This window comes from Artibeus jamaicensis, unplaced genomic scaffold (assembly GCF_021234435.1).
Source record: "Artibeus jamaicensis isolate MK-2021 breed Jamaican fruit bat unplaced genomic scaffold, CSHL_Jam_final contig_391, whole genome shotgun sequence".
In the NCBI taxonomy this organism is placed as follows: domain Eukaryota; kingdom Metazoa; phylum Chordata; class Mammalia; order Chiroptera; family Phyllostomidae; genus Artibeus; species Artibeus jamaicensis.
Window position 1 is genome coordinate 6,390,417 of NW_026521814.1, and position 72,089 is coordinate 6,462,505.

A 72,089-nucleotide genomic window follows, 5' to 3' on the forward strand; every position below is an offset into this window, starting at 1 on the left:
ACACAGCATAGCTCTCTCTTCTGGACCAAACCAGAAGGGACTGGGATCATCTTACTGCTTCACGCAGAATGCAGAGACACCCTCCAGCATCTGACTCCGGCTCCAGCTCACTCCAGCCCGCCCACTATTACACACGCAAAGGTCATTGATGTGCCCTGTTTCTCACTTCTCCTTCCCTTGTCTGTGTCTGGGAGGTACAAGGAGAGAGAAGGGGAGAATTAGAGAGAGAGAGATTGACTTCCAGAGTATTATAAACAGTACCACTACTTCCCCTCTACCGTCTTAGAAAGCAGCAAAGGTTAATATGTTTTGGTTTAAAATATATTTTCCCCTCCATTCAGTTATAAAGAAAATATGTAATGCTGATACTTAGAAAATTCTGTGAATTCAGTCATCTGGAGACCTCAGGATAAATGTTTTTCTGGGGTTTTCTGTTTTCTGGGTTTTGGGGGGTTTTTTGCTCCTGACCACCTCATGCCCTGCCAACCAACAGGGCAAAGCACCTGGTAATGTGGCCTAGACACAAAAGGAAGCGTCCTTGCCAGGAGCTGGCCTTGGCCAGAGCGCCAGCGGCAGGAAGGATAACAAGCTCTCATGTAACCCAGAGCCTGCAGGAGCCTCTCCGACTTTCCAAAGAAAATTAAAAACTAATAACCAGATAATACATTCTGAACTCTGTGCCCTGTGGACTTCTGCTGAATGTTGGATAAGCTTGGAAAGAGAGGGAAGGAAAGGTAACTAGGGAAAGAAACAAACCTTTCACAAAGGCCAGGGGTGGAGTGGAAACCTTTCTCCTAACCGGCCTAGAGGCTCAAATTGTCCCTGGGGTTTTGCATGTGCTGAAATTGTATTAATATTTGTTTAGGGAGATGTACCCAGCTTCGATAGAATATATTAGTGAGGCAGAGTTGTGAGTAATTTGGAAAATTTAGAAAGAGCGCACCCTCAAATAGCATAAAGGGTGCAAGTCGTGGCTGCAATAGCAGGTGATGCTGGGAACTGCTGGGGCGTCCACCGCTGGGAGTTCAGGGTGGTTCTGCTGGCCCAGGCCAAGTGTTCCAGCAGAACCGCCCTCAATTCCCAGCTCCGCCACATGCTCAGGTTCAGTTATCTCATTGGTGAAATGGGACAAATACACCACCCACTTGTTGTGGTGATGATTAACTGAGTTCACAGTTAAAATCACTTACCATACTGCAATGTGTGAGCCACAGCATAGGCCTCGTAGTGGCAAGTATCGATCACATGTGTGCCTGTTTAGATAGTACGTATTTTCCACTCGGGAAGGTGATATTGCAGTGGAAAGGGGCTTATTAGGATAAAGGGAAACATTCCACCTAGGGTTTATGTGCCTCTAAAGAAAATAATTGTCCCAGGTGTAAAGGGTAAACTTTATATTCAAGCAAAAAGGACTTTACTTGCTATAGCTTCAGAAGAACTATAAATACTAGACTAAAACAAACACATTTTTTTAAATCCGTAATTAAGTTTAGAACTAAAACAATAAAAAACACCTGAGGTATGTTTATTACTGTAATTTACTTATTGCGTATGGCTTAAACCCTCAAGATTCCTAGAATAGACCCAGTGGGGTTTTAAAACACAGAATCTTAAAATTGGAAGCAAACAAAGAAAACAACTAATTTAAAACTTCTTACTTTACAAACAAAACAACTGCGGCTCTCCCACAGTGAAACTTTGAGCTGTGCTCCAGAGCTGCCCTGGGCACGGTGACTGCGCTGGAGAAGTGACTAGTACCCCAGTGGCCTATGCAGCTGGCTGCAGTGCTCGCAGGCATGTCTGGGGGTCCTCCGAAGCACAGGACAGACTGACCTCCTGGGGCATTAATGTCTACAAGAAGCGCCTAATGCAATTCAGATATCACTTCATTAGCATTTCACCAGGTGCAGCTCCCCATTTCACATTAGCTTTGGAAAATTGGGAATATTTTTACTGATTTTTTTCAGAAATCTATTCAACATGATCAGCCTTGATTTCTCTCTTCCTTCCTCCCCTCACCCCATCAAACCAACCTGCAAAGCCCACTGAACCTGTCTTTAAAACATACAACAAACTCACCCCCGCCTTTCTCACCTGCGCAGGCCTCAGCAGCCCAAGTCAAGCACGCCATCATCTCCTACCTGGGCTAAGGCCATAGCCTCCCAGCTGCTCTTCTTACTTCCATCTCGTCTCCATCAGAGGCAGTGATTTTCTGGATAAATCAGATTGTGGTGAGTGGATGAGAGCCCTGCTTAAAGCCCTTCAGAGTCTGCGCACGACTCTTAGAATAATTTCTGAATATTTTCCACTGTGAACAGAACCCTATATGGCAATGACCCCTGTCTTCCTCATCGAATTTACATCCCACCCATCTTCCACTGGGTCCTATGCTGCAGCCACACATGACTTTATTCTCTTCCTTGAACACCCCCAGTTCATTCTCACCTTCAGCACTACGATGGTGTTCCTTCTGCTTGGAATTCTGTTCCACCAAAGCCTCTCGCATCGAGTTACTTGTCAGTCACATCTCCACTTACACGTCATCTCCTCCAAGATGCCTTTTCCAACTATCCAGTCTAAACAAGACCTTAGTCACACTGTCATATTACTCTTTCGTGTTCATTGTAACATTTAATGTCTGTGTGTTTACTCCGGTTTGTCTTTGTAATCCTAGCACCTACAACCATATCTAACAATACCAGATGCTCAGTGAATGTCTGTAATGAGAGAATGAGTGAGTGAATGGCAATACAGGTAGAAAAGGTGGCACCTGAAGGCCCTCCTGGTCATCATAGGGGTTCACAGATTCACAGGAATGGGTGAGAAAGAGACCTGGAGCACTAAATGGTATTCACATTTAAGGGCCCAAATAAAATTGCTCAGTGTTTTTTCCTAAACCTAAACCTGCTAACACAGTTTCCAAGTGGTAAGCAATTTTATCACTACCTTTTCTAGAAAAGTAGCCTAAATCTTGTTAATAGAAATAATGACGTTCAAAACATACATTATTTTCTGGGAAATATAATGTAAAATTTATTAGATCTTAAGTCTAAAATTTTTTTCTTATTGTTTAGTTTATTTTTATGGTTTTTTTACTTTCATCTCCTACTCCTTTTAAGTCTTTCAAAAGCATTCCTTTCTGAATGTTTATATAGATTTCAATTGTGTATTATCGACTCCTAACATTTAATCCGAACTTTTAATAATTATGCAATGGAAAAACATTTTTCTTACTTGCCTACTTGATTTGGCCCACTAATTATATTTTAAAGAAAGCCTTCAAATCTACTGCAGAATGATACCAACTGGGTGGTTTCCAAAGTACAAACCAACACATGTGATTAAGAAATTAGATGAAAAAATAACGTGAATCCCAGTGGGTTTGTCTGCCTGCCAATAGCACCGCGCCTTCAGAACTTCACAGCAACCAGTCCTGGAGACGGCAGAACCTAGCGCTTCCTCCTCTGACGGCCTGAACCTCAGCTTGACAGTTCAGGTTCTAGTTCAAAGAATGTTAGTCAAGTTTTGTGAGTGTTCTTTTGCTTTTTAAAAAATTGACTTTTTTTAGTGGCGTTTTAGGCTCACAACAAAGTTGGGGGAAGGTACAGAGATTCCCCATATGTTCCCCACCCCTGACACACCCAGCCTGCCACATTACCAAGATCCTCTACCAGAATGTCACATTTGTTGTCATTGATGAGCTTACACTGACACATCGTAATCACCCGAAGTCCACAGAGTACATTAGTGTTCTCTCTTGGTGTTGTACAGCAGCCGTCCCCAACCTTTTTGGCACTGGGGACCAGTTCTATAGAAGACAGTTTTTCCAGGGACCTGGAAGTGGGCAGGGACAGAAGATGGAGCTCAGGCAGTAATGGGAGTGAAGCTTTGTTCCCCGGCCGCTCACCTCCTGCTGTGCAGCCCAGTACAACAGGGGACCCCTGTTTTACATTCTGTGTGTTTGAACCAATGTACAGTATTATAGTGTCACACAGAGTAGTTTCACTGACCTACAAATCCTCTGAGTTTCATGTGTTTGTTCCTCCCCCTACCTCAACTCCAGGCAACCAATGATTTTTTTACTCTATCCATAGTTTTGTCTTTTTCCAGAATGTTGTATAGTTGGAATCATAAACATGTACCCTTTTCAGTTTGGCATCCTTCACTTAGTAATATTCAGTAAAGGTTCCTCTATGTCTTTTGATTGCTTGATAGCTTATTTCATTTTAGTGCTGAATAACATTCTGTTGTCTGGATCTCTCACAGTTTATTGATCCATTCATCTACCGAAGGATATCTTGGTTGTCTCCAAGTTTTCACAATAATGAATAAAGTTGCTATAAACATATATACACAGGTTTTTGTATGGATACAACTCTTCTACCCTTTGGGTAGTAAATATCAAAGAGCACAATTGCTGGACCTTATGATCAAAGGATGTGTAGTTTTTATAAGAAACTGCCCAACTGCCTTTCAAAGCAGCTGTGCCATTTTGCATTTTCATTAGCAGTTAATGCAAGTTCCTGTTGTTCCACATCCTCACCAGCATTTGGTGTCACTCCAGATTTGGCCGTTCTGATAGGTGTCTGGTGGGGCATCTCACGGTCATTGGTACTTGTGTTTCCCTGACGACATATGATGTGGAGCATCTTTTATGTGCTTACGTGCTGTCTGCATGTCTTCTTCAGCGAGACGTCTGCTAAGGTCTTTGGCCCATTTTTAAAAATCAGAGTGTTCTTATTTCTTAGCTTTGTGATTTCTTTGTGTACTTTATATAACGTTCTCTATCAGATGTACCTTTTGCGAATATGTCCTCGTAGTCCATGGCTTGTCTTCTCAGTCCCCTGACAGTGTCATTTGCAGAATGAAATTTTTTTATTTTCATGAAGTCCAGCTTATCAATTATTTCTTTCTTGTAGCATTCTTTGGTGCTCTATCTAAAAAGTTCTCACCATACCCAAGGTCATATTTATCTTCTAGGAATTTTATAGTTTTACATTTGACATTTAGGCCTGTGATCCATTTTGAGTTAATTTGAGGACAGGATGAACGGAATCTATATCTAGATTCGTATTTTTTGCATATGGATGTCCAGTTGTTCAAGCGCCAGTTGTTGAAAAGACTGTCTTTCTTCCACTGTATTGCATTTGCTCCTTTGTCAAAAGTCAGTTGACTATATTTATGAGAGTTTACTTCTGGAATCTCCTTTCTGATCCATTGGTGTATTTGTCTGTTCTTTCACTAACACCATGCTGTCTTGATTATTACAGCTTTATAATAAGTCTCAAAACAAATATTCCTCCAACTTTATTCTTCCCTTAAGTATTGTGTTGGCTATTCTGGGTTTTTTGCCACTCCATATAACTTTTAAATCATTTTGTTGATACCCACAGAATAACTTGCTTGAAGGTTTGATTGGAATTGCATTGAATCTATAGATTAAGTTTGGGAGAACTGATATCTTGACAATATTAAGTCTCCCTACCCATAAACATAGAGTATATCTCCATTTATTTAGTTCTTCTTTGACTTTATTCATCAGAGTATCCTAGCTTTCCTCATATAGATCTTATACCTATTTTGTTAAATTTATTTGTAGGCATTTCATTTTGTGGTACTATTGTACATATAGTAATATTTTCTTAATTTTAAACTCCACTTTTTCATTGCTGGTGTATAGGAAAGCAGTTGACTTTCATATATTAAATTCAAATCCTACAACCTTACTATAATCACTCATTAGGTCTAGGAGGTTTTCTGGGGTTTTTTGTCAGTTCTTTTACATTTTATGTATAGATGATCGCATCACCTATGAACCGAGTTTTATTTTTTCCTTTCAAGTATGTATCCTTTTTATTTTCTTTACTTGTCTTATTGCATTAGCTGTAACTCCCAGCACCATGTTGCAGAGGGGTGGAGAGAGGGGACACCCCAGCCTTGTACCTGAGCTCAGTTTGAAACCTCGAGGTTTCTCACGATTAAGTGTGACGTTAGCTTGGGGTGGGGTGGGGGTTGTAGATATTTTTTATCAAGTTGAAGGTGCTGTTCTCTATTCCTAGTGTTCTCAGGAATTTTATCATGAATGAGTATTGGATTTTATCAAATGCTTTTTCTGCATATATTGATCTGATCATGTTATTTTTCTGTCTTAAGTTGTTGATGAGGATTACATTAATTAATTTTCTAATGTTGATCCAGCTTTGCATACCCAGGATAAATCTTACTTGGTCATTGTATATAATTCTTTTTTAATCTGAAGATGCTGGAATAAAAACTCACTAGCCACACTGGACTAAGGTTCAAGCAAATTGGATCACTCAGTGCGTACTTGGGAAAACATGGACTTGAATAAGGCCCATTCCCTTTTGTTCTTCTTTCATCGTTTCTTGAGGCCATGAAGATTGCATGGGTTGAGGGGTGGGATTGCCTCCATTTCAAACTCTAGGAAAAAGTAGTACTTCCCCTTGGCAGTGACCCCATCTCTAACAGCAAAGATTTAGGATAATACTGTATTAAAAGTTAAATTTATTTAAGTAACAGCAGTGAATAATTTCCCTGCTGTCAATAAAAATAAAATGGCCTACCAAGTGGTTAAATTAATGATTATTGTGAATGGAGAATATAAAAATACAGGTACCATGGCAAGTACACATGAAAATATTGGGTCATAGTAAGTCATTGGAGAAGGAGGCTTCATGACTCTGTAGGTGATAAACTTGGAAATTATCATCTCTGCTAAGCAGAACAGGAAAACAGCTCCAATTGTAGTCACAATACTTACGATTAACAACACCCAAGATCCATTCACAAACTCAATGCTTATTTCCAAAATCTAGCACCAAATCAATGGACAGGTAAATTTATTGCAAGTAAACTGTTCACTATAATGCAAGAATATACTAAAGGTCTGAACCCAAGATGTAAATAAAGCGTTGTGAAAGTTTTCATGGAAGGGAGGCTATTTGAACTGGGAGTTAAAACATGAATTCCAATTATAAAATTAATTACTGTTATAAAATGACTATGAAAATATAGAATGTTTGAAAAATACATATAATCCTACCATCCTAACAAACCTATTATCTGTGTTATATGTCTTGCAAGCATGTTTTCCAATATATACATATTTTATACAGTGATAATCATATAGAATTTATGTGTTTTAACCTTTTAACTTACTTATCAAAAGTATTTTTTTTGCTTAACCAACCCTCACAATTATCTTTTTGGGGGAAATTGCAACAATATTCTATCAGGTAGCTCTACTATAATTTAATTAATATTTCTACTATTATTTACATTTAAATTTCTTTCTGTCTCAAAAATAATATTGGAAGTAGACATCTTTATAACTAAGATTTTTTTTCTTCTCCTTTGGTTTCTTAGAAAAATTTACAAAAGAGCAATTATCCAATCTATGTTTCTGAATATTTATTACAACTCTTCACTTATCATTCCAGTGTATTTGTGAGGACAAATATAATGCTTTTCCAGCCACATAAGAGGGCTCCAGACTCACCCCCACCTTGGCAGCAAAGGGGCAGCTATCTCTCTTTGAAATTTAATAGGTGAAAAATAGTATGTTATTTATCTTTTAATGTCATTTCTTTGATTGCAATTGAGATCGTCGTAACATGTTAAGTAATAATGTTGTACTGCCTCCTTTTTGTATAGTCTATTGCAGTTTTTACATGAGTTTGTCCAATTTCGAGGAGGTCATTTCAACATGATGCTGGCTAGTGAAGGCACGGGTGCATAAATTCAGGCTATGTGAATTTATTTGGATTAGAGAGTGCAGTAGAGCCAGAAAACAAAGATATGTATCAAGCTATGATCAAATCACAGAGGTTAGGGAAGGGAACATAATTTCCTCTCAAGACTTACAGAGTCTTTTCTTCCAGGAGTCATGTCAAATGTGAATGAAAAGTTCTCAAATAAGATTTACCCACATTGGCTTATAAACCAAAGCAAAGTAATAAACCCCCAGTTTCCTTTCTTCCCCACAACTCATGAAACAATTAAATGTGTTCTTTGTTCTCTAGGACAAAGTTGTTATAAAAATATGTTCATGTAATTCTGCATGTGGTGAGTGTGTTCTTAATATGTTTTAGAATCTCAGTGTTAGGTTTTGCAATCACTGAAATTTAAATGTAGGATAAGTAGACAAGAATTCTACCTCCCCGTTGTACTAGAAACTAAATTATGTAACATATTTGAGTAAAGCACTATTTCGGTAGTAGATTATCAGTATACAAAACAACTTTACTAATAGTACTAATTATAGCAGGCAATAGTGCCACTTCAGGGTGAAGTTTTCCTAGACTCCACCACTATAATTTAAGTTGCTTTTATGCATTTTCTATGTTCTTTGGTCCTGTATGTGTACGTGCGTGTTGGTTTTGAGATGTTTTCAAAATGGCATACAGGTTTAGTTACTTTAATTGTTAGTTTTATCAAATAATGTTTGATGTGCAGATAGATTCAGTGAATTTGGTTCTTGGTATGCTATAACTGTAATAATAAATACTAAATGGTTACAAGTATTCTTGTACTCAAGTTTGCATAATATAATTTAATATAAGCTTATCAAATCTATAGAAGAAAGGATTCATTTCCATGATTGCCACCTCTCATAGCAGAATTCTAGTCCCTACATACCTTCAGAGGAAACGATTGTTGATCACTAAGACAACTGCTTTGTATGAGAGGCCTGTTCTTTTTCAGAGCAGTGGGTGAGAAAGGTGAGAAAGTGTTAGAAATCCGGCCTGGTGACAGTTTTCTTGGTGAAAATGGGAAGAGACAGCCACAGCTCTTGATCAAAATGCATCTGCTCTTGGTTTGCCCAGTGACAGAACCATCAAAGCGGCTCCATGAAAAATGTTATTCCACATCTAAAATTCTAGTTCCCTATTTCCCTTTTCCATCCTCTATGGTGGTTAACATGGTATTTTAATAATGAGTTTTCTTGGTGATACAGTTCTGGAGATATGGCAGGATAGACCATTTTGACTAAACTTCCGCTTAGTATTTCTCATCATTTACTATTTAGGAATTGGTTTTTTAGTTGTTGCTTATTTGTTTTTTCTGGTTTTATATTGGTTATTTATCACTTTACTCACTTATTTGGTCTTTGCTGCAGAGCGTGTATTATGGGGATACCAGCTAAAACCTATGAAGGAAAGTTAAACATCAAAAATCTAAATGCTTCATCTATCTCACATTAAACATCTGAACACTGGGAATTGTTCTCAGTTTCTATTTGGGTAATTATACTTGGTACCAAACTCAGCCACTGTCAGTAAAAACCGCTTGCATTATAACACCCGGGTTATTCAACTTGCAAGGAATCCACGAAGTGGATCCCAGTAGGGAAGTTTGACAGAAAGAAAGCTGCTAAACCATTTCATAGTCACCAAGCCAGAATTCCAGGGGCAGGACCTGCAAATCGTGGAAATTCTTGACTCTTGCCCCATTCATTAACTCATTCATTCTCTCACCTACCCAAATTACAGGCAATGCTGTTGAAACCAGACTTTGGTTTCTAAAATGACTCAGTGGAGTGCAGCATTCTTTAATCTTCCTCCAAGAGAAAATCCTTCTACGGCACATTTACCCTTTTAATTATCATTCTTGAACTATTGGTTTGGTTAATTTTTGACTGAGTATATTTTATGAGGTTTTTTTACCAATAGGCTGCTGTCTTTTATGCACTAAGAATAAATATGTCATTCTAAAAACAACCATGGAAAAGATGAACAAAGGATACATCATCTAATCTGGAGGGTATTGAGGATCTCACGAGCCATCCTTTAGGATTAATGTTCTATTATGTTTTGTTATTGTTATTATTAGGCATTTTTCTCTCTCTCTCCTCTCCCTCCTTCCCTTTCTCCCCTCCCCCCAACCCTGTATCTCAGCCAGAAAATGCTGTGCAGCTGTTATTCATGATTGAAAATACACTCCGTTACAGACAATTAAGTTTATGTGCTAGAGCAAATACGCACAGTTACAGACGATTTATTTAATGCAACCAGTAAGTTTTGGTGTCTGATCATAGCCCCTAGCTGGAGTGAGAGAACCTAAGGTCTACAGAAAAGAAGAGTTCAGCAGGTTTACAGGCAGTTAAAGCCGAAGGAAGGGAAACCATCTGTGAGCAGCTGAAGCAACATGGAAAAGGGACCGTCTGCATATTTCACTGTCTCTACTGTCTTTGATCATTTCCTTCAGTAGAAATTCTTTTTGTGGACAGACAAGGGCAGGAGCTGAAAATAACAGCATGAATTAGAACTTCCCCCTGTCAGAGAATAGTAAACCTGTCTTAAGAGAAGTACAACAGTGTGTGTTTTCTGGATGAACAGCCTATGGAAACAAGAATTTGGGCAGCAGATAGAAACTGGTAGGACAAGAATCAGACCTCAAAATGGGGAAGGGAGGAGAAAATTGGAAAAAAGCTCTGTAGAGCACCAGGGCACAATTCAACATTGTACAACAGTAAAGATGCAACTCAGGACAGAAGAGGAAATCAAGGCACAGCCTCAGGGATCCACCTATGGTTGATGCATCTCAAAGGCTCATAGCTGTGCAGATTCCACACACACACTGGCCATCAGACAGCCGTGGCTCTGAACCTTGGCAGGGCTGGTTTTGTGGATAGATGAAAGCCAGTTCTATAGTAGATGTTGAGGCATTTTTCATACTAGTGGCACTATTTTTTTTAAACTTCTGACATCTTTCAGAGTAGGTTTATATGTTCTTAATTTTTCTCTAACAATAAATCCTATGTTCTTCATTTATTTTGATTGGCTTCTTCGAGAATATTACCCTTGTTTTTTGGATTCTATATTGCTTTTGTTGAAAATAAATCTGTTTTATGTAAAGAGGATAAAGGAGTCAACTAATTACTTATCTCGAATGTTAACTATAGTACCAGGACTTGTTTACTTGGAATCTGTGTATAATAATCATAGGTTTTGGTGTAGACTACAGTATTAATGTACTATAATATAAGTACAAATTTCATTTGTACTAGAGAATTTCCTGCACATATACTCCAAAGTTAATGAATCTATGCAATATATTACCGACTAAGTATTCCTTCTTTTGATATCTGAGTGAATTATACATTATATAAACAATTCACATCACTTCTCAAACAAAGTCAAGAGGCTGAAATTACCCCAAGAGAAAGACTTTAGTGTCATTTTCCTGACATTGATTACTTTTCAACTTTCCAGATGACCCGAATAAGTAGAGACTATCAGATATTTAAAAATTATCTTATCCCTTTTAATTAGCTTTTAATTAACTTTCTGTGCCCTTTAATGAAGATTCACGATTTTATAATCATTCAGAGTTCATGACTTCTGCAAAGCTTTAATGCCACTGCAGCCAGAATTTTACATGATAATTGGTTACTTAAAATGCAATAGCATGGAAGACAAGCTATACACTGATGACTTTGAATTAGCACAGTCTTTGATAAGATTTTTACTCCACTGCTTAGGGAATCAAACGCTTTAAGAAAGAGCTATTTAGAATTGTATGAAACCCAGGAGTTGTGAAAACTAAAATTTCCTAAATCAAGTGACACAGATTTTAGTCAACCAGAGAAATAAAAATTTAATTGGCTCAAGAATTATTCCTTCTACTCACATTTATCTGTACCCCACTCCCACATGTATAAAGGGAAAAGAATACTCAATGATCAAGTGGGTCGAAAGTTATGTTATTTAAAAATCAAAATCGGTCAGCATAAAAATTCTACTGTTGCTTGAAATGCCATAATTTTCTGTGAAGATAGTCTTGAGGTTTTCTCCAAAATGTTACTGAACGCATGTCACCACTTTATTGTTTTGTCATGATTGATCTAAGGTTGCAGTGAATTTTGCTTTTGAACTTTGTAACAAAATAGTTTATAGGGTAATCAAATGAATTCTAAGACAGCAGGTGACATGTTTCAGTACCTGAGCTAAGAAAATATACTTAAGAAATCTGCTCTGTTTATGGCTTCATATAAATAAATGTTAGAGCTGATGAGTATTGACACATTCTCCTTATTTAATAGATATAAAAACAGACTAACTTTCTCAAAATCACAAAGCAAAAGTTTTGACTTAATTAAAGTAAGTCCAGTAACACATGTATTTTTTAAAAATTCCATTATGTATTAATATTAGCTGGAATATGACATATATTCTAAAACATTAAAATATTATTTTTAATATTTTACTTGAAAGCATTCCTATTCTAAATTCATTTTCATACACTTAGTTTGTACTTCATTTTAATTACTGCAGTTTACTGAGATTTGCCCATAGTCATAAATCCTTTTGCTCAAATGATAAAGCTTTGACAGCATTGTTTACTGTTTCCTGTAGACTATATTATAGTGATATACTGAGAGATACTTTTACATTTGATATACCTAACTGATGAAACTTCAACCACTCACCTAGAGATATATTTTCAAATGAAATATTACCCACACCAATAGGGAGATTTTCTTTGCATTTATACTGTTCTTCTTTTCATTTTATTCAATCATTCCTGGTTTCAGAACACTTTCTTTCATTATTGGTTTATTTTAGAAGCCAAAATGTAGGTGAATAGTGTGATATCCACTGTTATTATCTGTCAAGACTTTCTCCAAAGCTCAAAGCCAGCTTAAGATGTAGAGACTCAGAGCCCTGAAGGCAGAGCCTTCATCGTTCAATGGGTTAATCTACATCAAGACAAATAAACAATCTGAATGCACCAAGGGCAGCCCCCATCTTGTATAAACTCAGAGAGCCTTTGCTCATTTTTACTCCATTATTAAAACACTGGTTACCTATTCAGAAAAACTTGAAGCCTGATGCCTTTACAATAGGGATTGTCAAAATTTTTTATCCCTTTACACTCTTAAAAATTACTGAAGCCCAAAGGGTTTTTCTGGGTTATATTTATCAATGTGTGCCATCTTAGAAATTATAAGAGAGATTTACGTTTTTATTTAAATTTTAAGAAGCAATAAAATTATTCATATGGAAAATAAATAATATTTTTAAAGAATATAACTACGTTTTCCAAAACAAATTAGTAACAAGATGGCACTCTTTCATAGTTTTGCAGCTCTCTTTACTCTCTGGCCCAAAATAAGCAAGTGGATGCTCATATTTGCTTTTGCTGTCAATCTTTTGTGATCCTTTAGTTTGGGGGATGTGCAAGAAAAAAATCAGGCCAATACATAGTTGGAAGGGGAGGATATTATAGACACCTAAAGTGGCATCAGAGACTCATCGTTGTCCAGGGACCACACTTGGAGAATTGCTGCTCCAGAAAATACAGGTCTTATTCCTAGTGCTTGGAGAACATGACAACTGAGGAGTCCCAATTTTATTATTTGGAAATGACAATAAGACTTTCTTTTCCGAAGAGACATAAAACCCCATCAGCCAAACACTGCTTTGTTATAAGAGTTCCTGTAATTCAAATCTTGTGTGTCCCAGAAGATTCATTTTAGCCCACAGCTCTCTGCATTATTCTAATGCATTATCCTCCAGATAGTTTGGGCCTTATAAAACTCTACATTCTTTCATCTAAAAGCCTGGAAACTTGGAGGACAACTGCTAATTTAAAGCCATAATATGAAGCCTGTATTTCACCCTGGCTGGTGTGGCTCAGTTGGTCAGAACATTATCTCATACAGTAAAAAGTTGCTGGTTCAGTCCCCAGTTGGTACATATAAATAGGTAGCCCTAAGTCAGAGAACATACCTAGGTTGCAGGTTAGATCCCTGGTGAGAGCAGATACCTAGGTTGTGGGTTCGATGCCCAGTCTGTTCACATGTGAGAAGCAATGGATTAGTATTTCTCATATTGATGTTTCTCTCCTTCTTTTTATTTATAAATAAATAAAGCCTGTATTTCTACCCACTTCTATAATAGAAGATCCAAGGGGCTACTCACTCTTGTCCCAGTTCTAATACACCATAGGACTTTGCAGCCAAGCACATTACACTAATAACAGCTTGATTTTCCTCTGGTCCTGGAAGTGCTTGGTTGAGTCCCAATTCTATATACATTTGCAGTTTTTGTCTTTTTCCTCAGGGGTATATTTTGTATCTCTGGAGTCTCCGAACTAGTCATTCTAAACCAAATACTCCAAATTACTTCATCTTCTGTCATGGAACTTCTTATTTTCCCCTAAGATATTACAGGTCAATCTCTCTATTTCAGATAAGAAAACAGATACCACGATGGACCAAATGAATTTCCCAAGGTACACAGAAAATAAAGCAGAATTGATATCCACCCATTAACAACAATTTAGCTAGACTATCTAATGGACTGGAATAAGTATGGTCCTAGAATTATACACCTGGGATGCCTTCCCATACTCATGACCTCACATAATTGAAATACTCTACAGTTGACCCACCACTAACCCTAAACCTCAACATTTTTAAAGTGTTAAGGGAGGTTGGGACCTTCCTGATAGAATCACAAGTTAGTTTGTGGGGGCAACTTTTCCCACAAGTACCCCCATCTGCCATAGATGAAAGTTAACACAACATAATCTGCTTGGAGAGGAGAGGTGGCAGACCTCTCAAAGGGGAAGGGCCATGAGTGGTGGCCAGTTTCTCAGGGGAAAAAGACCTTGAGCCCCCTCCTTCAGGGGCTTTTATTGGGTTGTAATACACAGGAATACAGGGTGGCAAGGATCAAACAATAGATAACATTTCGAAGAAATCTGACGGCTTAGTCTGAGTCAGTGTCTTTCAGAGAGGGAATTTGCAGAAACTTTTAGTTTCCTGCTCAAACCCTTAACATATGAATGAAAGCACTCTTAGCAGAGCAGATTTCTCAGGTTTTTCCGGAATTCTTTGTGATGCACCCCTCCCCATCAGGTATTTAGGCTTAAGGGGATTAGAGCCAGGAAGTGCTTCTCCTAGAGGGCTTGGGGACTGGGCTATGTCACATAGCTGGGGGGCACAGGTCTATTGCTCGCTCTTTGTTGCAGCCCGCCCCCCAAGTCCTTCCATGAAGGCCTCCCAAGTGAACATGTCTGGCTTAGGTTGCTCCCCGCTGTGAGGAGACTTACCTGTCAACAACACAGACCAAGCTTTGGGGGCAGGGAGAGGAAACTGAGGCAGCACTTGCTACCAGAGACAAGCTTTGTCTCCTGTGGCTCTCATTAGGAAGGTCACTTGCTCATCCTTAGCCATGGGAGGCAGTTACAATTCCTGAAACCAGGCAGAGTGGTCCACAACATTAGTTCCTTGGGATCTCCAAGAATAAAGAGCTAATCAGTTAATGTCCCAGTAGATCTCCTCTGTAAGATAGAGCAAGTTATGAACAGTTCTGCCCAGATACTACACTATTGCTAACCTACATATAGAAATATTGAAAAGATAAAGATTTCTTCTGGTGTTTACAATAAAATATGCCTTAATGGATCTTGCTCTTTTGTGGCAGAGAGGCGTTGACTTCTCCATAAAATAGTTTTGAGTTATTCTGAGTTGCCTCCTTTGAGGGAGGAAGATGTGTCTTCTCTTGGAGCTATCCATGGTGCTTACTCATCTCGGCTCATCATTTCTTAGCCTCTGTTGCCAGCCAAGGTCTGCCCTGCTTCCAAGTATTTCTAGAGCCCCAAGCTTCACTCTAAGCTTCATTGTGAGACTTGCTGTGATTCTTTCTTTTTTTTTAACCCTCACTGGATGATATTTTTTTCATTGCTTTTAAAAAGGAAAAAAGAGAAAGAAGCATCAGTTGGTTTCCTCCTATACGTACCCAGAACAGGGATCAAACCCACAATGTAGGTATGTGCTCTGACCTGGAATGAAACAACCGAATGGTTGTGGGACAACAGTCCAACCAACTGAGCCACACTAGCCAGGGCTTGCTATGATTATTTCTTGACACAATGTCTATGTTTTTCATACCCAGAAACCTTACCCTGCAAGTTAATATTGCCAGTCCAATCCTTTAGCTGTTTCTCTTCCTCTTTGTGGTAGCCTTGTCCTTATCAGGAATCTGCCCACCTACCTCTTCTCCTGTTTTGGACTCCAATCACATTGCCCACCTTAAGTGGAGCAGCAGCCTAGACTGACCTCAAAGGTAGGATAAGCAGTAAGCAGGATTTAAAGATGACAGGAAAATCTTTCTTGTCTCAAACCTCTCCCCCTTATAGACTTCCAATGTAACAAAACTCACATTTGGTTATGTAGCATCAAGAACAATAGTAACTTAATTTACCTAGGACACTGGATTAAGTACTTTAGATAGTTTAAGTAACAGTCACAGAATCCCTATGGAATAGATATTATTATATAATTTATGGCCAAGAAAACCAAGACTCAGAGAAATTAATGACATGTCCAATTTAGCACAGCTAGTGTGTAGTAGCAGAAGTTTCACCTTTCATTCTATCTGACTCTACGCCCAGCACATATGCCTTGCAGAATGGAGTTTAGAAGAACCTCAGGCATCCTCAAATTCATCACTGTTAACATGCAAGCAACACTTGGTATTTGGGCTTTAATATCTCTTTGATTTAGGCACTTTATCATTTCTTTGTCATGTGTTCATTCACCCTTGACTGGAGGTGGGGAAGATATATGTTCTTTAAAAAACAGTTGATTGAGTGCAGGTAGAAAGCTCTGTCATCATAAACATCTAACCCTTTTCTCTGGACAAGGTAACAGTCAATTAAATCAGAGTGATTTGCTTCAGGCCAGGAGAAGCTCATTGACCAGCACAACACATCGGTACTTTTTTTGAGCTTAGGGATGCTATTAATACCACAAAACCCCACAGCAAGAGTGAAGGAAAGTTTTTTGAGTGATGGATTTAAACTTTGTCCTTTGGGAGTTAGATGTGATTATCTCGACCAGCTTTTGTTCACACTTTTAGAGCTCATTTTCTAGTTTCACTTAATCTTCAGCTTCTTCTAATTTCAAAGCCCCAGGGCTCAAAGAACTAACTCTGGGCTAAAAACTTTCTTGACCAGTCAGCTATTATTTTAACCATTGCTAGGATACTATGGGTGAAAAAATTTTTCTCCCTCTTCACTTAAAATATTCAATAAATGGCTTTTGGTAGATTTATAGAATCTTCTTTTACCTCATTTTATGACTATTTGGTACTGTTTTCTTATTTTATAGTATCACCTATCCACTGTAAAAAAAAGAAAAATATAAAAGATGACACCCACCCTCCTTTATCCTGAATTGAGGATTTTATTTTAACTTCTAAGTATAGCAGTCAGAGGTTGTTCTCACAACCCCAGCATGCCCAAAGGTTCTCTTCACTCCTAAAGTCCCTGAGTGTGTCCTAGTTGCTTGCTAGTGGTAGGGCAGGGACTATGGGTATCTGTCAGGCATGGCTTCCACACCTTTGGTAAAGGACTCGACTGAAGACTTTATAACCTGCTGTCTAGACCAGAGTCCCTCTCCCTTTACCCTTTTTTGCTCAGTGTCCTCCTTAATTCATGCCTTCATCCCTTTAATTTCTTCCCAATCAAAGTCCTGTTTTTGATCTTTAATGGTTCCTGGGTTATCTGGAAATATTTTAAAATCTACTACAGCCAAAGTTCATCACTAAGAACAGAAAAAAATAATGATTCCTTCTTCTCAGGGGCAATGAAGCCTTGAGTATATAACTTCTATTCTCTGTAAAATAAAGGGAATAAGTTTTATTCCTTGTGTTCTTTGCTGGAGAGAATTATATTTGTCACACTGAATGGGTCAAATTCAAGGGCCAAGAATTATTTTCATATCAACAATGGGTTAAATACTTCTATGCTGTATCTACATATGAAAGAATATGATTAAATATGACCTAAACTGTCACTTTCCAGAAATATCATATTATATGGTGTTATGGACTGAATGTATCTACCAAAATCTACATGTTGAGATTCTAACCCCCCATGTGATAGGATTAGAAGTTTGGGCTTTTGGGAGGTAATTGGGTTCAGATGAATTCATAAGGGTGGGGACCTCACAATGGAATGACTTTGTAAGAAGAACAGAGACCTGCGCTCCCTTCACATTCACCTTGTGAAGACACACTAAGAAGACTGCCAGCCAGGATGAGAGGTGCCATGGGAAGCCAACTCCCTGATCTCAGACCTCATCCTCCAGAACTGTGAGAAAAAGATTTCTGTGGTTTAAGCCACCAGTCTGTGGTGTTTTGGTATAGGAGCCCAAGGAGACTGACATACTGTCTTCTAGATGTATTCATTCATTCATTGCTATTTTTAAATTAAAATAACATTACAGCATAATTTTAATAATGTTGTGATAATGCCACACCATACTATTCAATGCCCTTTCTTTCTCATTAGTTTCCTGGAGCTGCCAAAACATATTACCACAAACTTGATAGTTTAAAAGAACAGAATTTTCTTCGCTCACAGATCTGGAGGCCAGAAGTCTGAAATCAAAGTTTTGGCAAGGCCACACTTTCTCCTGAGTATCTAGGTGGAATCTGTTTCTTACCTTTTCTAGCTGGTGCTGGTTAGGGGTATTCCTTGGGTTGTGGCTATATCACTTATTTCAGTCTCTGCCTTCATCTTCATAATGACTTATCCACTGTGCGTGTGTGTGTGTCTCAAAATTCTCTCTACCTCTCTCTTATGAGTATACTTGTGAGTGAATTCAGTGTCACCCAGATAACCCAGGCTAAATGCCTACTCATAAGATCCTTAATTTAATCACAGTGTTTGCCATATAAGGTAATAATCATTCTTTTGCCACGCAAGGGAATGTTCACTGGTTCTGAGGGTTAGAAAGAAAATATATAGCTTTGGTGAAGTAGCATTTTTTTTGTAGTTGACTGAAGTCCATCCTCTGGTCCTCAAAGGTTCAACCCACATGCAAAAATACATGCTACCCCAGCATCCCCTCAAATCTCAACCTGTTCCACAATCAACTCAAGCCCCAGATCTCATTTAAATCATTTAAATCTTGTATGTGTGAGGACCAGGTATGTTCCACCTGGGGGCAAAATTCCTCTCTATCTATGAACCTGTGAAACTAGAAAGCAAGTTATCAGCTTCCCAAATCAGTGGTAGGCACAGGAAAAAAGTTATAGACGTCCCCATCCAAAAAGGTAAAAAATAAATGAAAGAATTGCTTTTGCTTGTCATAATGGCCACCAACAGTTCTGTGTTGCTTCCCAGTGACAACACAGGATCTGCATCTTGACATCTTCCCCATTAGGGGCTGATATTAAATTTTAAAGCAAATCAAGGGGCCTTAAACTCCACATAGGCTTTTTTTTCTTTTTTGCTAGATTCATTCTTGCTTAATTGCATTATAAATAAGTGAAAGTTAAGCAGCTTTTCTTGAATGTCTGCCAGAAGCTTTTAATCTGTTGGTGCCCCAGTGAGAACCCTTTATGATGTATGAATCAGTCACACCAGGTTCACTGGGCTTTGAAAATCCTGGAGATTTGGCTATTTCTAGTGTTTTTAATTGTATTTTCTGGCATGCAACAGACACAGCCTTCTTCATACACAATATTTTTCATGTTATAGCTGTATCAATGAGTATTTTAAGACAATTAAAATGACAATTAGAAGTATAAAGTTAAAATTCAACATATAAGGTTGTGCCACTACAAAGAACTAAATTGCGGTGACACTCAGATAAACAGAACCCTTTCTCTTTATATACAGCTACATTTGCACATGCAGCAACATCTTGTGTCAGAATTTACTCACCTGCTTAGTAACTGTTGAATTATTTCAAGATTGATGGGGAGGCCCTGGCCGGGTAGCTCAGTTGGTTAGAGTGTGATGGATTCGATCCCTAGTCAGGGCACATACAAGAAGCAACCAATGAATGAAGAAATGAGTGGGACAACAAATTGATGTTTCACTCACCCTCTCTCCCCCTGTGATCCCTATTTCCTCAAAACAAATCAATAATTTTTTTAAAAAGATTGGTTGTGAGATTCTTCAAAATTTCAGAAATGTTGAAAAATAACCCATACTTATCGAAGACTAAGGTGATATGTTATTTCTATGTAAATAAATATTCTTTTGGAATATTATTTTTAATGGCTGCATATTATTTTATTATATGGTTGTATACAACAGGCCTCTTTTTATTGAGCATTTCATTCATTTCCAATATTTCTCTAATTGAGGTTTATGATAAATATCCTGGTGATAAGACAGATTTCAGATATTTAATGTTTATTCCAGAAAGTATCTTAATGGGAATTAAAAAGATATCCTGTATTAATATGCAAATTAAAATGCTGGGGGTTTTATCTCAATTTCTTATTTTTTATACCTTATGTTAACTTGCTGGTGTATTCTTTGTTTGAATATGTTGACTAGGCAGTCCATGCAGTCACTATCAATCATTAGCACCATATCTGTGTGACTGTTTATTAGATTAGTTTGAATGCACTAGAAAGACCAGATGGAGGGGGGCTTGGCTACTGGAGAGGAGAGGCTACTGGAGAGGAGAGATTAAAGGGAAATGCTCCTTCTAGTCAAAGCACATGCCTGGGTTGCAGGTATGATCCCTGGTCCGGGCACATGCAAGAGGCAACCAATCAATGCCCTCTCTTACGCCAATGATTTGTCTCTCTGAATGCCTCTCTCTCTAAAAGCAATGGAAAAAAAAAGTCCTCAGGTGAGATTAAGAATATATAGATAAATAAATAAAGGGAAAGATCTGGACCACTAGAGAATGTCAGTGGAAGTCAGCCTTGCCCACTCTGAGGGCCATCTAAGCATCGCTAGAAGATGAGCTGTTGAATGGGCAGGTGGTGACTGGTGTGAACAAGAATAATGGAGGAGGGTAGAAAGCAAACCTTGCCTACTTCTTAACATACCCTACGCATTCAGCTGATCAGCATGCGTGATCTTAACACCACTGCCCCGTCTCTTCAGTAAACTGCAGGTGCAAACAGTGAACACAAGGATGATATCAGGGCAGTAGGATAGAGTCATGTAAAAATGGGAGCCCTGAAGGACCTGCACAGGGATTATAATCATAAATGTGGGAGGAAGACAAAAGCACGCACTTGCGTACTGGGACACACTTCACTGGGGCCAGCAGTGGAACCTTCTGCTGAGAGTAAAAATTGATCTATATATTTCTCCCTTTCCTTATTTTTAAGGCTTTTCTTTAATTTTTTAATAAGTGAAGTCTGGGTTTATTCTTCAATATGTTGCCTTTCCAAATGTTATGATTTATTTTTAATCAATTACCATGTCCCTCCATCTTTTCTAATGTATTCTCAGTGGCCTCCTTTTTCCTACTGTCTTTCTCTGCACTCATACTGACATCAGACACACACAGATCCAAAGGAAGCACACACAGAGGTGAAGTGGGGGAAATCCCTTCAGGAAAAGCATGAAGAGAGCTAAGGGCATTCCATGGACCTGCAGGGCAGGGCAGCAGGTGGCGACCAAACGCTCCCCAGGTCTTCTTCCTCCAGTCAGATCCATTTCTCCTTCCAGGGTGCATGTGTGTGAGCACATGTGTGCATGTGCCTGGGGAATGTGGTATCTACACACTGGCCTTATAGCTGACCTGCAGTGCCTGGTGGGATACTGGGTCAGCACTGTTCCAGCTCCAAAAGGTAGAAAAGAGCCCATTGTCCTTGATAAAAGCCTGGAATAGAACTGCCCTTTTTAATGGTACATGACATTGTAAAAGCTCAAATCTATTTTCTGATTTACTATAACCATTCTAGTCCACAGTGTTGCTCTCTAGGTTTCTCTAAATCTATTTCTGAATCCTTTCTTCATGTAAACCAAGATACATTTTTTGAGGTTGAATCACATTTCCTTTTGTTTGCTTTAAACTAAATTTAGTGCAGTGTGTCTCAGTTTTTAATGGTGTCTGCAACCATTCCCAAATTAGAAAGCTCTTTAAACTTCACTAGCAATGTGTTGTTTACCTGCTTTTTTCAAACCTCCTCATTGTGTTAACATATAAGTTAATATTTGTACAGTGCTTTATAGTTCACAAAATACTTTAAACCCACCAGCTCCTGAGGTGGGGTGTTATGGAGAACTTTTTTTTTTACCAAAGCAGACACTGAGGCTTGAAGACATAACTGGTTTGTCAAAGGCTGCACAGCTACTGCCAGAGTTGAGATTGAAGTTGGTCTTCTGCTTGAAAACCCCATGCCCTCTATACCACCCAGGGCTGCTTCTCCACTACCATCGTGTTTTTTCCACACAGGAAATAGTGAATAGCGAGTGACCATGTCATTATTGGACAGGTAAGAGAATAAATTTCTGTGCCTAAAAAGATGAGCCAACTGTAAGAGTTGTTCAAAAATGTGTTGTTTTGTGTCTATTAACCTAAAAGCAACTCGCACAAAAGCAGTAGCTAGTGTTTTTAAGGATATTAATAGCTAATATTTATGAAGTACTTACAATGCACCATAGTCTATACTCAGTGCTTTCTAAATATTGTCTCAATTAACCTTCATGACAAAACTATGAGAGCACATCCTAGGGCCTTAGTCAACTCAGGCTTCCAGAATACTATAGACTGGGTATCTTAAAACAACTTGTTTCCCACAGTTACAGGGGCTGGAAATCTAAGATCTGGGTGCCAGTATCATTGGGATTTTGATGGGGGAGGGCTCTCTTCTTGGTTCACAAGCAGTTGCTCTCTCAATGGTTTTTTTCCTTAATTTTTAAATTTTTATTTTTCTCCATCAATGTTTATTCCTCCTTATACCCTCTCCTACCTCCAACCCCCCCCAAATCACCACATTGTTGTCACTGTTCTTGAGTTCTTTCTCTTTTTTCCTTTTCGCTCAATCCCTCCATCCCCCTAGCATCTCCCACACACACTGAGCTGTCAGCCTGCTCTCCATCTGTTATCCTGTCTCTCTTTTGCTTGTTAGTTCAGTTTGTTCATTAGGTTCCACATATGAGTAAAATATGGTACAGTTGGTTAGAGCATTGTCCTGTACACCAAAAGGTTGGGAATTTGATTCTCACTATATTCTCACATGCTGAGAGAGTGGCCCCTTCCTCTTCTTTAAGAACACTAATTCTATCATTGAGGCTCCACCCTAACAACCTCATCTACACCTAATTACATCCCAGAGGCTGCATCTCCAAACACCATCACATTGGGGATTAGGGCTTCAGCACATGAATTGGAGGGGCACCCAAACAGTTCATAGGTGCTAGTAGCATCCCCATTTTGAAGATGAAGAAAACAGGGTTGTAAGAAGTTGTATATGTCACTCAAACTAGTAAGTGGTGGGGTTGGGACTTGAACCCCAGCGAAAAATTGTTCCGATGAGAACATCCTTAACCACTAAAACCATAGGGATTAAGATGTCTGGTTCTGTAATCAATTGGGTTAGAATTTCAGCTGCATTGGTGACTAGCTGCATTAAATGGGCAAATATTTAATCTCTCCGAAGCTTGTTTTTTCCATCTGTAAAATGATTAAATAAGTTAACAAAAATCGGCACCTAATTAGCAGTCAATAAATGTTAGCCAGTGCTCCACCATTGCTACACGCACCTTCACTTATTTCCTTCTTTCCCAAATGCATATTGAACATGTACCATGTGTCACTCTCTAGTCCTCTGCACACTCAGTCTTCAGAAGCTCCCTCTTCTCTGTATGCCCAGCATCACCAACTTCCAGGGCTAACCAAGCACTTTCTTCTTTCCTTCATTTAAAGAATTCTCTCGCTATATGGAGTCAGGGTTACTCACTTTTAGCCTGGTATTGCTGTTGTTTCAAATAAGTTTGTAACCCCAACATCTTTCGTTTTGCAACATTACTACCATTCTGTCTCCTTCTTCAAAATGCCAGAATTCACTAGGCTGTTTTCTAGAGCTATATGAGGTCACCCTCTCTTACCATGAAGGAAACCCGTCTGTTTTACTTCAGACACCTCCCATTTATGCAACATGACTTAAAAGCAAATACTTCCATTGAGAGGTCCCTTCTTTTTTGCTGTTTCACTTTCTTTTCTGCCTACAGACTGGTTCAAGGACTAATGCCTCAGAATCAGATTAGGGGTGCTTAGTGGCTCTCTACCTGTGAGTGGATTTGTTTCCCCTGTCTCTCAAGTTCTGTTCCCAAGATTCTGTTTTCCCCATTCTTCTGCCCAGTGGGGGCTAAAAAAATATTTAATACTCTTCCTCCCACCTTCTAAGTTCTTCTTGCTGGGCTAATTATCAAACCCACAGAGACAAGTTAACAGGAGGAAATCAAAGTTTAGTACATATGCATGAAAAATTCATATAAATATGAAACTTCCTAAGACAGTGGGGCAACATTGGATATATAAGACACTTTTGGACAAAGGAGGAAGGAAGGGGAGTGGGCTATTAGATTTCAGAAGTGAGAATGGGGAGGATGTATAGGTAGCTGAGGAATTGTGGAACACAACACACGTGTCAGAAAACAGGGGGACCCAGGGGTTACCTAGCTAACATTTCTCTTGTTTACCATACTTAATACAAATTAGGCAAAGGCAAACATCCTAAGATCTCCTTCCTGAAGCAGGTTTCTCGTGCTGAATCTCTTTGGGCAGGAAAGGGAGGAGGTTCATTCTGAGTCTTTTGTTTCTTGTTACAGAGCTTAAAATCAATATCCTAAAAAGCAGCTTCAAGGGTAACAGAATTTATGGTCCCTTCAGCTCTTAGAACCTACTTGAGAAACTTTCACTTTGCCTTCGACCTAGGATGATTTGGCGAAACACCTTTCATAAGCCTTGCTGTGCTAACTTGAAGGCTCATGTTTTATACACAGTACTGCAACTTACATAGTGCTTTTCTATATGAATATGGCCAAGTACAAAAAACTGTAAGCTCAATGTCAAACCCGATGTCATTGTGATAAAACAAATACAAACTGCCTTTAATTGGAACAGACGTTTTACGATCCGAGTCTTTCTGTAAACTCAATCCACATGGTTAACGAAGCCAAAAGCAGAATGCATTAAGAGGCATAAAATTGTAAATTGGACATGTGGATAAGCTTTATTGATATTGTAAAATATTATGGTAGAATTTTCTGTCAAATCTCCTAATTTGGGGGCACCACATTAAAAAGAAAAACAGTATGAGTTTTGAGTAGCACTGACATAATGAGCAGTTGGACCTATTTGGATTCACAGCACTCACTGTAGACAATTACAGTTTTCAACTTTCAGCAGATGGCCAGAATCAAGGCCTGGTAAGCCTTTCCACAGAGGGGACACCGCCACGCCTAAGTTCTACCATTGTCAAGGCTTTCACTTCACCTGGAAACAAGCTAGTGAGATGGAAACTGCTGAATCTGATGGTGTGGAGCTAACTTCAGCAGAACAGCTGATTCTGTTGTGAAGTCCCTGGTGTTTCTGCAGGATAAAGACAATAATCGGTCTGGTGGGAAGCCCATAATTGAGTAGAGTGGCAGGCAGGAAGAGAAAAGGCAGGAGAACGAATCAGTTGAATTGGTTATTTACTTTGTGTAAGCAAAACAAAGTGTTCTTTAAGGGAAGGTATTGCTCTTAAGCATGTAGTTTCGATACTCCGTTAACATAATAATGTATCATGACCCTATTTTGAAGATAATTAAGTAAATGGAAAAAGAGGAAGCAAAGAATATTCTCTGGGAGAAGATTCATTCAAATTTTTGAGTGTTTACTGTATCTGAGATGGTATAAGCTCTTTAGATATGTTCCATTTTTTAAGCCTCATAACATTCTGTGAGATAGATATGTTTTTTTTTCTTTTTTTAATGGATGTTATTTATTAGAACTGTTTTAGATTCACAGCAAAATTTAGCAGGCCATACAGAGATTTCCGTTGGCCCCACTGCCCCCAGCACGCACAGCCCCCACCAGTGTTGACATTCCCCACCAGAGCGGTACAGCTGACCCTGCACTGACGCATTATTATCACCCCAGATGCACAGTTTGCATAGGGCTCACTCTTCATGTTGTGCCTTCTGAGGGTTTGGACAGATGTATGATGTCATGTATCCACCGTTATTAGAAACAATCTTTATTCCCATGTTACATCTGAAGAGACTAAGGCAGAGGGAAGTCTCCCAGTTGGTAAGTGGATGAGCTGGGCTGCAAAGGGTCTGCTGCATCTGACTGGGAGGAGGTTTATCTGCAACCCCCACGAGAGCAGTTTTAGGAGAGTTGTTCAGTGGGGGTGAGAAGAGAACCCGATTTTCTTTTTTTTAAGTATATTTTATTGATTATGCTATTACAGGTGTCCCAATTTTTTTCACCCCTTCATCCCCCTCCATTCTGTACCCCACAACCTCCTGAATTCCCCCTGCCATAGTTCATGTCCATGGGTCATACATAAAAGGTCTTTGGCTTCTCTATTTCCTATACTCTCCTTAACCTCCCCCTGACTTTCTTCCCTGCAGGATCTCTGGAGGCAGGCACATGAGGAGAGTCTGGGGGCCCCTCCACATTCACTTACATGGATGGCACCCTGGATGTCTCTCAGCGGACAATGTGGTTTCAGTGCTGTCAACCATGATAATAACCCAGCTGTTGGTGCCTCATTTTTTCAGATAGTTTGTAACTTTCTAAAACCACTTTAATGAATACTATTTCATTGCCACTGCAGTCCTGTAAGGCACACTATCTCCATTGTACAGGCTAGCAGCAGAGGCACAGAGAGATTTCAAATGGCTTGCCAAGAGTGCAGAGTTGGTTGCCGGTAAAGTCAGTCTGAGAACTCAGGACTATCGTTCTACTATTGAACTTAACATCCTTCAGAACCATAAATATTTGGCTTAGGTTTCCACAAACAAAGGTGATAGTCTTGAGGAGAGATTCTGTGGTGAATGATAGGATCCATGAGACCTCGTCATCACTTCTCCTCCCCCAGTGTGCTAGGCAAAGGTCGTTCACATGGTGATGTTATTAGACTGACTTCACCTGAGAGCACCAGGCATTTTGCCATTTCCTTGTTTAACCTGCGTAATATTACCCAGCTTGCAAGGCCAGGAAAGTAAGAAGCAGGCAGTGTAAGTTCAAAGTCATAGAGTGAGTCAGGAGATCCCCGGCTGTTGAAGTCCTTAAGCAACATGACTCCCCCTTGTGCACAGGCAGGCCATTGGCCTCATTGATTTATTGACATCTGAGAATCATATTTACAAGTCTATAAAAATTATTGGTTGCTATAAAGATTTAGAAATATGAGTCCAGGGAATGTTCTGCAGCATAAATTCCCCAGTGATATTTTCTAGAGCCAATCAGTAAAGAACTAAACATGTGTTGGTCAAGTCATTATTCACCAAGCCAGGATATAAAGAAAAAAAATAGCAGCAGTCTTTGATTTCATTTTCTACCAGTTTACAAGGTTTTTTTGCTTGTGGCTGCTGCTGTAACATCAAGTTAAAGCAATTTCCAGGCCATTATTGCTTTAGGGCAATAGCAACTTTTCAGTTTCTCTCCTGAATGCGTGGGAAACTTCAGAGATTACTCAGACATCAGCAAAAAAAAAATTATGTGAGCAAGAGTCCCATGCATCATGTGAGTCCTCAGCCTGGAAATCAGCGGCAAGATGCATTTGTTCCTGAAGGCACTGGATGTTGTGCAGACAGTCCCAACAGCCACGGTGGTCACTTTAAAAAGTACTCAAATATTGATCTTAGAGAACTGACAATACATTGTGAAAGGTTCTCTTCTAAAACTTTCTTCTCTTTTGTGATCCAGTACTCCAAATAGCCTTCCTGGAACTCTTTTCTATGAAAAGAAGCAACTACTGTGAAGAGACAGAAGGGTGTACTCAAAGCCAGTTAGCTGCCTTCTATTTATCGTGTTGTTTCTGCATCTTTAATTTTTACAATTTGTCTCTTTTATTTGTGTTTTCCATCCACTTGTCTTTCTTGATTTTCTACTCTTTTCAAATAGTACCTCATTAATAATTGCCATATTTCTGCCCCTTCTCATTTTGAGTATGTTCAGTAGTTTACTTTGCTTCCCTTCCTGCTTATGCCGCCATTATCTTCTGACTCTTTCTTCGAGTAACTGAGTTTGCACATGGTTTTACATGTCTTAACAAATCAGTTCAGCAATATTCCAACTCTCTCTGGAGAAAGGAATACAATCTGAAGTATAAATCATCCTGAGCCAAGTGAAAGCATGCTCAAGCAAGGCATTAATCCCTCGCCCCTTCCCATGTCCAAAACCCCACTGAGAAACAGTTTAGGTCAGCTAGAGAGGATGTGGCAAAGGTGAAAAATTATAGTATGAAAAGCTCTGGGTTATATCAGATTTTGCTTTTTTATTACTTTGGACTTGCCAATAAATTCTGGGAGCCATGCCTTTTTAATATATTTCCTTGGTCTCTGCTAACTCCAGTGTTTGGCAGATGAAATTCCGATAGACTGTCTAGAGACCTCTTGTCCCAACATCAGCTAAACAACTCAATTGGCCAACCACAAAGCAAGGGCAATGAAAATAGAGATTTCAATGTATTTCTACCTTTGCATCTTAGCAGGAACTGCTTACATTTGATAATGTGCACCATAATATTTGAGAAACATTTTTATTGGCTCAAAGCTTGTTGTGCAAAAAGAAAAATCACATACCTCTCCTGCAGATTAAATATATATACTATAATGTTTTATAGTATAAATATGTGTGTATATATATATATATATATATATATATATATCTCCAGTAAAAGGCTGAAAAAGGTGTTGAGGACAGGGAGGTAAAGAAATAATGAATGATGATTCACTGTGCTTCTACTCTGTCCCAAGTGCTTTAGATATAGTACTGTACTTAATTTTATAATATACCTCTAAAAAGATAAGAAAATGGAAGCATAGGATGATTAAGTTACTTGCTGATGGTCACCCACTAAATGGTAATCTGTGAATCTAGATTTTGATGATGATGAAGATGAGGAAGAGGAAGAAAATGGAGAAGAAAGATTTATTGAGCTAGATCCTGCACTAAGCATTTTATTACATTTCATTTATAACAACTTTCTGAGGTTGGTAACATTATTAATTCCATATTATTGAGGAGAGACCAAAGGAGAGCACAGGTAAAATAATTTGTCCAAGTTACAGAGCAAGTGGGTGGAAGTTCCAAGATTTGAACCATAGCTGACTGACTTGAGGCCCCACAGTGAGCACTCCAAATCCACACACTTTTCACTGTAGAATCATATCTCTTGAGACCATGGAACTGTATCACCAAAAATATATTTTAGTGCCATATGTAAGAAAAAATAAAATTCTGCTTAATTCAAGATATGAATAGCCTACCAGGGTAGCCCAAGTTCTGTAAGGGTTATGTCAAAAGGGTAATTCAGCATGCCTGGAAAATGGCCATCGACATCTTGTCATCCCTGCATTACCTGTAGGCCTCCTTCGTCAGAATGTATTGGGGTCCAAGGTCATACCGGTGGGAGAAGGAGAGAACCCTCTTAAAAATGAAGGGTCAGCACACCTAGTTAACTCTATTACTCATGCAGAATTAGCAGATTTCTATTGAACTAGATTAATAATACAAAGAGTTGTGAACTCCAATAAGTTCCAGATGTTAGAATTCTAAACTGAATAGAACTAATTAACTCGTTCTAATAAATTTCTTTTACAAGGTTAGAGCAATTGATGATGCCCTCTCCTTTAATGAAACTATTCTTATAAGCAGTGCAAATTAGAAAATATTTAATTCCAGTAGCGATCTCTTCTTTAACTCTTTGGATCCCTTGTCACTCAGAATGTCAATTTTGAATATGTGAAAGAGTGTGGACTTACAGAAACTTATATTAATTATTTACTGTGTGTCAGGCATTGTGCTAAGTATTACTTGCATTTGTTATGTGAGGTTAGTCTTATATACTCTCTTTTAAATGGATGGGGTAACAATCGTTTAATGAGGTCAGTTAATTTTCCTGTTTTATAACTAATAAAAAGTTTGGCTTCAAACCCAGGCCTTTCTGACCACAGAACCTGAGCTCTTAATTTGTATTCATAGTTGGTCAAATGATCATATTCAGGAAGTGTGGATTAATAGAGCATGTCAGCATGAAAGGGCTGTATATCGTTCACTTCTACATCTTACAGTTTAAAAGAAATATAGGTCAGCAGAGTCTGCTCAGAAAAGAGCTGTTTGCAGGGCAAGGGGCCTACAACCCCTTCAGTTAAAGAGGGACCTTAGGAGCCAACAATGTTTAGCCAAAAAAAACAGGAGACTCAGTATGGTCCTATCTTCAGATAGTTGAAGAGCTGCCTTGACGAAAATGAATTGAGTCTGTGAATGGAGGGTTCTGGAAGAGAGTATTTCCAAGGCTTTTTGACATTCTGACTCTATGATATGTTCTTCATGAATCCAAGGAGTATATACTAGTTAGTTTGGACAACCATGACAAGATACAATAGACTAGGTAGCTTAAAGAACACATTTATTTATCATAGTTCTAGAGACTGGCAAGTTCAAGATCAAGGTGTTAGCAGAACCAGTATCTGGTAAGGACACTCTTCTCTGTTTGCTGTTGGTCATCTTCTTTTGTATCCTCACATGGTGAAGATCAAAGATGGCTCCTTTTATCCTCTTCTTATAAGGACACTATTCCAATCATGGGAGCTTTCTCCCTCGAGACCTAATCACTTCCCCAAGGCTCTACTTCTCGATGCCATCTCATCAGGGTTCCACCATGTGAACTTTGGGGAGATACAAACATACAGTTCATAGCAGAGTAGAGCCAGTGAAAGCTGCATGTCAGCTTAGGTTAAAGAAGAATTCTCCGTGGGAGTGATCTAATGGTATCAGTTCTGCCTCTGACATAACCCTTCACTGAGATTTGTAGCATAGGTCAGAAAAACACTTGGCAGAAATTTTAGAAGGGAAATTTAAATATAGGGTGATTGATTAAACTAGATGCCCTTTCCAGAACGGAGTGTCCATGAATTGACACACAAGGGCTTAATGGTTACAACATCCACCCACCCCTCGCACACAAGATGTGCTAAGATTCCTGAGCCTGGGACCCCATGTTTCCTCTATGCAAGAAGTCTCCAATAGAAAGGGAGGACTGGAAAGAAGAACTTATAATGACAGTAGCATCAGCACTCAGCTCTTGCATTTATGTTCTAAAAGGACATAAGTTTGTAAGAAAACCCATGCAGTTGTGTATCATAGCCAAAAAAGTGAAAATAACCTAAATGTCCTCAACAAATGGATGAACAAAATATGGTACAACTATAATGGAATATTATCCTGCCTGAAAAAAAGAATGAAACCTTGTCAAACACTACAACATGAATGAATTCTTGAGGACATTTATGCTAAGTGAAATAAGCCAGTCCCCAAAAGATAAATATTGTATGACCCATTCATAGGTGATATCTAAAGTTGTCTCCACTCTTAAAAAGGTGGTTGCTGGAGGCTACTGGGGGGAGAAAAAAGGGAGTTGTTATTTATAGGGTATTGAGTTTCAGTTTTGCAAGATTCAGTTCTTGAGATCTGTTACACAACAATATGAATGTACTGAACACTACTGAACTGTCCACTTAAAAATAGCTAAGGTGGCAAAATTTGTTATATGCTTTTTTTTACCACAATAAAAATAAAACTCATGGAAGAACAAATGAGATAACTCCTAAGAAAATGTTTTGACAAGAACAAAGCTCCACTCAAGTTTTAGGGAATATGAATAATATCAACAAAGTAAAGAGGTGACATTTTTAATTGATCGAGATTCTTTCTTGGTTGATTACAACTATTTATAGATATGGGTTAATGAGTGAAAAATTCAAATTCATTTCTAAAATGCTGTAAAATTGGTCTTAATGATGAACACAATGAGGGTGATGAAAATATTCATTCTCACTCAACAAATATTCTGAGGTTGCAGTCAGTTCCATCTATAGCTTTTCTCAGGTGATATTTTCCAAAAGAGTCACTACAGTGTTCTTTTTTATATATTTTCTTCTTTCAATTTCAAATACTCCTAATATCTTTTTATGCAACACACATGCACATGGATACACAAACACAAAATATAGTTTAGAATCCCTCTCCAGAAAGACAGGATTACAATTCAAACTTCTAAAGAGATTTCAAATAGCACCTTGAAGTTTCTTAGCCTTTCTGAATATCTAAAAGTTTTGGAGAAAAGTCAAAAGCTCCCTTCTGATTACTGTTGCTATTTATTGTTTCCATTATGGAACCAACTCTTGGATATATTTGAAACCAAGAAACAGATGTCTTAGTTGTCTTTGAACTCCATGTGTCCTTAACATATTCCATTTTCTGACATTCACTCTTTCTAGGTTTCCCTTGATAGTGTTTGTATTGAAATGTATACCTATCAAAGCACTAATATAAATAGTCTTTCCTTCATGGTTAGACATGACCTAGTCTGCCTCTCTAAACTCAACCTACCCTTATTTTTTAGTTTTGTGGTGGTTCTTTCCAATCCTGATTCCACTCCCACTGCCCTTCTTGCTCTACAATGAATCAATTTTTTCAGCTGCTTAAGCTCTAACAATTGGGGCAGGGGTATGGTGAAGGACAAATCAGTTATGATTCTCAACTGTACTCTACCAAATGGGGACATTTCAAATTAAATTATTGTATCCAACTTTTTTCTAAGCAAATGTAATTTCTAAATGCATGACTCACCCACAGTTCTGATTTAACTTACAGGGCAGTTTAATGTAATGAGGAAAATTTTAAATAATCCCTAAAAGAGAAGACAGATATCCAAAAAATGTAGTATCTTCCTTGGTCCAAAGAAGAAAAGCATGGAGGGGAAAACACAGAGGTGGGAATCGAGAAACATTTGTTCATAGCGCCAAGGCTCAGAACTTTTGCTGAAAGCTTCTTTTGAAACTCTTCTGGTCCAAGTAGCTTTATTTGACATATTTAAAAAGTATGGAAAAATGATCTGTGTTCTCTTCAAGCACATATTTTCTAGGTAGTTAGCATTTCTCTCCCTTCTTTCAGACTCTAGCCTACCTTATTTCCTCCAAAGTGCTTTTCCCCACCTAACATATATTTATGGGTATATCACTAGACTGTAAACACCCCATCATTTCAAAGATTAGCCCATAAATGTTTGTGCAATGGAGGAATGAATGAATGGTGAGATAGCCTTTTTTATTATAACCCACAATGCATTAAAAGTAATTCTATTAGGGAAACTAATAAAGCAGTGTGCTCAGGACTACTCAGATTAGGGTAAATGGAACACATTTAATAGTTTCTCAGGTATCCACTTTTCGCAATACAAAAGATGGATGATACCTACAGTGTCTCTAATGTCATGACAGAAAGTAAAGCATATAATTTAATGGATAACTACAGAATTTTCACAGTTCTTTGGCTTATTTCTTTTCAGAAATGTTAGTACATGCTGTTCTTGAACACCAGTGAAAACACCTTATAGTGAGGTATCTTTGGCCGATGTGACTTCTTTTTTTTTTTTAGATTTTAGTTTTAGAAAAGGGAAGAGGGGGAGACAGAGAGGGAGAGAAATATCAATGTGTGGTGGCCTTTTGAGTGTCTCCTACTGGGGACTTGGCCTGCAACCCAGGCATGTGCCCTGACTGGGAATTAAACCAGCAACCCTTTGGTTCGCAGGCCTGCACTCAATCCACTGAAGCACACCAGCCAGGGCCCATGTAGCATTCTTCAACTGAATGCAAAGTAATACTGAATAAAACTCTTTGGTGGACTTTCTTTTACTCAGAGTCAAATCTGACAAGTAAAGCAGTGTCAGTGGTATGATAACGAATAACTTAGATTTTGATACTTTGCAAATGCATTACATAAATAGGTCACATAGTAAACTGCAATAAAAAGTGTACAGCACAGAAATATCTTTCCTGGCTATCCCACTGAGTGATAACAAGGAACAGACCATCTTTATGGAAATACCCTTAAAAGTAAAACTATTAGAAATACAAATAGCTGTCCATGGCCAGATAGCTCAATTGATTAGAGCATCATCCTGATACACCAAGGTTGCAGGTTTAATCCCCAGTCACAGAACATACAAGAATCAGCCAATGAATGCATAAATAGGTGGGACAACAAACTGATCTCTCTCTCTCTCATCAAAAAATTTTTTAAATCTTTAATAAATACCAATAACCAAATATATAAATAAAAATTGTGCTAGGAATGGTTCATGTATATTTGATGATTTTTAAGTGTTGCCCAATGTTGTTAAGTTCTGTTCAAAGCCAAACCTGCCTTGAAACCCCATTCTACAACTCATTATATATTATGTCTTTGGTGGGCACCACGGTGGCCTCTCAACTTTTATCCTCACTTTACCTGGTAAATATTGCAGTTTTTCTTCCAGTCTCTGGGAGGAGCTCGCTTCCTCCTTGGCTCAGGTATGAGTCCACGCCACAAGCCAGGACACTGAGAATGGAGAGCAAGACACATTCCTGGCTGCTAGGTGTAGCTGCTGGAATTACTCTTTTTTTATTCTGTTTGTCATAGACGAGGATTTCTGTAGCTCCTGGCGTTGTTGGCAGCCAGATGGTATCTATACAGGCTGGGGCAAAAGTGGGTTTACAGTTATGAGTATGCAAAAGAATGCTTATTCTCATATTATTGTTAATTATTGCATTATTTTCCATACAAACAACTGTAAACTTACTTTGGCCTCACCCCAAATGGGTGATCTGACACCGCAGGGGGTAGAGTGGAGGCCAAAGAAGAAAGTGGGTGTTCAATAACATGTTAGTTTCTCTTGTGCATCCATGTATCTGCTTCCTTGTCAATATCAATGTAAATCGGGTGTTTGGTGACATCCTAACCGATGAAATTCCTTTCTCTAACAAACATCTACTAAAAACCTGCTAAACATTAGGATTTATCATCCAAATATATTTAAGAATTCTTTCACGCCCTCAAAAAAGTTGCAGTTTGGTAGGAGAAACAGGAAGTTATCCCCAACGTGGGGTAATGATGGGGTGCCAGTGGCTCATCACAGATGCAGAGAGTAAGGGGATACATGTTTAAAGAGAATTTTTTAATAATAATAAAATTGACTAATGGTTAGTCTTTTAATTATCATCAGGCCTAAATGATGCCAGTGCAGTGATAAAATGCACCTTCCAGGGTGGCCCATTCCCACTGCCTTCAAGCCCCTAAACCTCATATGCCATTTTTAAACGGCTACCTATCCACCATACTAAGTTATCTTTGTAGCTTGAAGTTCACATTTACAGAAATAAGCCTTTTAAAGAATGCCATTCTTTGATTATATGGGTACCAAAATCTCGACTGTAGTAATGGAGTAGCTCTAGCTAACTATAACTATGTTGGTAACAGGGAGTCTTTCATTTAGTACTATATGAAGCCAAGTTAGAAACTAATCATGACTGTATGAAGGTACATAATGGGATAAGGGAAATTATAGCCACAAAATATTAATGCTATAAAATGGAGAGCTGATATATACTTTTCATTTGTCTTCACTGAAGAATTGATGACATTTCCCTGCCAGGTGTGGCTAAGAGAAAAAGGCTCTATAACGATGATTAAGAGTAAACCTTCCTACGAAAGTAGCTTAATCCATTGATGCTCTTCTATGCATCTCTTATTCTGGCTGAAATCTAGTCCTCACTGTATTCTGGCAGTGCTCTGTACTCTCACTTTCTCATTAATGCTTCCTCCGGGATGGCTTTAGGTGTAGTCTTTACCTGTTGTATGAAAGACAGTGGCTTCACCATAACAGCCTGGCTACTTCCTCCCTGTGGATGCAGAATACGCTGTGGTGTAGCCATGAGTAGCATGAAGTGGGAGAGCTGATGTTGGTGAAGTCAGTCCTCACCAGGGAGGTGAGGAAGAGCTGGGTCCTGACAGATGAGAAAGACTTGTATACTCAAGGGGAGAAAATGAAGGCACTGAAAGCTGAGGAAGTGTTTTAAGGAAAGATGAAAGAACATATAATACATTGTATATTCAGTAAAGGAGAGTAAAGCAGCAATACCAAACTATGAGTATGGGGAGGCATATGTGAGGGAAAGAAATCTGTTTTAACATTGCAGAAATGTGCGGTGTTAGACCTGCCATGGAAAGAAATGAAGTTGCATCTACAACATTGTGCTAATTACTTAGAACCTTATCTGGTAAATAATGAGCCATAAAAATGTGTGACCACAGAAATTATATAATTCTGGTTTTAAATTTTGGATTTCATAATATTCAAATATTCAAGCATTTAAATGTGTATATTGTAAATATTAATATGGCTAATAATATGAAACTATCACCAACTTAAAGAGTTAAAATAATTCTAACACTGTTGTATATGTATTTTACTTCTTTTCTAACCTGCTTTTTACTTCTTGCTCAGAGTTATCTACTATAATGAATTTTGTTTTATCACTTAAAAAATGTATCACTAAAATAATTTAGCATTAATATATCTGTAAACAATATACTTGGTTTTGAACTATAAAAATTATACTACATATAATCTTCATGACTTGCTTTTTATGTGACTATTATTTTTAAAGTTTACCAATGTGTAGTTGTTATGATAGCTATAGTTCATTCATTTTCATCACTGTCTAACATGCCAATTGAATATGCCACATTTATTTATCTTCATGCTGTTGAACATTCCAGATTTTCGGTTATTACAAGTAGTGTCTTCTAGTGCACATGGGCAAGAGTTCCTCAGGTGTGTATACCTAGCAAAAGAATTACTGGAAGTTACATTTATAAAGGTTCAATTTTGCAAGATAGCGCCATTTTTTTATATCATAGTTACAACAATTTAAACACCAGACAGTGCTGAAACACATCAGCAGTAACAGCATTTAGTATAGTCAAACTTCTTGTCTTCCTGCCAAATTAGGGTATAAAACAAAATGTTTATCATTTTAGTGTTAATTTGCTTTTCCTGGTTACTAATGAAATTGAGCAAAAACATATTTATATATGGTTATGTGTCTTTTAAAATGTCTGTTCTTATCTTTGCCCATTTCTCAATTGAAATGTTTTCATAGTTATAAAACTTAAGTGTAGTCTTTATCTGTTGTTGTATGAGAGACACGCTTCACCGTTCCCGCCGGGCTGCTTCCTGCCTGAGGGATGCAGGTTACACGGCAGTGGAGGTACAGGTCACAGGGAGAGTTGTTTTGGTTTTTTTTTTAAACATCAATGTATTTTCTTTTTTTAAGACTTTATTTATTTATCTTTAGAGGGGAAGGGAAGGAGAGAGGGAGAGAAACATCAATGTATGGTTGCCTTTCGTGTGTCCCCTGCTGGGAACTGGCCTGCAGGGAACCTGCCTACAACCCAGGCATGTGCTCTGACTGGGAATTGAACCGGGATTGTCTGGTTCGCAGGCCCGAGCTCAATCCACTGAGCTACACCAGCCAGGGCTACAGGGAGAGTTTTCATAAGAGATATTTCCTGTCCGTTTTGTCAAATTTCCAGGTTATTGCCATAATTTCTCTGAATGTCTTTTCATTTTGGCCAACTCTTTAACATAGCTGTAGTTATATTCTCACTTATATTCCAAGTGTCTTTTATTTGTATCTCCTGTTTATTTCTCTCAATCAATCTGACCATTAGTTTGTCCGTTTTTAAAGTTCTTTAAATTCAGCTCTATTATTCTGGTTTCTTGGGACTTAGTTGTTCTAACTTCTTAACTTGCTGGCTTAACCTCAAGAAAGGTTGAAAACTTTATTTGAGAACTGTTTTAGTACAGCATTATCATCCTATTGAAATCTTTTAATTTCTATTAAAAAATGTTTTGACTTATGAGTTATTCAACAATGTGTGCTTCATTTCCAATTACATGGAAATTCTTAATAATCCTTTGGTTCTTACCTTCTAATTTATTTGAATTTTTGTCAAAGGAAATGGTTCCTATGGATTGATTTTCTGACATTGAGACAATTAATAGCTCAGTATGTGGATTTTATTTTTATACCCAATGTTTCCTGATGAGAATGCAATGTCTAGCTGTATGCAAGGTTCAATAAATCAAGCCTGTTAATTGTATTGATCAAACCTTTTATAGATTCATTATTTTTATCTGCTTTATCTATTAATAATTTAAAGGATTATCTTGAAGTCTTTTATGATAAGAAGTTTTTCTTTTGCAATATTAGCACTCTAGCACTAACTAGTACTAACTAGAACTGTAGTTTTAATGTTTTCTATATAATTTTTTGTTATTTTATTATGTACAGACAAGCCTACAGCTATTACAGTTCTCTCATGAATTGGCCCTTTTTATTATTATGTACTAACCATTCCTATTGCCAAAGTTTTTTCTCTTTAAGAATTCTTTATAGTATTCTCCAGCTTTTTTTGGTTAACACACGGTATGCCTTTCCCATCCTATTATTTTCTATTTTCTCAGAGGCATGCCTCTTACACACAGTGAATAGCTGGTTTTGTTTTCATTTGCAGTCTAATAATCTCTACTTTTAATTGGGTCATTTACATGTATTATGATTATTAAATGCTTAGACTTACTTTTATTATCTTTATACTGTCCATGCTTCTTTCTTCCTCTCCCCCTTTCCCCTTTATATTTTGGATTGACAGAGGGCTTTCTTTTTCACTGTTTTTCATCTACTGGTTTGGAAGTTATTTATATTTTAGCAGTTGCCCTAGAAATTTTAACATGCATATTTAACAAAGTCTGATGTTAATCAATGGTAATCCCACCCTAAAATTATACAAGGATCATGGAACATTTCATGTTTATTATTGCTTACCCTTTCTCCTGACTTTCACATTACTGTTTATCTTTTTTATTCCCTAAATTAGAAATTGTTATGGTTATTTCTATAGGCAGTATTTATTTAGATTTATCTGCTTATTAAACACTGGTTTCTTCCATTGTTTCTTGCACTTCATAATTTCCTTTTGAGAACATTTTTCTTCTCCTAAGAAGACTATAACTTCAATATTCCCTTAGTGATTGCCTATTGTTAGAAACTCTATTTCGTTGTTTGTTTTCTTTTTAATACTTCTATTTTTTCTCGGCATTTCGAATATATTCGTCTATTGGCTTATTGGTTCTACTGTTGTTGTTGCGAATCTTATAGTCAAGTTTGTATCCTTTATAACTGTTCTGTCTTCCTCTGGTTGTGTTGAAGAACTTCTCTTTCTTCGGTGTTCTGCAATTTTTCCAGCTATGTCTAGTTGTGGTTCTATAAAGGTGTATTGTCTGTATATGCATTGCTTCAGTTATATGAGGATTAATGGCTTTTATCAGTTCTGAGAATTTTCAATCAAATATTGAACTTAACTATCATATCGCCTTTATTATCTCCAATCTTTCTGAGACCACAATTACATACATATGATTAATGTTCTCATATTATTCTCCATGTCTCTTAACTTCTGTTTAATAATTTGCATCTTCTGTGTCTACAGAATTTTATCATATCTAAGTCTTCATTTGCATCTAATCTCCTACCTGTCATAAATTGGTCATAGATGGAAATGGAGTCATACCATGTAGGGTGATTTAGGAAGTAGTCATTTCAAAGATAGGGAAGACAGATTAATTTTTTCCTAGGTAATTTACATGAATAACCATTATCATTATTGTTCTGCTATTTGTTATAGAATATCTATAATACTTACATTGTACAAGTATTGTACAAGTGAAGTTTTCACTTAAACCACTTTTTAACTATTATTACTTGCTTTAAAAGACCAGTAAAAATGAGATCTTTATTAAGTTTTAAGCTTTAGCTGAGAAGCTTGAGTTAATGGACTAATACACATTTGTAAACTCACTTCCTTGATTTATGTGATATGGGATCATCTCTTCAACCTTCCTGAGCCTTTTACCTACCTCTGTAAGAAGTCACGCATGACTTAGCAAAAGACCAGCACCATGTTTTGTGTGTGATTTATTGTTTTCCAAAAATATCAAAAAGTCACGAGTTCAACAAATACAGCTGAAATCTCTATTGAGCAAATTTATTCCTTATTGACTTTCTTCAAAAATGTGACTGCAAAAATATGTAACTGCTTTCCTATTGTTCTTAACAGTGACAAATTGGACATACATTTCCATTAATAATAATTTGGTATGAAGCATGAAAGTACCTATTTGTCAAATTAGTATTTCTTGCTATATACTATCATAAGCTAAAGAGCTACAATTATAAAATTTGTTTTTAAGTTTTAATACATTATGTTTAATAGCCCTTAAATTTGTTGTGTCTTTTAAGTCTCTCTTCCCCACAGATTAAAAACCTATTTTTTTTTATTTTATTAAAAATCTGGATTAACACATACAGTTTGATCTCAGAAGTGGCATTACAAGTACATTCTATACCCTGGCTGCTGTGGCTCAGTTGTTTGGAGGGTCATTTTGTAGACCCAAAAGTCTCAGGTTCAATTCCTGGTTGGGGCACATATCCAGCTTGTTGGCTCAAGCCCCAGTCAGGGCACTTGCAAGAGGGCCACCAATGTCTTTCTCTGTCTGTCTCAGCAATGAAAAATGTGTCCTTGGGTGAGGATCAAAAATACATTCTATAAATCCAATAATATATTGTAATAGCATTCAGATGGATGAGATACTTATTTTCCTCTCCAGGTTGACTGCCCTTTTTCCTGCTTTTCTCCCTCCCCTCCTGCTTTCCTTGCTTTCTCCTCCCCCTCCCACCAAATCTGGAAATTATTTGGAGTTCCTGTGTTGACACTGTTCCCTTTTATAATGAGTTCAGCATTTGTGAATGTCAGCATTTGAGGTTTATATAAAAAGTAACTTCTTGATTATTCATGGTGATAAAGGTGGACAGGGGGTGAAAGTCCTCCGCACTGTTGGAGCTGGCAGCCAAGACGATGGGGTGGGAAGGCTTTATGACCCTGGATGCCATCCCTGGAGACTCAAATTCCACCATTAGCAATTTGATCCTTTGGGTTAGGGCATTGCCCCCTATCAAAATGCAAATCCCTCTGGGCCAGAAAATGCCTTAAGCTGCTATCATTCATTAACATCATCTGACTAATTCATATATTGGAATCTTTCCAGCAGAACTAGCCTGAGATCAGATATTGTCAGGAGAACTGGGGAGATTCAGTTCGGAAGAGATTAGGGACCAGAGGAGGTCACAGAACATCCGAAGAGCTGTCGGAGGCCATTGCAGCAGGAGAGAGAGAACAACTAGAGGTTGCAGAGGCTCAAGAGAAACCCATCTAATTAATTCCCACTTTTGCCTATCTTTGTTCCTCATTATGAATTTTTTAAATGAAGAAGAAAACATCTACACAAACACCCTATGAACATAGAGCAGGGCATATAGTTTCCTGCATAACTTCATCTGGGCTCACATCAGGCAAGAATCACAGACAATGGGAAGCATAGAAATTAACTTGCAAGCGATCAAAAGCGTGAAGGGGCAAAGGAGTTAGAGGTTATTTATTGTATTTATAGGGTTTTAGAACACATATATAATTCTGGTCAAAAGTCTCATTTCAATTCAATAATTAGATCTTAATTTCTCTAAACTCTAGAGTTGGATATGTTTGTATTTGCCTCCTCTTCCCCAACATGTCTAGTGTACTCCCTTGTATAAGTTCTGGGGAACACAATGAATAAGAGAAATGAAAGAGCTGCTCCCACATAGCTACCAAAGGTCCTCAAAAAGGAAATAAGCAATAAATATAATAAAAAGTAGACTATAATGTGAACTCTCTGGGAAGTACAGATAAAACACAATGTCGTATACCAAGAGGGTTAAACAATGCTTCACCTTTTACTTGTAAATAATGTTTAGTCATTGCTGTAAAGATTGGCAGTTGGGGTGGGGATGCGGCGACAGTTACTTTCATGCTGATCACCTAGGGCAAGACATTAATTATCCACTGAGATGAGTTAACCAGAAAATCCTGGTGTTACCGAACAAGAGGTCCGGGGGAGTGGCAATACAATATTCGGCCCACCTAGGGATGCCAAAAACTGCTATACAACAGGGGCCCCTCCCAAAAACAAAATACTAAAATCTACTGGGCTCTTCTGTCCGCCGCCAATTGGAAAGACATCTCTCGATGCCAGAGATTTGTGAAAAGGAAACAAAATGTTTATTTATTGCTATTCAGGCCTAATGCCTCCACTAAAATATCAAAGTCCTTTAGGTTGTACACCTACACCCAAACAGCGCTCCCTTTTCCCACTGTCCCAACTCCGGGCACCGTAAATCAGGAAAAGAGCACACGTCTGTGTTGCAGGCCACTGGCACCGTCAGCTGCGTCACCATGCAGGCAGGATCTCTCTCTAGTTAATCCAAAGTACTGTGGTACCCTCTCATGGTCCACTGGCAAGAGTTCTTTGTACCCAGTTCCAGTCAAAGTCTCTCCTGCTTTCCAGGCCCCACGGCCAAAGGGGGCACCCCAAAGCCGCGTGGGCCTCTTCTACCAAAGCTGCAGGGTTTCTCACTCCACCAAAAGCATGTGGCTTTCTTCTTCACCTGGCTGCAGGGATCTCCATTCTGGCAAAGCTGCGTGGTTTTTCCTTTCACCTGGGCAGTTATCCCTCATCTTTTCCAAGCTCCCACACAGGCACTTCCACTCCGGGGCGCAGCCCCTCATTCCATCCTGAGTCCCTGCCACTCCCTTCTCCCTGGCTCAAAACTTGGCCACTGCTATTTAACATATCTATGAAAGCAGTTAAAGGTTATAGATATGTTAAATAATCACTCCAGAGTTTAGCTGCAAAACTGTTTCTATGCAAAATAGCTCTCAATGGCCCTGGCTCTATTCATCCCTTCCCCCTGGGCTGGGGGGGGCGGTGTGGTGAGGACATCCTATATGTCTCTCCAATATTCCTATACACTTTGAATTCTGGACACCATTCCAAATCTTTTTTTTTGGGGTCCCCCCCCCGGCTGTACCCTGTATCACTGGGACTTCATCATTGATGAAAAGAGTCTCTGCTCCCACCTTTGCTAGGTTTCAAGGAAGGAAACAGAATATTTCGTGAAGGTGTTTTTGAGACTATTCGTTCTGGGTCAGGATCCCTCCTTGTCATAGTTAAAGTAGGGTTGGGGTTAGGAGATGCCAAGGTGCTAAAGGTTAGAGCAGGGACTTTTTGAGCTGAGGTGGTAGAGGGCACCAAGGCTAAGGGAGTTTTAAAGGGGACAACTGTGTGGGAGAGCATGATCCAAAATTTCAGAAGGGGAAACTTAATGGACCACAAACTAGAAGGGGCCAGAGGCAGGTATATGAAGCCAGAATTCTATAAGTTAGTCACGTCAGATTCCACAGTAAATGTTCATGCTTATAACTTACTTTTATGGAGTGTATGGGAGAAAGGCCCGAGGTCAAATCACTGGGCCAGTGTCTGAGTGGATATTGCCAGATATTGCCAAAGTAAGTCTTCCTTGGACAAGTTGGCATCTGTCTTAATAATAAACGAGGAAAGTCATTCTTCAAAAAATCCCTGCCACGTGCATTTATTAAGCAATTACTGTGTTCTGGACTCTGAGCCAAGTGTGCGTGAGGAGTCCAGTGGAAGTGGTCGGAGCTCCAGGACCCAGCGTCCGGAGGGCGTGTGTGAAACGCCAGTGAGCCGGGCACAGCTGAACTGCCTGCGTGTCTGTGAGCTAGCCAAGCTGCAGCTTTTAAAGAGTCATGATTCAGCCCCAAGAACTTGCATGATTAATTGTAAAATCATGGTTCACAAGCTTTTCATGGGCTGATTACTCTAACAAGTTGACCTCGTGAACACGTGCCTTTGAAGGACTGATGAGCAGAAAACAAGGAGACTTTTTTCAGGTGACATTCAGAGAACTTTTGAGTTGTCATATCTTTAGCACCTTCATGTCGTCCATCCTCCTGCCCATCTGTTCCTTTCACTCAAGGTTCTGGAATCTTACGCCCTGGACAGGATTTTCACCTCTCAATATAGAACCGTGTACTTCACTGCACGGTCCCACTGCCTTCCTGAGAACGAGTCATCGTCCTTGTATTTTGTCAGAAATAACAAGCATTGATTTTCGTTGTTAGTGTATGTGAGCCCCGTTCATTCAAAAAGCTATACACTTTAATCACCAATAAGCGGCCTGAAGTTTCAGATTCTAATGCCCTGAAAAGTCAACTTTTACTCAATTATTGGTAACAGCTGGAGGGGCTCTGCGTCCAGATCAAAAGCAGTGTGGCCTGTCCTGTGGTAAGTAACTCCTCTTCGTTTGAAGTTTTAAAGTTGTGTTAAATACCTTAAATCAAGTATCTTCAATAGCAGGGTGTCAGGATTGTGACATTTTATGCTAGTTTGACGGCTAACAGGATTTTCAGTACCGTGTTGAAAAGCAGTGTGAGTTCCCTCGGAGCCTTTGATTATGTTTAACAGCTCTGCCGTCAGACGATGAGTCATGGTTTTCTCTCCTGCTTTACAGTTTGGATTTACACCTTATTGCATTCGATGAAAGCGATGCAACAGCTCTGCCCGTTGACAGTGACGACTCCTTTATTTTAATCAGTGCGGAAGGAAAAAATAAAATTCGGCACAACAGGGCCTCAAACCCTTTGTTCAGCCATTTTTAATTGCAGTGGTTATAGGTGGACCCGTACAGAACGACTACTTTGAGAAACTAAATGTCAGCATATCTAGTCATTTGGTTTATCTGAGGAATGTGGCTTTCTTTCCATCAAGGTCAATTTAGCAAATAAGATTAAGAAACTTTTTCATCTTGTCTATTTGCAGGCCTTGGTGATATAACCATTTATATGCATGCCTTTGTATGATATTTCATTTAATGGGAGGAAATCAATTCGAACTCTCTCCTCCCTCCAATGCGACTCCCTGCCTGGCCCCAGGGGGTGTGGTCGGAGTCACCGAACTGCAGAGGCAGTGCCCACTGAGGAGCGTGGTGTTTCTGACTCTCTACCGAGTGACAATAATTGTTAATCATTTATCTCATTTCCCTCTCTCTGGACTGCACTTTTAAGAATAATTTCTTCTACAAGTCTTTGAGCTCAGCTTTGTGGGTTTTTTCCTCCCATACACTAGTGTATTTAGGTAGGTGTCACTAATTTTAAAAATAGGTTTTGTCCCTTTCAGTGAAAATAATCTGGAGTTTAACAAAGTGAATGTCTGACCCCTGGGTACTTGCCTTTCTGGTAGGACTCTACTGAGGGTACAAACAGAGAGATGATGTAATGGGTGACGGGTTGAGTATGAGTTGGCATTTGGCAAAATGTTTATACAAAGGATCAGATGTAAATATTTCTGGCTTTGTGAATCATACAGTTTCTGTCACAACTATTCAGCTCTGCTGGCAGCACAAAAGCAGGCATAAGCAACATATGAAGGAGCAGTAATGATGGTTGTGTTCTAATAAAATTTTATTGACAAAAACAGGAAGCAGGATAGATTTGGCAAATGTGCTATAGTTTGCTAATCCCTGGTATAAACCCTCTGGGGATCATATTTTTATACATTACTAAAGAAATAGTGACCACATATTTTTACATTTCCATACAGAGAAAGTGGAGGGATTTTTTTGAAACTGAAGTTATTTAAAATGTATCCTAACATCAGCAAGCCCCTATTTGAGGCTTGCAGGATCCTAGGCAACAAGTGCTTGAGTAAAGGGCAAAAGAGAACTGAAGGAGACCTAGACAGAGGCACCGGACAGTTATATCCTCCTAGTATGTTTTCGTAGCTATTAATAATGTGGCGTGGAGTGCATTGAAATGGGGGTAGAGGAAAGAGTCTGGCTGTGGAAGAAATTTAGACCAGGAACCATTCTAAGCAGCACGTCCATTCCAAATCAGAATCCATCCAAGGGCTCAAGGATGCAGGAATTATCAAGATAATGGTCTCTAGCCTACTAGTTCAGAGAAGAAACTCTATCCCGGTAGGAATATTGGGCTGCCTGGTAGCCACCACTGTGGACTGATAGAAGGTATCTGTGTTGGGGAAATGTTGAGGGAGCTGATGGCGGTGGAGGAGTTACTAGGAGGAAGCAAGTAGTGGTTGATGAGACATTCAGAGAAATGGAAACTTGTGTTATTGGGCAGATAACTTGGACACCCAAGTTTTTCCCAGGCAGTCCTGGGCTATTGCAACATTTATTGAAGGTACCTCTGGAATGTGTGACTGAGTTTCTAACCTATAAATCAGGTAGGTGCCTGCAGGTAGCACTACAGAGGCTGGAGAAGGGGGTCATCAAGACCACAGGAACTAGCAAATGGCCAAATTGGGGTTGTGTGCATTGTACTGACCTGCAACAAAAATTACTAGGGTCAGAAATGAACTCTTACTTTATGAAGTCTCATTTATATCTCCTCAGGAAAGCCAGATATGATGCTAACACTGCATTGTTCCCTGAGAGACTTAGCTACTGAAATTCATATTGTCTACCTCCTTTTTGTCACATAAAATGCTGTTACACTGTGAAAAGATTTTAAAGATTCAGTGAGACTTTAACTTGAAAATGGAAGCATTTTCAAGGTGAAGAGTAGAAACAAAGAACAGAATAATAGATATGTTCAATAGACATTTCAAGAGTTATTTTATTGAAGGATTTTTTTAAATAAAGAGAACAATACTTTTAAACTTTATGTGTATATTTATATACCTATAAAATGTTTTTACTTTTTATGAAAAGAATTTCAATTACTTATAAATGGAAGTAAAGAAGAAGGCTTAATATTAATTGTATACAGGCAATGTAAAAGTAAAGCATATTGCTTTTCTAGCCATGAGGAGACCCAGATTACTTTGTATACCATTTGCGTAGGTTTATTATACATTTTGCAAAAAGAAGTGCTCTATTTATTCTTTAATAAAGTGTAGGATTTGCCATCGGCAGAGAATAATAGCCACCCTTTAACTTTATAATTACTGGCCTCTGTGGGTAAGATTTGCCTGAGAGAAATAGTACATTTCAGGTCTAAGAAATTAACACCTCCTATGTGAACAAATCTCTAAAAAGTAAAGAAAAAAATTCCTTAGCTCAGAACCTCGTGGCTCTTTGGCAACCACATTTGGGGACTGTTCTTTGACTGATGGGAAAAGAGGAGCTGAGTTGGATATAAACAGAGCTGAGATGCTTTCGAAGTGAGCCAGGAGCACCGAGAGAGCTACAGGCTGCGCTGCCTATGCTCAGCACCCTCAACTCCCAGGATGAGTCTGTGTATGAAAAGTGGGGTCTGGGTGGAAGCCGTGTTAGACTATCTGCCTACCTATGGGCCCAAGACCGATTCTGGAAAGTAATCATACAACAGACAGCCCACCGGCACTGATGAAGGTCCCACTGCATCTAGAATAGTGGAAAGAGGGGCCATTTCATGGAAATTGAGAACCCAAATCCAACCAGTTGCCGAAGTTTGAAACTTAGGAATGTGAGTAGCACTCATTAAGTAAAGGGAAAAAAATAAGAGAACCAAGGTAATAGCAAAGGCCACTAGAGGAAGCCTAGATTACAGGAATATCCAGAGCCCTGCCGCTCTGCAGAAATATCTAGTGAGCCCTGGGCCCCTCATCCCGGCTGGCTATTGGTCCGAAGTCATGCCAGACCACACAGCCCCTAACCAGCAGGGGAAACCCAGCCAAATACTCTGCTGAGAAGTGAAAGCTTGGGTCTGGCTCCGGGGTTCCTGGTCCTGAAGCCACTTGTTTACCCTCCCACCTTTCACCCAGACAGTTGAGGTCAGACACTAAAAAATGCCCTGTGCAGTTTTTTCATTTCCAGAAGCTCTTGTGTCCCCATGGAGCAGGCATCCTACAAAGTCTCTGAAATACACTCTGAACCCACAGCCTTCATATCCCTTCCTCTGCCCTTCCTGTGAAAAGGTGGAAGAATTCACTTTCTCACCATGTGGTGTGTCTTGACACCAAATACTTCACTTGATAATTGGTTTCATTGCAGTAAGTTAGCTTATCAATGATTGTGGAAGAGTGATAGCTCTATATTGCAGGCCTTCACTCAGACACCCCCCCCACAGGCCAACATGAGGCTCTTAGAGAAGATGAGTTCTCCTGGCTGCTGATTAAGGGGAAACCCACCAGGAGGCATTGACTTTGCCTCTCCATCCAGTTTGCCTGTGATAAACTGGTGTTTGCCAGCATTGTGGCTGCTCTATTCAATAATGGAAATGAAATGAACACTTCAGGACAAAGACCATCAAGTGTGGCTAAAGAAGGAATGATTAGGTTTGAATGCCAATTGCTTAGAGGCAAGAATTTTGTGAAAAATCAAATAAGAAATGGTTACCATACTGGCAATATAAATACAGTATTCTGTTATTGATCTCCTATGGAAATGAGCTTTCAGATGGAAAAATGCCTGACATACTTAAGAATAGATTCTAGAGCAAGGATCTCTGCTGAACTGTTACAAAGTTTCTAACTTTCTTACATTACATTCTCAGAAGCATCCTAGTTCTTAGATTTATAATGTTTCCTGTTATTTAGTTTCTAGATTCTATAAGTTATTGGAATTGCAGAGTGAACGTCTCATAAATTAGAGTAATCAGAAAAAGCAGTTCTCTTAAGTGAGTCCTAGACTCACCTGGATGGTTAATTTAATACAGATTCCCAGTACGTATCCTCCAAGTCTGAAGATCGGGGGGGCAGGGAGCAACAGATCAGCATTCATACCAAATACCCCACTTGTTTCTCTTCTTGGAGCCCTTGATCATATTTAGAGAAAAACAGCAGTAAACTACATCCTGCTTTTGAATTAGGTTTCATAGGACACATATAAGAAAGAGGACAGAAAGTTAAGAGTCTTAAAATAACTGAAATCAGAACAGAGATCAAGCCCGTAGCTCAGAGTAGAGTGCCAAAAGGGAAGAAAGGATAAAAAGCAGCAAATATAGCCAGGCCATTCAACCAGCTCCCCTTTTCCTGATCACAGCAAGTTCACATCTTCCAGGAGAATCCAGGGCTAATCCTCCATGGTCTCCAGTGCACCCACTGAGTTCAATACTTCCTCTTTCTCAGGAATATAAGCAGGTTTTAGTAAGCAACACTGCTGTTATAAAAACAAGGCCTACTCAGTACCAAAAGAATAAAAGTAAAAGCATCAATCACAAAGGTATTGTCTATCCTACAAGTTATTTAAAACATCAGTGTCTCATGCTTAACCTACAGTTCATCCAGATGTTTTCACTTTGTGCCTTCAAGACTTCCGTTGTAGTTTGTGTGTCCATGCTTCGAACGGTGTCTGATGAGTGTGTTGTAGGTGAAGATGCAGCTTGGAGCCAGGCCCAAACTGTCCAAGGTCGGTTTGTCACTTAGGTGTTCCACATTTAGAGTGTAGTTTCCTCTGCAGACTTTAACCAAACACTTCGGTTAACTGCTCGCATCCACACACAACAGGCTCTTTAATTTATAACATAGCTAAAGCAGCAAGTATGGGTTAAACTACCAGCTGAGTCAGGGAAGTAGGGGGTCCCCATGCAGCCCTCTGAGGAGGAAAAGGAGAAGAAGGATTTTTTCTCTCTGACCTGGATTCAAGGATGATAAAATTTTCTGCCTCCCTCCCCCATCTCCAGCCAAAATTCACATTCCTAAATTCAATAGATCTGAATGAATTAAATGTAATAAAAGGAAATTTAGAGAGATTTATTAATTGGATAAATGACCCATAATCCCCTACCTTGCCAGGGTATATTTGCTTTTTAAAAGAGGCATTAAAAGTTATCTAATTGTTGAAATGGCAGACAGTATAGCATAATGTTAAACTACATAAACTTAAAAGAGAAATATTTATATTATTTTGGAGACCCAAGGATTTTAAGCAGGCCGGACTTGTCTAGACATCCTTTCCTAGTCTGTGCCCCAGAATGCTTCTCACGTTAATACCAACCATGTTTACTTCTCTATTTGGAAATACTCAGATTTTTCTAAGGTTATACGTTAAGCTTTGAAGCAGTCAATATGAAGACAATTAAGCCACAATGTTTGTGTGATGGTCAAGGGTTGAGTATAGTTGCAAAGTTGACAAGTATTTGAAAATATGAATTATTTTTGAAATGAGTTCTGCCAGTACTGAAAAATGTACTGGCCTATATAGACAAATATCCATAATGATTATATAAAATATACCTAGTGTTGATGGTGAATCATGTTAACACAAACTTAACCTTCTTAGTGATATACTACAATCAATACTGTTTTATTTTGATATTCATCTGTAATTAGCATTGGCAGGCTAAAACAGCAGACCATGGGTACTTGGGGGATAGAATTTGAAATATGCAATGTCTTACTTGTGCACTAAACTAGTGAACAGCTCACCTTTGGGGGTGGAAGAAATCATTTCACATCATTGCTCCCTGATTATGCATTTCAACCAGAGAACTTCTGCAGAGATTAATAATAATAATAACTGCGGAATTACAGAGGTGGAAAGAGAAAGAAACAATGTAGATAGCTGAGACAATCTTGAGGCTTGAGTAGAAATCAGCCCGAAGGACCAGTCAATTTACCGCAGAAGATGGACACTCATCTGTTTCACTCCATCCTCTTTCTAATGTTGGGAAGATGTGTATTAGAGCAATAAATAGAGGGGCTTCTCAAATCCAAGTGAGTGAGTTCAAATGCGTCTTGCACCACTGATTGCCCATGATGTTTGGGGGAAGTTACTTATTTTCTCAAGTATCCTTCTCCTTGCCTGTAATATGGGACTAATAATAATTATTATCATCACTACCTCAGAGGAAGTGGTAAAGAAGACATGCCTTCACGTAGCCTGGCCCCCCGTAAGCATTCATGAAGTGTAAGCCATCCTTAGTTTGAGAGACATAATGCACTTACACGGCCCTTCAGTGCAGTGTAACAATGGGTTATGTGTAATAGTGTCCAAGCCTACCCATTCCAACAAAATCATCACATTGTGGGCCAACTCTGTAATCCCTGTGACCCTAGGAGTCCAGAAGGACAAGATGCCCTCTTTCTCAAAGCTGCCCGTTAGGGACCTCAAGGTTCTAGCTATATAGGTAGCTTGATCCCAGGCTGGGAAAGAGTAAGCAGCCAACCTTCTGGAAGGATGTGGCCATCTCCATTAGAATCACAGGACTGATCAAAGTCAGAAAAAGGGAGAAGGGCCCTTCTCCTACCCAGCCCTTGTACAGGCAAAGACCAGCCCCTGGTTGACTTCATTTGATTTCCAGTTTACTTTGAAACTACAAGTCAGGTCCAGAACTGGGACATCCGGGGTGAACATTATTAAACCATCCCACAACCTGGAATGTGACATGAGCCGCCCCCACCAGGTGAGAGAGAAAAGCAGATTCCCTGGCACAGGACTAAGGAAATTGTCACGTTTCCTCTTAGGCAGTGCTATAACTCACCTGCTATGTGTCTCTCAGTCTAATGAGCCCCGAACTCACTCAAAATATACTAAGAGCTAGTTTCTATTAAACATGGGATTAAGAAAAAGGTTAGGTTCTTTTTTAGTACTGCAGGCAATTACTGAAATATAGGAATTCAAATGGGAGAGTTATAATAAGTTTTTGCTTTTCTAGTATTTCCAGATTTCACCCTTTCCCCTCTTCATCTTTTCCCTCTATTCCCAGCTCTGTCAAACAGGCCTGTAATGAGAACGTGTAATGATATCCCAGGAGCCCCTTTTAGAGAGTCCTCGGAATATATATATATATATATATATATATATATATATATATATATATATATATATATTCCAGCCCAGCTCATCCGAGCGTATTTAGTCTTGGATCGTAATCACCTATGGACACTCCTGTCTGCCTCATTAAAGCATAGCTCCCTAAAGTTTGGGAGCATGTGTTTTTATTGTTTTTTACCCCCAGTTCACACCCCTCTTTACAATGGCAATTGGCTCTGAGACACTTTGAGATGATCTCAGTAACAGGGATGCAAAGGAAGAAAGCAAGCCCAGGGGACGGACTGTGCAGCTTCCTGCAGCCTGCTGCTTCCTGGAGAACAGGTTCATTACTGCGGATGCTCCACCAGCTCTGCTGGGCCCAGCGAGGCCTCCAGCCTCCTCGCTGACTCTGCTTCCTTTGCCTCTGCTCCCCACCACTGCTCTGCCCTCTGCCCTCTGCCCCAACTCCAGCTCCTTCATGTCTTCTGTTGCTTCCTGACCCTGTTTCGTGCATTTTTTTTCTGTGTGTCTCTTGGTATTAGCGTCATCTCTGTGAGTCTCATATTTAAACTCTCAGGGAAAGCACTTGATTAGTTTAATTATTACACAGAGCTCCCACATCAAGTTATCTCACAGGACACAGGCCAGTCTACAGATGGCCAGGCTCAGGTCCTTAACATGGGCACTGTGGCCCAGAGTGGTTGTGCTACCTGCAAAAAAGCATGTTGTCTACTTGGGCACAGTCCTCTAGTGGGTGCTTTGTACAGAGAGAAGCTGGGCTGTGGGATGTCCTCAGCCTTGCAGCACCTCTCCTCTAGCAAAGAAGAATAAACCCATCAAAAATGTTTCCTTTGTATATATGTACCAGAGCTTTTGTACCCACTGGGCTATGGATGGGCTGTTAAAAAAATGAAATCTTATCATTTGCAACAGCATGAATGGACCTCGGGGTATTATGATCAGTGAATTAAGTCAGTCAGAGAAAGACAAATACCATAGATTTCACTTTTATGTGGGATCTAAAGGACAGAATGAACGGACAAACAAAATCGACACGGACTCAGACATGGTCACAGAACACAGACATGGTTGCCAGAGGGGAGGGGAGTTGGGGGACTGGCTGAAAGAGGTGAAGGGATTATGAAGGTACAAATTGGGAGTTACAGGGATATAAAATGAAGTATTGGGAACATAGTCAATAACATTGTAATGACTATGTATGGTGCCAGGTGGGACTGGAAATACCAGGGGGAAAACTTTGTAAAGTATACGATTGTCTAATCATTACACTGTACACTGAAACCAATACAAAATAATACTGAAAGTAAACTAATCAAAAAATTAATAAATAAATAAAATTTTAAAAAATGTTTCCTGATTAGCCAGTTGGCTCTGAAAGTTGAGCCTTTGCCTTAGGCATAGCAAATAACAGATTTTTAAAAAATAAACATGACCACAACCCTGAACACAATCACTAAATTTTAATGCTGTATAAGACACAAAGGAGAAAATGATTGACTAAAATGCTGCCATTCTCAAGGTGCCCACAGATTAGTAGCAAAAGACAGGTATGTAAGCCATGAAGAGCAGCCCCCTGTATGACAAGGGCTAAGAGTATAGGCCTTGGACAGCAGTTCAAGTCATGCATTTTTTTACTTAGTAGCTGAGCAACTGTAACTTTCTTAGGACTCACTTCCTTTGGTTTCCTCATTCGTAAGAGACAGCTCTGTCCTTAGAATGTAGAGAGAAGGAAGGATGCTCAGGAAATGAGCTCGACAGCCACCCTGCCTGGGGCTTTGGGAGAACTGGAATATGGAAATAGTAATCCCTCACCTGCATGATGTTGTAATATATACGTCTGTACATAGGCCACCTGGCACAGTGCCTGGCACACAGAGAGATCTTACTGAAGAAATCACCATGTATTTTCTAATGCAACCTAAATGTTAAAAGAGAAGTATCCATGAAGTGCCACAGAGAGGAAGAAAGGAGAAAGGGGAGGTCAGAGAAGCCCCCACTGAGCTGTAGTTGTTCAGAGCAAGCCAGTAACTGGCTGGGCCACGGCTGAAACCCAGGAACCGGGGATGGTTTTTCCCACTGCACCATCCTCAGGTGCTGCAGCTTCTCTCTCCATCCTGAGGGGCAGCAAGAGGCAACCATGCAGGGAAAATCTGAGGCCTGCCAGTGTCCTAAGGGCCAACTGCAGCCTGTAATAAGCTCCTCTGTTACCTTGCAAAGTGAATATTCTGTTATAATGAGGGAACTCAGAATTTCTACAGATTTGCATAGGTTTTGTGTTCTTCTAGGCCTATTAGGGTGTCATTTTAGCTGAGACACCATTTTGAGGGCTTGTTTACTTAAGTTTAACTGCTCCTGGGGAAAGCACAGTATGAAAATTACGTGACTGCAACCGTGGATTCATTTAGCTCAGGTTTTTCTGTTATCATTGGAATCGCAACCGGAGGCATGAGTTGGAAAATCTAATTAACAGCCAAGAGGATTATTAGAGGACTTGAGAGTTAATTTTAAGGATACAGCCATACTTAGTTTACTTCACATGAAAAATTAAACATAAATGTAATAGCCACAAAGATTTGTTTATGCTATTTGAATGGGGAGGGAAAATGTATACTTGTTTAAGTTTCTGATCAAAGTAAAAGATCCCCTATCATAATAAATGAAGGGAACTAATTTTGACTAGCGATCACAATATATAATATTGCCTGGAATTATGATGATAGGGACACTTCTGTGAATTACTGAGAGTATAAGGACCCTGGGAATGGGCAAGTGAATTGTTCTGAAGAATGAAGAATGGATATCACAGCAGCCATTGTCCTCCAGCGTAGTCAGGCCAGCCCCTGACCTGTAACATGCTGAGCAAGAAGGTAACCAGGGACCGTACCATACATTAAAATGACAGGAAGAACCTGCTAAAAATCAGGCCTATGACATCACAGTCACCCTTTTCTCGGAGATGAAACAAAATGCTAAACTTTGTTTCGGTCCCTTTAGGCATAAGGAAATTGTCTTCTATGACCAGGTGATTGTATTTTGTAAATTTATTAACACATAGGCTGATCTAAAGAATAGTACTTGGCATTAACTACCTTGGCTTCTCCAGTAGTTTCTTAAGCTACCTAATAAGTATGGCTCATTTTCATCATTGTCTGTACATTAGGATGTTTAATAAATACCATGTGGTATTAATTTAACATTCTGCAAAAGGAATGAAAAGGGATAAAAAAAATGTCACCCATGTCTTTGGCCTTCATGTTACAAGGCTTATGATGTTTTTACTATAAACACCATTGCATGCACTAGACTCAGGGTTTGGGGTGCAGCGTATTTGAACCTGGCGTGCAGCAGGGTGCTTTATAACTCAGTGTTACCTTGCACTGTTTGACTTAAGTTCCCTGGGAACAGCCTGTCATGGCATATTGTTCCAAGGCTCCAGAAAATGTTTGCAGGTGAAAAAGTAATAGACATACTGAAATGACTAATAGACATAGTGCTCACCTAGTGATAGTTAAGCCTGTTATCAGCACCCTTCTTATAATTATGAAAACTAGTTCAAGTTTGAATTTTAGTAATTTTTTCTTCTGCAGCAAAAGAAAAGATTTTCAAATATTAATGCTGGATTTTTACAAAGCACCATTTCCCTCAGAACATTGCTGTTTTGCTGTTATCAGATCTTTGCTCCTTGGGGAAATGACATTTATGTGGAAACGGTACATTTGTAAAAGTTAGAAATATAGTCATAGGTTGGACATGTGCTCCTAGGAAGAATATGTTTCCAGTCAGTAGATTCACGACATTTTTCTTTCCTCTATCTATGTACATATTTATTTTACTCATGCTTATGGTGTTATATGGTGAGACTGTAAATCAAGGCATTTTCCCATTTATCTGTTGGATGTTTAAGGGGAAGCTGAAGCCTGGGAATAAGAGAGATTGTTCGAAAGAGCTCTTACATGGTAACCTAAGGCAGTGCACCCATATTTCAAGATTCGTAACTAACCAAGGCAAGTTAAACCCCTGCTATTTTATAAGCATCCTTCTGGTTCAACATCTGGAAGTAGAGACAAGAAATTGATTCTTTTCCACCCCTACCATCTCTACAGGTTAAAAAGTCTGACTCCTACAAATACATTCAAACAAGACATTTCATCTGCATATTCAAGAACACTGACAGATCTCATGGACTTCCACTTCTGCTAAATATCCAAGTTCTAAACAATCTACCCTTGTTCACTGATGACTTCCCACCACAGTCCGTGCCACATACAGGCACACAATCAGTGAGAGTTGAACGGACTTGGAACATTGAGAAAATAATGAAGTTTAGACTTACAATGGAAAAGATCTAGATTCCAACTTCTTATTTTTTCTTTATGCATTTAAAAAAAACACATAGGACCCTGGCTGGTAAGGTTCAGTGGGTTGAGTGCTGGCCTTGGACTAAAGGGTCACTGGTTCAATTCTTCATCTAGGGCACATGTCTGTGTTGTGGGCCAGGTTCGCAGTAGGAGGCACATGAGAGGCAACCACATACTGATGTTTCTCTCTCTCTCTTTCTCCCACCCTCCCCTTCCGTCTAAAAGTAAATTTTAAAAGTCTTAAAAAAATAAAAAATACGTAGGAAAAAGTACATATAATATACATACTGTTTAATAAGTAATTAAAAAGTAACACCCTGTATATACCACCCAATAGTTTTCCTGCCCTTTGTTTTGGATTTAAAATGGTTTTCTTCTATTCCCTACTATTCTGAGCACAACATCATTTCAAAATTGAATGAAAATAAAATTTAAAACTTTTATATAAATCCATTGAAAACATCAATCTTATCAACACATGAAATTCAGATTACTGGAGCAAGAGAATATGGCATTTCAAAAGAGAACTAGTCCTCCTACTCTGATTTCTGCAAAGTTGTAGAAAAGTAGGTCTTCTGGGAGAGATCTTCCTGGAGAAAATGCCTCATCGCCATGACAATGCTGACGTTATGACTAAATTTCAATGAAAGTGGGTCTTCTTCTGGAGCAGGACACCACTCCTGTCACTCATGTCAACCAAAGGCCATAGAAGTCTTAAGACATTTTTAAAGAAAGAAATTGCTTTATGAATACAAAAAAAGTCTAGGGGAAAAAAACCTAGTGAACCGAAAAGGTAAATTTTAAGAAGACATCTGTTTCTTGCTTAATGATTTGTTTATGTGCTGATTAAGCTGATGCCTCTTTTCACTTCAGAGTTTGGGTTCTGTCCTGGCTTCTTTGTGAAGAGAGAACTCCACCCAATTCTCCCTGAGAGGCAAGAGGGGGGGGTTAGCTTGAACATTTTGTGTGAAGGTTTTCAGAGACGGCTTGATTCAGCTAAGTCAAAGTTAAAATAGTGAGAAAACCCATAAGATCCCAAAGGCAAAATTCTTCAGTAAACAATAATCTTTCACCAAAAATGCTTGCTTTAGAGCACAAAAAAGAACTGTTAGAGTTGTGATTTTCAAACAATTGCTATCATTCTTGCCCTGAAGGGGAATAAACCTGATACTCTTCAGCCAGGTAGTGAAATTATGTGTTTATAAAACAAAATATTTCTTCATAGATAGTACAAATATATATTTCATAATTGATCTCTAGGTTTAATAATAATTAAGCCATATTTATGGTTAAAACAAGGAAGTATTCAAAAAAATGAACACTTACCAGGTACCTAACTTATATACAGAATGATTCTAGTTACTCTAAAAATACCATAGTAGATAATTATTCAGCCTCTTCTCAAAACATAAAATAAATGCTGAAAATATTCATGAGAGTAAAGATCAGGGAAACTAGTATTCTCTTTCCACTTTTAGTTGGCTTTTCCTATTAATAGTGATCAGAAGATCATTTATTGCAGTGGAGAAGTTCACATTTTTAGGTTTGAGAGCTCCAAATAGCACTGTGGTCTACATGACACATGAAGTGTCCCTTCCCTTCACAAAATTCCCCAGGCCAATGACTTGAATTCCAAATAACCCCCATAGATTACCAGCATTAGTCCCCATTATCCTATTAATAAATTATCTGAAAGAGATTATACTCTTGCAAAGTTAGCTTCTCATTTTCCCTTTCAATTATATGAGATAGCTCATACTTTTCACTAAATAGAATTATTAATAATACGAGAGTGTGGGGCTGCCATTGTCCACACAGCTGAGGCGGAGGTGCATGTACAGGCGTGGGTTGCAGATGCCTCACTGCAGCCCAGAGACATGGGCGGGTTCCTTCCAGAACTAGCCCTACCTCGTTGTTGTTTTCTACATGTCTAAATTAGGTTGGCATAAATACAAAAAAAAGCATTTATTTTATGTATGCCTCTTAAATACACTTTTGTAAATATGCAACATAAACATACTTTCAGGTTTTAATGAGTTTTATAATTCTATTCCTAGATAAACACACTTTTTGAAGAAAGGAAAAAAATAATTATTTCTTGATTTATTCCAAATTAGCTTAGGGCTCAAAGAATAAGAAAGCAAATAATGAATGTAAATTTAAAAAGAGTCTACCATATTGCATTCCTTCAGCCCTAGATGTATTAGAACATGAGTACATTGGAACATAAAGTAGGTCATAGCTTTCTGCACTGGATCTTGACCTGTGCTGGTGGACTGACTGTTTGGGTCTGAACCAGGAAAGCCCTGGTAGTCCATGCTTCACAAAGGCCAGGAAGAGCAAGTGAGGGATGTGGTTTAATGGACTGGACTCTTTCTTTGGGCATCATTGGCACCCATGCCTTTGAGTGACCTGTCAGCAGATGATGTGGAGACAAGAACTGTGGCCCACTTCAGAAAGTACTTCTCGCTGGCATTTTGAAAGAAGCAGGGAACCTGTCCAGTTCTGAGGTCACCAAACCTGATTAAGTATCACCCTTGGAACTTGGTGACTGTGTGAAGTGGCTTACTTAAAAAAATGTAGCCAGGAGACCAAGCTTCGTGTAAGGACAAGTCCTGCCTGCAATTGGATTGCCACCTGGTTCGTGATTCATTATGGAGGTACTATGGGGCTGTGGACAATCGCTGTTGTTTGTATCCGTGGGTGGAAGGTGAACAGTTACGTTGAAGAGAAACAGGTAGGAAGTTTAATGAGAACCTTCCCACCATGCCCTTGGAGCTGTGGCAAATTTGTGAGTACAAAAGGAAGTGGGAGCCCTTGGGGGTGATCTGTCAGAGTTAGTTGGAGAAAGTGTCGTGATGCTAGTGGGCAAACAGAAACAATCAGTAAATCATTTGTTCTTGGTCCAAGGTAATTCAGAACAGGTTTTTATTTCTAAGCAATAACATTCTGGACTTTGTAACCAGAACTTGCCTGGTTGGCCAAATGAACCTTATTTCTTTGGGGTTTTTTTTTTTTTGGCTTGCTTCTGTTATATGCAATAAAAAGTATTATTTGTATAAGGAACAAATAGCATTTTTATTTCATTTATTTATCTTCAGAGGGGAAGGGAAGGAGAGAGGGAGAGAAATATCAATGTGTGGTTGCCTCTCGTGCACCCCCTGCTGGGACCTGGCCTGCAACCCAGGCATGTGCCCTGACTGGGAATTGAACTGTGATCCTCTGGTACACAGTCCCACGCTCAATCCACTGAGCTACACCAGCCAGGGCACAAATAACATTTTTATGACAATGTAATAGGATACCAAATTTGGTTTGATAATACATACACTTGAAAATGTTTTAAACCCTAAGTTTAAACTCAGTTAATGCATCTTAGAAAACGCCTTTTCTACATTGAATAAAGATAGAACTAATAAATAGTGGGAATTGACTCTGTAAAGTGTATTATTCACACCTACTTGATACCTCCTGATAATCTGACTAAGGCTCTTCCAGAAACATGTAAACTCTGCGGCCGTTTATTAACACATTACTTGAGATGTGAAGGACACCTTTAAGACCAAGTGCAAAAGCACACTTCCTCTACCAATCTGCCAACTAGTTTGCTTGCCTCTCTGCAGTGGGGTGAAGAGGGGTTACTTATAGGATTCTCCTTAACATTCCACAGTATTTTAAATGACTTTCACTCCCCACCCCCAACACACACACACATGACTAGATGCAAAGTGATTTGACTCCCTTAGGTCACCGATGCTCAAAGATCTTTCTGCCTACAAACTTATCTCTGAGAAATGAAATTTGGAACAGTGTCAAAGAAGAGATTGGTGATTGGTGGGGGGTTATTTAAAATTCAATCATGTGCACACTTCAGTAGCACACAAGTCTCCTAGCATTATTTTATCTGTCAATCCTAGGAAATGAGGTAAAACTCAGAGAAATAAACTTTTCCACAGAAACCTCAGCCATGTAGTAAAATTATATATATATATATGTTAACTTGTTAGGTTGTGGAGAAAAGCGAGCAATTTCAACTTAGCCTTAATTATGTAAATTTTATTATAAAGAACCTTCTACAAAGGAGAATTGTAGGGGGCAAAGTTTATAAATCTCTGCAGTTCTAGCTAGGAAGATGTTTGTTAAATTTGTGTAGAAAATTCTAAACACTTGAAAATAATATATTCACTCAATGTCTCCCTGCCACCAAAATGCTTCTCCACTCCAAATAGGAATGGGTTTATTGATATCTGGCTAAAGCTCTTTTTTTTTCCTTAAAGAAAAGAAAGTCATCGTGGTTTGGAAATGGTGGGCAAAAAGACCTCCTGCTGGGTGTTCATGCAGTTATGTTCTGATGAAAGGCTGTTCACTTGTATAGCAGCTCCATGCCAAGTAGAGGGTGTGGAACGAAGATGCAATTACAGATTCCACTCATAGTAGACGCAATTATTTTGATGACAGGAACACACTTATTCTGAAAGATACCGGAATATAAATGAAGATGTTAGATACTCAGTCTGACACCTGGAAAAACAAAGATTACCCTCGGTGTGTAAAGTAGACATTTGCCTCCGACAGCTTCATAGAATGCATCTTTTTCTTGGTGGTGTCACCAACTCATGGAGACACCCCGGATTTCCCTACTTTAAAAAATGCATTCAAGGTTTCCTAAAGTATATGAGAGACATTTGAAAATCACAAGGTTTGACTGTTCTTGAAACCAGTCTTGGGATGATTCTAACAATAGCCAAGGTACCTTTGGATCCTATTAGCTTTTACTAATGCCTTGATTGTAAATTAGAATCTTGTTACCTTTGATACTTCACTGAGGAAATTAGCCCTTACTGGCACCCCAGTCATCTTAGAAAGGTAATATATATTTCAGAATTGCCTAATTTCCTCATCTTTAAAGGATTAACTAGTATAAGAATGTTCTTTTATTATACCTATCTTTAAAGAGGTAGGTGACAGTAGGGAAAAAACGTATTTGAAATTGTACTGAATTAGTTGGACTCTCCCGGGGACACCTGGTGCCCATGGACAGGCAATCTGGCAGCTCTGAAGCTCCTGGGCCAGTCCCGTTAGCGGCAGAGAAGCCACTGAGCTCTGAGGCCTTGTTGCTGCAACCTCAGCCTGCACAGACCCTGAAAAATGCAAGGTGCGGGGTGTGGCGCAAAACAAGACCGGAGCCCATCCCTGCCCCTCCGGGTGCCTTTCCACTCCCCCAAGGCTATGGAAGAAGAGACTCTTCTGTTGGATTTCCTACCTCTCAGTACCTCATGTTTCTGTTGTTTTAAATTTTTATTTTCATCTTTTAAAAACATATACAATATGATTCACTTTCTGGTGTAAATTTTTGTGAGTTTTGGCGAATGGAGCCACATCACCACCACCATGATTAAGATACGGACTGTTCCATTATCCAGTCTCTCCAAGAATCCATCATGCTACTCCATTGTAGTCAGACTCTCCCCCATCCTTAACAGGGAACAGACCATTCTGTCTCCATAGTGCTGTCATTTCCAGAATATCATATGAATGTAATCATACAGTATATATAGCCTTTTGAATCTGACTTCTTTTGCTCAATATAGATGCTCCAAATTCACTGTATGTTTTATATATGTGTGTATATGTATCTGTATACATAGATACATGTAGATATCTATCTATCTATCTATCTATCTATCTATCTATCTATCTATCTATCTATCTATTTATCCTTGCATGTATCAGTAGTTTATTCCTTTTTATTGCCGAGTACTAGTTCATTATAAAGATATACCACATTTTTTAAAATCTATTTCTCAGCTGCGGGGCATTGGATTGTTGCCAGATTTAGGTAAATATAAACAATACATCGAGGGTTTGTGCGAACATGGATTTTTACTTCATCTGAAATATCTAGGAGTGGAATCCCTGGGTCACACAGTGAGCATGTGCTTAGCTGTGGCAGAAGCCGCCAAACTGTCTTCCAGAGCAGCGGCACCATTTGCCATCCCCACCGGAAATGCAGGAAAGTTCCAGTTTGTCTACATCCTGCTCTGCACTTGGTATTGTCAGTGGTTTTGTTCACTTGTGTGTTTAATTGAGTTTCTACTTTAGCCATTCAACAGGGATATACTGATATCTCGTTGAGGGTTTAATTTGCATTTCCCTCAAGACTAATGAGAATTGAGTGCCTCTTCACACCTATTTGCCATTGATATGCCCTCTTTGGCCAAGTGCCCATTTGGATCTTTTGTTCACTTTTTAATTGGGTTGTTTGTTGTTAAGCTTTGAAAATTCTTGAGATACAAGTTGTTTCTCTGGTATTCGGTTTGGAGATACTTTCTCCCAGTGTGTGGCTGGTCTTACTCTCCTCACAGTCTTTCTCAGAGCTAAATTTTTATCCTGATAGAGTCAAATCTATCAACTTTTCTCTTTCATGGATTACACTATTGACTCTAACTCTTAAGAAATCTTTACCTAACCCCAGGTCACCAAGTTTATATCTTATTTTCCTCTAAAAGGTTTATAGTTTTTTGTACTGGCATCCCTTTTAATGATGTTGTTAAGTACTCTGTGAATTCTGAGTATTGTGAATGGACATAGAAAAGTTAGAATAGGTTTTCAAATGCCCTCTCAGATTTTCAGCTCCCTGAAGTCAAAGACTCCGTCTCACAGGGGTACCGCTGTGCCCTACCCCAGCCCCATTGTTTTTGGCAGCTAGGTATTCTGTAAGCACTTACTGAGAACTGGCCAGTCCTCTCAGAAAACAAACTTATTATTTCAACATTGTGTAGGTCAGTAAGACAGGCTTTGCAGTCAGCTGTCTATTCACATTACACCTCCACATCTTGCTGGCTTCATGACTGTGGGCAGGCACTTACCTAAGTCCTTTGTGAAGTATTTCCTGACTCAAAAAAACCTGGACTAATAACACCTTCTAAGATTTTTAATTCTTCTGAGGATTAAGTGTGGTGGTGTGAGAAAGGTCTCTGTGGTGCCTGACAGATATTGGCAATTCTGTGAACAGTTAGTTATTTCCCCATCTTTTTCTTTTCTCCATTCAGTCCTAAATATGTCCATGATTAAGTCGAGTAGCTCTGGCTCTGAACAACTGAAACCACTATCGTGCTGCGAATTCATGTGTTCCATACCCCATGTTAGAACATGTTCTTTCACATAGACATGAAGTTTCAGCAAAGACAACTAAAATAGTCCCACGTGGCCATTTGCAACAGGTTCTCTGCTTGGACCTGCTCTGTGAACAAAGGATAGGGGAGGGGGCAATACGGGATTGGGAGGGGGCACCGCAAGGCCCTGGAGTGCAGTGCTCGTGGCCAAGTTCCTCACACGCAGGCTGGAATGTAGCACAGCAATCTTAGCGATAAACTGAGTGATAATTAAATACAAACTCGAGATGGTTCTGCTCACGATCTGCTTGCCAGGTGATTACCAATAACTTACCCAGTGTAAGTTATGCTATATTTTATTACTATCACAAATCTTTATTGAAGTAAGTGGATTTTTTTCTATTTAAAATAGCTCATTAATGACTGAGGGAACCAAAAAAGCTGGCAGTGTTTCTAGTCCCAGACATTAGGTTGGTTGATAAAGTGGTTTATCATGTGGCTTGATTGACAAGCTACAATGTAAACCCCTAAATTAGTTTCAAAGCACAGACTAATGCAATATCTTAAAGTGCCCTTAATATTGGTTATTTTGAAAAATGGCCAAAAAAAGATAATTATGATTATACTTTTCTAATACTAGTGCTATTAACACTTGCCCAATGCTAGAAAGTGTCCTTGAGGCTTTTTGTACATTATCTAATCTAGTTCTCCTAACAACCCTGTGATGTGTGTTCATTCTCCTCATTTTATAAACAAAGAAACTTCAGGTTTAGCTTAAATATCTTGCCCTCAAGAAACACTACTAATGAATGACTAACTTCAAATTTGAACACACACCTGTGTAACTGGAACACCCTGCTATGAATTGCTCTACATCACCACCTCACCCTCCACAGTCTGCAACCTGTAGAGATGCGCTCTAAGACACAGAGACTCGATTTTGGACGCCCAGTGAATCAATACTATTCCTAGCTTGTACTCATTCAGTACAGGCCCTTTTAATGAGGTGCATGTGTATTTCAATTTGCTATCATACGATTAAAGGTCACTCATGTTTTATTTTCATCTCCTAAACATTTTAGCACTCTAAAACATACAACATACAAAGTATGCATATGTTACTCTTCTCCAGCTCACCTAAACGTAAGCAGAGATACTGATTAAACTTTACTGATACCTGTCAGGAGGTAATTTGATAGAGTTGTCTAAATGTTTCCTAATTTTCTAAATGCAGAATTTTCTGAGCAAAAAACAACATTCCCTTAACCCCTTAGGCAGGGAAGATCTTTTATAAAAATACCACTTTTTTATAAAAATTTCTATCAGCTTCTTAGGGAAAGGACAGTATTCTACTCACCATGGTACAGTGCATTACTTTAAGGAGAGAATTGATAAATGTTTATTGGTTTGATGAATGAAACTGTCAGGAAATTTCAACTCAATCAATGTTTTTCGGATGGACAAATTAATTTATCTATAAATTTTAGCTTCACAGAGACATAGTTTTGACCACTTAAAATGAATTTTAGAACTAGATAATTTAGAAGCAACTTTTGATACTATATATACTACATTTTAAGGTTTAAACACAACTGTGTGTATAATATGTGTGCACATTTTTAAGGAAAACAGTATCAAGCTTACTTTGCCCTAACTTACTATACATTTCCATGATATTAAATTCACAGCTCATGGGTATGTTTCATGAGTGGTTCTTTTCAATGGTTTACTATATAAACTAGATCACCTCTACAAAGAACTGCATAAAATACATGAAATGATCAAAGTCACAAGCAGGAGACACAATTGAGTTTTATGGCCCTGGGTAGTCCTGATGGTAAGTGAAAAATACAAGGAGGAAGAATGCAACCACAGAAGAGCAAGACAAGCCTGCATAGTGACCAGACCCTTCAGTTCTACACCACCCTCCCCAAACTAACATGACAAAAGTCAGTGAGCTCATAATTCTATGCTCTGTTGGTAGATTGCCCACTCCACATAGGCTGCTCAACTACGATACTTCAGCATTTCTGGAAAGAATTCCAAAGGCAGTGGGAGCCACATAGGAATCACATGTATTTTTATCTCTCTTATCTCTTCTACTTACTTGTTACCAAGTTCCAGTAAGCAACATGGGGGCAGCCATAATCAAGTCCAAGTGGTCATTCGTTCTTGGCAGTCTACTCATCTGGAGGAGCCTTATTCCTCTGACCTAAAGAAAGTCAACCCCAAGCCTGGGTGTACTGGTAATGAGCTACGTGAAAGATTAAACTGATAACTACCTCCTTTAAGTGCTCAATTTAAAGATCTATGCTTTCGGTATTCTAACAGAAATAGCATCTTGTTCTTAAAAGTATTTAAAAGACCGTTGTTTATGCCTAAACTTATAGGATCTCTTTTCATAACCTAATATTCACTTTTTTGTTGAACCATCATGTGGCTTTTAAGCAGATGATAATACTACTATAAATGAAAAATCATTTATAGTTGATTCAAGAATCCCATGTTATAACAAACCAACTATGGGACCCAGTATATTCAAATTCTACAATAATCATTGGCATATTTATTGTTAGTCAACATTTAGAATAAATATGGATTAAAGAGTCAAGGTCCCCTACCATTCTTGTAAAACTTTACACAGGTAAGCACCTACAGCCCACATCAAAATTAGACTATAACTGAAAACATGTAAGATTTTCCTTGCCATTGTCATTCTAAGAGATTTATCTTTCCATATGAACCTGGAGAAACAATTATCCTTTGGATGTTTGCCTCTGTAGATATCAAGTGTTTATTCTTAGAATTTGAACTTAAGCTAATGAACTGTGTATTCTTAATTACATTGAGAAATTTATTAAAGTCAAACTCACTAACAATCAAAGGAATGCAATTAATGTAGCAATAGGATGTTAACATTTGCTTCTTGGAGAAAAAGCACTAATATTTAAGTGATAATGTTTAATGCTGACAAGGTTGCTTTTAGATAATCATTTCCACATGCAACTTGTAGTAGTAAATTTAACTTTCCTGGGAAGACTTACTGCCTTTCTGCCTTTTGACCTAATAAACTGAGCTTTAGAACTCCACAAGAAGGAAGATAAAAATAGAGGCAGACGAAGTATTTTTTAATAAGAAATGCTTTACACTATTATTTGGGACAGAAACTTTAAGCTAGTTAAATGTTCACAGCATGAAATCAGTTAAATTATGGCACATATAAATGGTGGCATATTTTTCCAGTCAAATGTGTATTTAAAATGCTCATGACATGTTATATAAAAATATGAACTGTCAAGAGTATAATTCCAATTTATTTTTAAAAGTCTTCGGTGGGGGAGGTGGCAGGACAGCAGCAAGGGAGAAAGAAGAGAGGAACCGCATATGTGTGTGTGTGTGTGTGTGTGTGACACCACACCCCAAGGAAACCGCCCAAAGCCGTAGTAGCGGTTATCCCTGAGCTATAGATGTTAGTCTTTTCTTTCTTACATTTTCCTGTCATTTCGGGGTTTTCTACAAAAAACTTGTAACACATTATAATTAGAAAATGATTTTAATTAGCTCATGAAGCCCACCACGGAAAATAACATGATAAAGGAGAAAAGTCCTGATTTTAGAAGACTCAGGTCCACATTTCAGTTCTGCCATTGACTTTTTTGAATGTGGGAAAATTACCTTACTAAACCTGCCTCCTACGCTCTATGTGAATGGCAGAACCGATGACACAAGGTTTTCTGAGCACTGAATTAGAGAACTCAGGGGAGTGAGCTGGGTGCAGCACTGACCCATCCTAGGTACTGAACAAGCTTAGTTGAAGTCGATGCGGAGCCTGAATGGGGACTACAGTGCAGCAGGCCAGGAGCTCTGCTCTCACCGCCTCTCAGTATCTGACACACCGCTTCAGGAATATTAATGTTTTCATCTGCCCCCTGCCTTGGTTTCCTGGTCTGTGAAACAGGAACATTATATAATTTCAATCTCTGCTTTTTCAGCATCGGAGAGACCTGTAGTTACAAATATGATTTGATCATAAGACAAGTGGGAGGAACATTTAAAATACCTTTATAAATTCTTTTTACATTCGTATACATTGAATTTGGCTTCGATGTGTCTTTGGAAAAAAACTTTCCACTTAAAACCTCGTCTTTTGGTTTTGGTCTCCATTTGTGTCTGTTATTTCTCTGTACATGCACGGAATAAGGTTTTTTGTTTGTTTTTTGTTTAAGCTTAAGTAATGGTCTACATACACAGAGTGAAAGTAGATCATAGTAAATTCCCAATGACTATTGGTGAGAAGAAGAGGAAGAGACCACTAAAATCACACTTAATTTTTCTCAGTATCTGGCATACACCAATTTAACTTGGAACTAAAAATATGCATAGTGTTTAATAGTGTTTAGGGAAAACAGTTTGTAATAGAGTTTTTACAATAACAGAAATGTACAATTAAAAAGTAAACAAGCTACATATGTAATATGGACATACATATGTAATATGGACAACATGATAACATTTATCAATATACCAAGTATAAATGATCATAATTAATTATCACATCTTCCAACTAAGCGATTTTCTGGGGTTTTTTTAATCCTCCTGTTATATGGTTAGACCATTCCTCCAAAGGAAGACTTTGACAATCCTATAAAAACAATTAAATACTATAATTTCTTAGCTACAAACAGTGTGACATATTTTTATCTTGCTGTCTATACACTTTATTGTCATTAATTACCAAGTACATTTTTTATCACTGGGTAGGAAGCAGGTATATTCCAGTGTGTCCATGTGCCTACAACAGTGGTTATCAATCAGGGGTAATTGTGTCCTTGGTGGTACTTGGAGATGCCTGAGTCACTTTTGTGCCTCACAACTGTCCAGGGAACATGATGCTACTGATTCTAGTGGGTAAAAGCCAGAGATGCTGCTAGGTATTTTACAACACATAAGTAAGCCCCCACAACAAAGAATTATCTGGCCTAAATTATCAATCATTCCTGGGTTGAAAACCCCTCTCCTAGAACAACAATGAATTTAGGGATGATTGGTAACATATCTATTCATTCAACCCACATGTATTGAACACCAATCAAGGTATGACAAATAGACATTTCATGGATGAACAATTAAATAATAAAATTATAAACAGTTTTTTCTCCTTAACTCTGAATCAGTTCACTGTTTTACTTGCTTTATATTTGTGTGTTTTACTTAATTTCTCTCTACTGTCTGCTCTGTATTTTATTTATTTATTTTTTTTGCCTTCCCCATCTCTTCTCAGCAACTCCTCCGGATCCGTTTTCCTTGGCTTCCCCACAACCAGCTCTACAGATGTTTCCTCATTCATACCTTTTATCTTCCCATTTTTATTTCTTTTATCTAAAGTTTAAGTGCTTGAATATTCTTTTCTATTAATGTATAAACTGTGCAGAAACACAAAACTGAGTTTTACTTGTATATATACAACAAAAGCAGACAGTATGCCTCTCCTAACAACACATGGAATAGAGATAGACTAACAACTATTTCAGTATTTTGCTCGTCCTCTCCTTGTCTTGGGATTTTTAGAAAACTTCAGATTTATAGGTAACTTATGTCCTTACATCCTTTCAGTGAACAGAATCTTGCAGTGTTATTGTAGATCACACTTTCATATGGAAAAGAGAACTTATGAAATAATACCAGCCTGTACAAATGAGTGTCTGTGGCAAACCCTGCAGCATCAAATTCTTTAGGAACTGAATAAAATGTTAAAGCAAATAATTTTCTCTAACTTACCCATTCTGCTGGACTATGGGCTAGGCCCTGTCAGAGCAGCTCTCCAGCACCTCCTTGGAAAGATGGGGTACATGGACTGATGCCTATAACTATCTTCTGTTTAACACAGAAGGAGGAGACACCTATCAATTAACAAGGACATCAAATGCAAAGATGCTGGCCACAGAATTGGAAGGAGGATAAATCTGTGCAGGTGCACTATCACCTGAAAGTCCAGAAAAGCATAAAAGGGGTTTGTTTACCAAGCAGAAATGTAGCACTTTTTCATTCACTTTTTTCACCCATTTATTGAATGTTACTATATGCCAGACATAAGTGAAGTATTTGGCTAGCCTATTCAGGTTATTTTTTCCCCTCTATCTCCACACATTTTTTCAGACTTTCTAAACAAGCTTTGTAGCAGAAGAAAGACATTTAGAGCCACATGGAATTGCTTGCCATGTGTAGATAATCTGAATTTAATGATCTGCATGATGGGAAGGGAATGGCAGACTCATCAGGAAGGTAGTGGAAACGTCCCTGGCTGGTAAATATTTTAAGAACAACAGATTTCTATAAGTTGCCTGATATAACTGTTGCATTTTCTTTTGGTGTGGAAAGGTTCTGACTTGTGTAAAATACATCCAGTGATTTACTGTCTTTCTGATGCAGTTTGCCCTAATTAATAAGCATTTTTTTCATTGCTCGGTATTTATTGATCATAAATAAATGACCGATAGCTACTCCACTGAGAATGGCTTCTGAAACGCACAGCTTTTGGGGCGCACACTTGGAGGGGCTATTAGTGCCTCTTGTTAATGTGTGAGTGCCAGTCATTTCATGTGTACAGCAGTTTTGTGGTTCAGTGTGTAGTAAGCGGGGACAAATCTGAATGTTTGATTTATGAAAACAATCATCTAAAAAAACAGGAAGAACTTCAGCATCACATATTGTATTTTTCTCACAGTGCCACTCAAACCCATAACTGTTAATTTCAGAGTAAATTATCATCTAGTGAGATGATAAAGTTCCATCCATCTGTTCACAGAATTCTGGAAAACTATTAAAAGATTTTCCACATATGTAGTCCCTTACACTTAATATCAGGTATACCAAAGACATTCCACATTTTAAAGTTTTAAATCCAAATGTTAATGTAAACATAAGAGAAATTATTTGCTTGCTCACTGCCAAACTCTATCTCACTGCATGGATCAAAAATCCTAGCTTAACAACCTAGGTGCCCATCAGTAAACGAATGGATCAAAAAATTGTGGTACATATACACAATGGAATTCTATGCAGCAGAGAGAAAGAAGGAGCTACTACCTTTTGCAACAACATGGATAGAACTGGAAAGCATTATGCTGAGTGAAATAGGCCAGGCATTGAAGGACAAATACCATATGATCTCACCTTTGACAGGAAGCTAAAGAATAAAACAAACAAGCAAACAGAATAAAAACAAAGACGCTGAAATAGAGAACAAGTGGGCAGCGACCAGAGGGGAGAGGGAAGGGAACTTAAGGGGAAAAAAAGGGAGGGATTTTGAGGAACAAGTATGAAAGACACAGAGATGAGGACTGGGGTGGGGGGGGAATGGGAGGGAGGGGGGAGACCGGGCTGGGGGGTGGGGTGGGATGGGAGAAATAGATTAAAAAAAATGTACTTGAAAAGTAACTAAATAAAATTTATATTTAAAAAAAATCCTAGCTTAAGTGCTCCTCAGTAAATGAGTGGATCAAAAAACTATGGTACATTTACCATAGTTTTTTGATCCACACAATGCAATTCTATGCAGCAGAAAGAAAGAAGGAGCTCCTACTCTTTGTGACAGCATGGATGGAACTAGAGAGCATTATGTTAAATGAAATAAGCCAGGTGGTGAAAGACAAATACTATATGATCTCACCTTTAACAGGAACCTAATCAACAAAACAAACAAACAAGCAAAATATAACCAAAGACACTGAAATAGAGAACAGGCTGACAGTGACCAGAGGGGAAGAGGGAGGTGATAATGGGGGAAAAGAAGGGGAAGGGTCCACTCAAGGAACATCTTTAAATGGCCCACGGACACAGACAACAGGGCGGGAATTGACCAAGGGAACAGGAGTGTGGGCAGGGCAGGGCAGGGCCACAGGGGAAAATTGGGACAACCGTAATAGAGCAAAAATAAAGTATTATATAAAAACATCTCAAAGCAGTTTCAAAGAGATTCAAGAAAATATAGTACAAGAGTTTATTTTTTGTATCTTTGCTGTGTTAGCTACACCTTATTTAAGATAGTGGTTCAAGTCAGTGGATCGAGATTTCGAAGCAGGTTTTACAAACACAACTTTCTATGACTCAGGCAATCTTTAAACATTTTCTTCATTCTCTTTTGTCTTGAATAAATTGGCCCCTCCACCTGTTTCTCCCACACCTCACTCCCTGCCTCTGGCAACCACCGACTCTGTGTCTGTGAGCCTGGGCGTCTTCGATTTTGGCTTCCCCCCACAGATTCTACATATGAGAGGTCATACAGTATTTGTCTCCTCTGTCTGACTTACCTCGCCTACATAATGTCCTCAAGATCAGTCTGTGTTGTCATGAATGGCAAGATGTTATTCTTTTTTTGTGGGTGAGCAGCAGTTCTTTGTGTGTGTACCAAATCTTCTGTATCCATTCATTCATCAGTGGGCACTTAGGTTATTTCCATATCTTAGCTATTGTAAATAATGCTGCAATGAATATGAGAGTGCATATATCTTTTTTAGTAGTGTTTTTGTTTTTTTTTAAATAATTACCCAGATGTGGAATTGCTAAATCCTGTGATGGTTCTATTTTTAACTTGTTCAGTAAACTCCATACTACTTTCCACAGTGGCTGCACCAATTTATATTCCCACCGACAGTGCATGAGCATTCCCTTTTCTCTACATCCTTCACAAACACTTATGAGTTTTTTTTTATAATAGCCATTCTAACAGGTGCTAGGTGATATCTCTTTGTGGCTTTGATTTACATTTCCTTGATGATTAGTGATGTTGAGCATCATTTCATGTATATGTTGGCGGCCATGTGTACATCTTAATAACAAATGCTTGTGCGCATTATTCAATTGTATACCATGTTTTAGGTCGGAGTTTTCAAGCTGGAATGTTGAGATATTGAAGTATGAGCCCTCACAGTGGATTATAAGGACCAGAGTGGCCAGAACCCCTGATCCAGTCATCTCTCGGCATGATCAGCTTCACCATTGACCCCAAAGTGCTATTATAATATAATATAATTTATCTGTGTCTATTGGTATAAAAAGGTCAAAAACACAGCTTTCGACAGTCAACTTTAGTACTTATGCT